Below are 72,089 nucleotides of genomic sequence, written 5' to 3'. Positions count from 1 at the left end.
AAAGCTTAGAAGTCAAAGCTCTAAGGCAAGGTTTACATTCTTTACATACGAAACTTTTTAGCGATTCTGCACACAACCCCTATAAAGGCTCTATATGGCCATACAATACAAAAAAGTACGAGTAAATTTTTTATTATACTTCTACAGTTCTACGTTTTACTTCTACAGTAAAAATTTTTATTATAATTCTCAAGTAAAAAATTCACCATAAAAAAGGAGAACAATAAGTGGATGGCAACACCCTCAAAAAAAAAAATAAGTGGATGGCAACGACACTCCTCAATTATAAATATAAATATAAATGTTCAGATCTTCAGATTATCAACCAAAAGTAGTAACGCCTACCCATCTTCCATCTTAACCATTAATTCAAATTAATTAGAGGTGGAAGATATAATTAGAGGAGTTGAGAAGATAAAAGAGGGAAAATGAAAGAGTAGTAAGCTGAAGAGGCATGTTGAAGAGGCGGACATGAAGAATTCTGAATCTTCACTTCAACATTAATTAATTAATTAATAATTTAAGTTTATTAATTAATTAATTAATAATTTAAGTTTTTTTGGTTTTTAGCTCAAGCAAAGGTTTTTTGTGGTGAGAGTTGAGAGACTACCTAGAACATAATGGTTTAAAAGAGTGAAATGTGGACTACTCAAAGTGGCCTTTTTATATTATTGTATAGATTTGTTGTCATCTCGTTTCCTTTTTGACAAAAGCACTTTTGTTTCACTTTTGCAGGATTCCCCTATCGATGGATCTAGTACGAGAGAATTCGAAACTACACTGGACAAAAGAGCATCCTAATTCTCGATCACCAATATGGAATTCTCCTTTATTTTATCCTATCTTTTCATGTGAGATGTCACTGAAATTACAAGCATATGAATTTATGGTGAATTGGTGATGTTTGTTAAGTCTCTTCACGGTTTTATTATGATAAACTTAAGTTAAAATAATCGCATTTTATTTATCGTAATAAACCCATTAAGTAATTGATTTTTGCCTTTATAGAGGTAATTAATTGAAATAACAATCGATTTTATACTAGGGTTATGCTTTTAAATGGACTCAATAATACTCCGTATACAAGAATGATCATATTACCTTTATCATTTAACCATCCTTTTTATCCCAAATTTGTTCTAAAAAAAACTCGCTCAATTGGTCAAAGATAGAACGATTACGATAAATTTGGAAAAAAATATTTCTTCCGCACAAAGTAAAGTAGTAAACAAACTAAAAAAGTACTCCGTACATGAAATGATTTAGATCATGTAAACAATTCTAGATATTCGTTATCATACAATAGCTACATACAATTTCTCTTCTCGTAGCTGCCAAAAAAAAAATCTCTACTCGGTGTTCGATAAGTCAATGAAATATAACATGCTCCGCTAAATTTAGATAAGACCGGTTCAATATAAGTTTTTGAGTTGGAGATATTTAGTTAATCAACTACTATGGTTCGGGTTGTTCGTGTTTACAAAATTTCGGGTTTGGTAGGATTATTTTGGCTTCGAGTATTTTCGGATAGGTTGATTTCAAGTTATTTGAGAATAATGAGTTTTCTATGAGAAATCTTTAGGCCATTTTAAAAAACTTCATGTTAATTCGGATTTCACGTTAGATACGAATTCCAACCATCTAAAGTATTGATGCTAGATAGAAGGTACGAAGTATCAATTGACAACCCCAATCCCTTTTCTAAAAAGTGGATTGCTTAGATGTTACGATTGTAAGAACTACCACCAAATTAACCAAATTAACATTCCTTTTTTAAAAATTATAGTCATTTAACAAAGGATGTTTTTTTAAATATTAATATAATTACCACATGTTTGATTAATAATAATGAGCCGATATTCGTCACAAGCTTGTAACAGGTCAAATAAAACCCACAAGGGAGGATAAAGACAAGTCATTTCTGATTTCCCATATATTTTACTTTTTGTCTTATTTACCATGTGTTGGACATAAGAGAGTTTAGCAACACAGTTGGTTATAAAAACTGTTAGCCAGCTGTCATAGTTAGTTAGACTAGTCATTAGTTTGTTACAAGGTTGTTACCATAAGTCGGTTTATCTATTTGTATTACTCAGTATATAAGGTGATCCTATTCCATTGTAATCAACACAAGTTATCATAATACAATTGAATCTTTTACACTCAAACATCTCTCTACAAAGTTTTCTCTCTAATTCTCTCTCATTCTTCATATTCTCTTACAATCTTCATCTTCTCTACCATGGAAGAATTGCAAATTCTTCATGGTATCAGAGCAGGATCTTCGTGATTCTGTTTCTGTTTAGTTGTTTTCTTTCATTTCCTTTTCCACTGCATAATACAATCACAATTAGTAAACAATTAGTTCAATTTCTTTTTCTTTCACAAAATCTTGAAAAATAAACCATAAAAATGCCTGAAAACGTAGTAAACAATGCAATTGGTGTTGATGATCCACATTACATACACCCTTAAGACATTCCTGGTGTTAAGTTGGTAGGAAGCGTCTTTGAAGGTTCTGGTTATGGCAACTGGAAGAGGTCCATGCTCATTGCTCTTTCAGCGAAAAACAAGACAGGATTCATTGATGGATCTATCCCAAAGCCAGCTGCAAATTCTGCAACTTCCAAGAATTGGCAACGTTGCAATGACATTGTTTTCTCCTGGATTCTCAATTCCTTATCTCCAGAGATTTCTGATTCCATCCTATACAGTACTACTGCAGAAGAAGCATGGAAAGAACTCGAGGATCGCTTTGGTCAGTCCAATGGAACAAAGCTTTATGGTGTGCAGAAGAAGCTGAATGATTTTGCACAAGGTTCTGAGTCTATTGCAACATACTTTACAAAGATTAAATCAATTTGGGACGAAATTGAAGGCATGGGAATGAACCCCATATGCTCTTGTCAGTGTTCTTGTGGAGCAACAAAGAAACAGCTCAAATTTCAAGAAGACAAGAAGGTTGTTGAGTTTCTAATGGGACTTAATGAGTCTTATTCTGTGATTAGAGGAACTGTTCTCATGCAGAATCCTTTACCCAAGATGGCTATGGTATATAATATTCTACTTCAAGAAGAAAGGCAACGAGAGTTGCACAATGTCTCGCAGATCCAGACTGATGCTGCTGCAATGTTAGCAAAGAACATGAGTTACAGGAATTCCAACAACAAAGGTTTTCAAGGAAATTCTGGTTTTCAAGGAAATACACAAGGGTACTATAAGAATCACAATGGTGGTCAGACTTCTTACAATGGTGGACAGAATTCTTACAATGGTGGTTCATCATATCATAATGGTGGTCAAACATCAACTTTCAAGCAAAGTGGATACAAGAATCAGTCAAATGGGAATTCTGTTGGAGACAAGCCTGTGTTTTTCTGTAAATACTGCAAAAAGGGAGGACATACTGTTGATAATTGCAGACATCTGTAGAACAGGAACAGGCGTTTTGCAGGGAATGCTTTCTTTGATCAGACTTCAAATCAAGCTGGGGGATCTAATGGTATGTAGTTTCCTGATAATCAAGCTAATCAGTTTAATGGGGGAATGCAAAATAATCAGAATAATGCTTCAACTACTGATAATGAATTTGCTATGGCATCAGCTAATTTTGCAGGTAACACTTTCATTAACACTGGTTTTAATGCCTATTCTAATTCTTGGGTCTTGGATACAGGTGCAAGTGACCATTTTTGCTCTAATAAGGCTTTGTTTTCTGAATATCATGCTATTGCTAAGCCCTATAATGTGTCTTTACCCAATGGACATGTTGTTAAGATAGATACCATTGGTACTGTATGGCTGACTGCTGGTTTTTGCTTGCTTAATGTGTTATATGTTCCTTGTTTTAGGTTTAACTTGTTGTCTGTTAGTAAACTGGCTAAGCAGTTAGACACAACAATAAGTTTCACCCCTGCAATCTGTTATTTGCAGGATTGTTCCAAGAAGACATTGGTCCTTGGTAAAAATGTTCATGATCTTTATCTCCTACAAACAGACCTAGACAAGAAGCAAGCCTTACATAAATCTGGAAATAAAACTTGTAATAAAGACAATAGAACTTTCTTCAGTCCTAGTTTACATTCTGCCATTTCCAATGTACATAGTAATGTTTGGCATAAGAGATTGGGTCATCTTCCTTTGTATAAAATGAGAAAATTGGGTATCTGTACTGTTGATTCTGATGCTAATAATGAATTACATTCTTGTTACATTTGTGCTCAGGCTAGACAACACAGGTTGTCTTTCCCTGTTAGTTCTAGCATTTCTTTCCATCCTTTTGAGCTTATTCATATAGACTTGTGGGGACCTTATCATGTTTCTACTTACAATGGATATAAGTATTTTTTAACCATTGTTGATGATTTCTCTAGATGCACATGGACTCACCTATTATCTTGTAAGAGTAATGCATTTCCTTTCATTAAAACTTTTTTGTCTACGGTAGAAAGACAGTTTAACAGAAAAGTCAAGATTATTCGATCTGATAATGCTTTTGAGCTAGGCACTAGTGGTGTCACAGCAGCATTTCTAGCTGAAAATGGTATAGTGCATCAAACATCATGTATACACACACCTCAACAAAATGGTATTGTAGAAAGAAAGCACAAACATTTATTAGAGACCACTAGAGCTTTAAAGTTTCAGGCTAACTTACCTTACAAATATTGGGGAGAATGTGTCCTCACAGCAACTTATATTGTTAATAGAACTCCATCAAAAGTGTTGGACGGATTGTCACCTTATCAAGTACTATTTGGCAAAGCTCCTGACCTTATGCACATGAAGGCTTATGGTTGTTTAGTCTATGATTCTACCCCAAAGCCTGGTAGGGATAAATTGTCCCCTAGGGCTACTGCCTGTGTTTTTCTAGGATACCCATTTGGAAAAAAGGCCTACAAATTGCTTGATTTAAAAACTATCCATTATCCACTCCAGGGATGTTGTATTTCATGAAGAGATTTTTCCATATGTAGATAATAAAGTCCATCATTTTGTGCCAATTACTGTCAATGATGCTTTAGATGCTTCTGATATAGTTCAATCTGACCTTAACACTACATCAACTCCACATACTCCAAGCACCAGTGCACCAAATACTACTGTTAGTGCTCCCATCAGACAGTCATCTAGATCTACTAGACCTCCAACTTACTTACAACATTATGTTTGTCCTCTAAACAAAAATTGTAATGCTTGCTTTCACACATTGATATCTCTTTGTGAGGGTCAGTCTGTTGCTTGTATATCTGTTACTACTAATTCCATGTCCAGTATGAGTTGTGCTGTTCCTATCAAAGAACCTGGAAGTTATGAAGAAGCTGCACAGTTCCCTGAGTGGCAAGCAGCTATTCAGGCTGAGTTTGATGCTTTAAACATTAATAACACTTGGACTGTGATGCCATTACCATCTGGCAAGAAATCAATTTCCTGTAAGTGGGTATTTAAAGTCAAACAGAAATCAGATGGCAGCATTGAACGATATAAGGCTAGATTGGTTGTGAAAGGGTACACTCAAAGGGAAGGTATTGATTACACTGAAACTTTCTCTCCTGTTGTCAAATTGACAACTATCAGAAGTCTCATTGCTGTTGCTACTAAGAAAGGTTGGGACATGACTCAATTGGATGTAAATAATGCATTCTTTCATGGTGAGCTTGATGAAGAAGTGTACATGAAGGTGCCACCTGGGTTAAAGGTTCAAGGCAAGAATATGGTCTGCAAATTAGAGAAATCTTTGTATGGTTTAAAACAAGCATCAAAACAGTGGAATGCTAAATTATGCACAGCATTGAGATCAAGAGGTTATCAACAATCCTTGAATGATTACTCCTTGTTCTCTAAGAAGACAGATGGAAAAGTAGTGTTCTTGGCTATATATGTGGATGACATCTTAGTCACTGGAGACAATTTAGAAGAAATCCAATCCCTCAAACACTTCTTAGACTCCTCATTCAAAATCAAGGATTTGGGAAGTTTGAGTTATTTCCTTGGCATGGAATTTATACATGTTTCCAATGGGATAGTGGTTACTCAAAGAAAGTTTGCAAGAGAGCTTATCTCAGAATTTGGTGAAGCTAACTGGAAGCCAGTCACCTGTCCTCTTGATAACTCCATCAAGTTACATTCAGACAGCACTAATCTCATGGATAACCCTGCTCAATATAGGACTTTAGTTGGAAAATTAAATTTTCTAACCAACACCAGGCCAGATATAGCATTCTCTGTGCAGCTGCTAAGCCAATTCATGGCATTTCCTAGAACTCATCACTGGGATGCAGCTTTACATGTTTTGAAGTACATTGCCAAAGACCCATCTTTGGGTGTTCTAATGAATAACAATCCCTCTTTCAAACTGGAGGGTTACTGTGATGCAGATTGGGCAGCACGCCCAAACACCAGAAGATCTGTGAGTGGGTTTGTTATATTCTTAGGAAGAAGTCTCATCTCCTGGAAGTCAAAGAAACAGCAGACGGTTTCATTGTCCTCTGCAGAAGCAGAGTACAGATCTTTAAGAAGAGTGACTGCTGAGCTTGCTTGGCTTAGCAGGTTGCTTACTGAGCTAGGAGCTCCTGATATCACTCCTATACCAGTAAAATGTGATAGCCAAGCCGCTATTCACATAGCCAAAAACCCAGTTTTCCACGAAAGGACCAAACATATTGATTTGGACTGTCATTTCGTCAGGGAAAAGTTAAAAAGATGGTCTTATTACTTTGTCTTACATCCCTACCTTACAACAGCCTGCAGATTTGTTTACAAAATTTCTCAATGGTGCTCAACATCACATGCTGCACAACAAGTTGGGTTTGTCAAATACAACCTCCAACTTGAGGGGGGATGTTGTGTAATACTCCGTTGGGTACTCGATCGAGTAGCTGGGGTACTCGATCGAGTAAGGGGGTACTCGATCGAGTACCTTGGGTACTCGATCGAGTGTCCGGTTTACGGGGAGTTTTTCTCGGGTTTTGTTAATTATGCGATTAGGGTATTTAAACATAATCGTCATTGTTTTAAAACACTTTTACCAAAACCTAAAACCTGTTTAAGAGAGAAAGCAGTCAGTTCATCTTCCTAATCGCATCCTTAGCAATTCCCGGAGTTCAGACGGTCGGTTCGTGTCGTAGTTCGTATCGTTGAGTTCCTTGCGTCGAGGGTAAGCTTTTAATACAGTTTTTATAATGCTTTGTTAAGGTTGGTTAAACCCTAATTTAGGGTTTGGGGGTTTTTATGAGTAGTTTGTGATGTGTAGTCTTTATGTGCTATATGATAGGAGGAGGATTCGTAGAAGAGGCGTTTTGAGACATTTTGTAGATACCGTCTCGCTTGTTGTGCTTTCAGGTAGGATTTCTACTCGTATTAGTCCCATAATGGGATATTGGTGATGTCTTGTAGTTAGTTGTTTGATATGATGATTGTGATTGTGATTGTGATTGTGATTGGTTGTCTATGGTTCTCGAGATGCGTTCTCGGCTGAGTGAGGTCACTTGCGGGAGTGACTTCACGCCCTAGTTTCGCCCTCCGTGGAACCCGCCACGGGAGGGGATGTGCACATTAATGGACAGGGTTATCGCTCGTGTGATGAGCGGGGCTTAGGTGGGAACGGCTGCGGTCCCCCATGGCGGTCGGGTCCGGTGGACGATCGGTATTGAGATGATGGGAGTTGGCGGTGTGTGTGTGCGTGTGTGTGTGGCAGTTCAGCTGTCTGTTTACCTTATTATTGTTATCTATATTGATTGTGTGATTAGTACTGACCCCGGTGTTGTTTTGTAAACCTGCGGTGATCCATTCGGGGATGGTGAGCAGATATTGAGCAGGTATTGAGATGAGTACTGGGATAGCTGAGGAGCCACGACAGATGATAGGAGTCTTCCGCTGTAGCCTTAGTTATTTACATTTCAGTTAGAATAGACAGTTTGGAATAATGTATCGTACTTTCAGTTTGGTTTCGAGGATTGTATTTATTCATTAAACTATTTATAATAAACGTTGTTTCTGTTTTGTCTATTTGATTTTCATACCTCGGGCGACCGAGATGGTGGCGTCTTCATACCTGAGTGGTCCTGGTAAGGCACTCGGAGTATGGGGGTGTAACAAATGGTATCAGAGCGACGATCCTGAAACCTGTAACCAATGAACTTAATGAACATAGGGAGTCAATTAAAATGAACCCGGGGTAAAAGTTGTAGGAGCTAGTGCAAAGGCTTGGGAGACGTCCTAAAGTCGCGGGGGTCGCCCTACAACTTTGAACCGGTCACATGGGAAAGTGTTTGTCGAGTCAAATGTGATGAAGTGTGTGATTGTTGGATGTTGAAGGAGAAGTTGAGAATGTGAAAGAAAGATATATATATATGTGTAGACATGATGTTGGAATAACATGTTGGATGTTTACAATGTGGCTTTAATGGCATGACGAATTGATCTTATTGATAGTAGAATAGATGCGTAGCATACTTATTATGATATCATGTGGTTTTATAAAGTTTAGCATGTTAGCATATGACGTAACATGCGGGTAGCTTTTGCGTATTAGTGATACTTGATCGAGTGAGACTGACTCGATCGGGTGGGTTTTTGACGATTTTGAGTCCAGAATCGTGCTTTGGGGCACTCGATCGAGTAACTATGGGTACTCGATCGAGTAGGGGGTCACTCGATCGAGTAGCCTGGATACTCGATCGAGTAGGTAAGAGATCAGAAGGTCTGTTTGGTTCTGGAGTTTGGGTACTCGATCGAGTACGTGGGGCACTCGATCGAGTAGCCCGTTACTCGATCGAGTGTGTTTGGGAACTCGATCGAGTGGGTTCTGGGTATCGCGTTTTCGTGTTTTGAGGTTTAGTACGTGTGTTTATGTTTACCCCTTTCTTATATATAGTTTCAAGATGCCGCCCAAGAGAACTGCTTTGTATGCGAGAGCTGAGCTTATGACCACAGATGACATCGTTAAGATGTTGGAGCACCAGGATGCTCTTACTGAGACCCTGAAGAGAGTGAATGAGGACAAGGGTAAGGATAAGGAGAAGGAGGTTGATCATTCAAAAATCAGCCTCTACATTGCGAGGTTTAACCCGAAAGAATACAAGGGGGTTGGGGAACCTAATCTGCTTGATAGTTGGCTGAGAGAGATGGAGAACATCTTAGACTTGGTTCATTGCCCTGATGAGATGAGAGTGGAGCAGGCTGCGTTCTATCTGAGGGAGGCAGCAGGCAAGTGGTGGGATTCAGTGAAGGTGAGTGCTAAGGAGATATACACCAACCAAGGCTTACCTGCTATACCTTGGGAGGAGTTTCGTAGGGCTGTGAGGAAGGAGTTTGTACCCGAGCATGTGAGGAGTAAGTTGAGGGAGGAGTTTGATAAGTTTAAGATGACCGCTGACATGTCGGTAGCCGAGTACTACAGACAGTTCAATGAGAAGTCCAGGTATGCTGAGGATATGGGTTTGAGTGAGGAGAACCTGGCATTGAGGTTTGAGAGAGGGTTGACTACCAAGATTATGGATAAGTTACCCGTGGGAATCCTTACCGATGTTAAGGAAGCTTATGAGAGGGCTGGGAGAGCTGAGAGGTTGGTGGAGATGGCTCAGGAGAGGTCTGGTGGTGAGAAGAGGAAGTCTGAGAGCGAGGGTGGTGGCCAATCTAACTACAAGAAAGGCAACCACAATCAGTCTAAAGGATTTTCTTCTGGATCTGGGTTTAGTGCTGGGGCTTCCTTTGGGCGTGGCCGTGGGAGTGTGAGTAATAGTTGGGGAGTGACCTGCTTTGGTTGTGGTGGCGTAGGCCACAAGAGACATGAGTGCACGAGCGCACCGGGATCTTTTCAGAGACCTGCACAGAGCTTCGCGAGCAACAGGCCGGCTGGAACATGGCCAAACCGGGAAGTCGAGTTACGAGTGGAGGCAACAAAGAATCGCGATAATTCTTATCGAAGACACCGACGAACAACAACAACAATCCAGGGTCGGGTGCTAAGCCGACCGCATCCACCAAGACTATCCAGGGAGGTGGGCAAAAAAACCGGTGGCAAGTTGTTCATGATGGAGAAGAAGGCAGCTGAGGAGGATGCGCACGTTATCACCGGTACATTCCTTGTTAATGGTATTCCTACGTTTGTTTTGTTTGATTCGGGGGCTTCTCAGTCGTTTGCGTCTTCGAGTCATGTAAAACAGTTGGGTTTGAGAGTATATGAGCCAGTTAGTGAGCAAGTTTTCATACCTTCGGGTGAGTCTGTATCGTGTGGGAGGTTGTTTAGAGAAGTATCTTTGATAGTTGGGCAAGTCGATTTCCCTGTAGACTTGCTAGAGTTTCCTTTTAACGGTTTTGAGATGATAGTTGGGATGGATTGGTTAGGAAAGTATAAAGCTAAGATAGACTGTCATCAAAAGAAAGTGTCCTTAAGATGTCCAAAGGGTGTTAGTGTGTCTTACCGTGGGTTTCTAGTCAAACCCAAAGTTAAGTTGATTCAAAATTGTCACCTTGAAGTCGTATCCGAGGAAGGGATGTCCTCGATTTTGTGCCATGTGAGAGATGACCGGTTAGAGAGCCCGATTGATGAGATACCAGTGGTGGGAGAGTTTGCAGATGTTTTTCCGGAGGAGATTCCGGGGTGCCACCAAAGAGGGAGATAGATTTCACCGTAGAGTTGAAACCAGGGACGGGGCCAATCTCTAAGGCACCGTACCGTATGGGTCCTAAGGAGATGGAGGAACTTAGGAAGCAGTTGGATGATTTGATAGAGAAGGGATACATTAGACCAAGTGTATCGCCTTGGGGAGCACCAGTTCTTTTCGTGAAGAAGAAAGATGGGAGTTTGAGGCTGTGCATAGATTACGGGGTGGAGCCGAACCGTGTGACGATAAAGAACAAGTATCCTTTGCCAAGGATAGACGACCTGTTTGATCAGCTGAGCGGTGCAACAGTCTTTTCTAAGATTGATTTGAGGTCGGGGTACCATCAGGTGAAGATTAGAGAGGTGGACATACCAAAGACAGCTTTCACGTCGAGGTATGGCCATTATGAGTATGTGGTGATGCCGTTTGGGTTGTCTAATGCGCCGACAGTGTTTATGGATTTGATGAATAGAATCTTCAGACAGTTCTTGGATCAGTTTGTAGTAGTGTTTATCGATGACATCTTAGTCTACTCTAAGACTAAGGAGGAGCATGAGGAGCATCTGAGGATCGTGTTTGTAACACTACAGACTTTATTAAGCTAAGTACTCGACCGAGTAGAGCCTACTCGGCCGAGTAGTGCTAAGTGTATGTTCTGTTTGGCTTCTGCCGAGGAATACTCGGCCGAGTATGATGAATACTCGACCGAGTAGAGGATACTCGGCCGAGTATACATCATACTCGACCGAGTATCCGGTCTGACGAGTATTAATTCAGCGGTTGATGGGAGTGTTTTTAGAGATTATAAAATTTGAGAAATCAGTTTCTAAAACACGGTTTGTAAACCTAATCAAAACCTACGACGCTCTAATCATTCCCAATCTCTCCTCTGTGTATGTATGGACAATCTTAGCAACCGCATTCAATCATTCATCCTTTCGTCGGTAAGTCTTTATTCCCCATGCTTGTTGATGATTGTCCTAGGGTTTGTCTTTGATTATGAATTTGGGGGAAATGGGGTTTTGCATATAGTGTGTGCGTTATGTGATTGTTGATTATCATTGTTGTAGGTGACGATGTGGTAATTGTTATGCTTATTGTATGATTGATTGCAGCGTAAGAGGATTGCGAAAAGGTAGGGTTTCCCTACTCGATTCATCGTTAATTGATTTAAGACCGTAGTTATGTTGTATTTGTTGTTATCTGCGATCATCGGATTATGGGTGTTGTGGTGACGGTGGTGATGTGATTGTGTGGTGACGGTTGTGGTGTTGAGACAATTTGTGATCTTTGTGGTTTGTGTGATTGTGGTGGAGTCACTTGCGGGAGTGGCTTCACACCCTAGTTCGCCCTCCGTGGAACCCGCCACGGGAGGGGATGTGCACATTAAGGGACAGGGATTGTTAGTCGCTCGTTGATGAGTTGGACTAGGTGGGGATGGTGCGGTCCTTTGGCGGCGAGGATTACCTGTTGCGATGGGTAATCTGGCGGGGCTACACACTTCGGTGTGTAGTCGGTTATCTTGTGCGTGAGATCGATGATCAGCTAGTGGTAATGTTGTTGTCTTATATTGATTGAGTAATCTTGACCCGTGTTGTTGTTTTGTAAAACCTGCGGTGATCCATTCGGGGATGGTGAGCAGATTGTGACAGGTGATACATTTATTGAGCTTGGGGGCAGTCATGGGAGAGTCACCACGCTGGATTAGATGACACCATCACGAGCTTTAGTTATTGTTTTGGTAGTTGTTGCCATTTGGATAATTCATTTATTAGATTTTGGAGACTATGTAACCTTTATAATTACCGTACATTAATAAACGTGTTTGGACTGTTGCTTTTGATATATACTAACCTCGGGCAACCGAGATGGTAACAACCTTTCATGCTGGGGTAGTCCTGGTAAGGTACCTTGGTATGAGGGGGTGTTACAAAGTGGTATCAGAGCCGACGATTCCGGCACCTAAAACAAATGAACCCAATGAACTTAGGGAGTCTAAATAAAATGAACCCGGGGAGAGTTGTTTGGATCTACCGCAAAGACTTGGGAGACGTCCCGGAGTCGCACTAAGGCCCTTACGATCTCAAGCCGGTCACATGGGGTGAAATTTTGTATGCTTGAGTCATGTGTGTGTAATACTTGTAACTTGAGCCTTGTATTGTTGTTGGATGAAATGAAAGGATCTGACCATGGTGGTATATGATAAAGGAAGTGCGTAGTTGCGTGTGATAGAACCTGGAGCATGTTATGTGGTTACTGCTTGGCTTTTGAAACGGGGTGTGGAGTGTCATATATAGATGGAAAATTTTTTGTAATTGTGCTAACGAAATGTGAAATTGGAGTATATGTAATGTGAGGTAGGATGTGTCTACATAATCATGATGATGTTAATGTTTGGTTGTTGGTCGTAGCATGTGGTTAAGGTCATACGTCTACATATGTGAATGTCGTGTTTAATTCTAATGTGAGTATGATGAAAGTTCACCTATGTACTGGTTTTTAGAAGTATTGAGTTGTTATTGTTTGCTTTATGCATGTTTAAGTTGTTTTGTTAAGAAATTTTGATTTGTATACAACCCGATTTTGGAAGGGTTGTCTTAAAACTGTCATAAGTCGAGTTCTAGAAATGATATTGCTGTAATTCCAAGTTGAGGTGATAGCTTGTCCTCTTACGATTCTAACGATAGGTCACACGCCCAAAATGACCAAGTAACGAGTGAGATATGACTGTTTTACGAAAACTGGACGGTGTCTTGAGAATCTGCGCCGATACTCGACCGAGTAGTCCCTACTCGGCCGAGTGTCTTTTGTACTCGACCGAGTGTTCCATATTCGGCCGAGTAATCTCTCCGTGATAATACTTGTTTAGCGTCTGAGTCCTAAACTCGGCCGAGTAGTCTCATACTCGACCGAGTAAGGTCCACTCGGCCGAGTATTCCCAATACTCGACCGAGTAATCCTTCTGCGACAATTGAGTTTGCTTCGGAGTCGAAACTCGACCGAGTAATATAGTTACTCGACCGAGTACCTTATACTCGACCTGGTATGTTATGTACTCGACCGAGTACCTCATTGGGCGGCCACTTTGAGTCGGTGGCTATGTTCTTACTTTTATTTTGAGCCGGTGGCTATGTTTTTACATTGTTTGAGTCATAGGGTATATACACATGTGTGTTTTGAGTTTTAACGCATTCTCTTATATGTGAGACGGTCTTGATACGTAAGTTACCAAATACTATGATAGGGGGAATGCCGGCTTATGAGGGACATGTGTTGGATAAGGAAGACATGTGAGAGATAGTGGAAAAAGAAAAAAAAAAAAAAAAAAAAAAAAGAAGAATGTGAGCTAATTGAGGCAAAGAGCATGTTTTGTGAGATATGATGAGTGATATAGTCGGTGTGTTGAGTAGTATAAAAGTAAGTGTATATGGACAAGGGTGATGTAAGTGTAAAGAAGCATGAGAATGAAAGATTGAGATATGGGACAAGAATAGTGGCATATTTGGATGTGTAAGGATTTAGGGAGGAAGACAGCTAGGATAGAGTTGCTTAAGGATATATGTAATGGAAGGTTGTTGTAAGAAGATAGGAAAGAGAGGTATATAGTGAACTTAAAGGAAGTGATGTCGCGATGTGGATTTGTAGATAGTGGCTAAGTTTGGGAAGTTGGAATATTAAGGGGTAAGCCTAGTGTGTAATTCTATGGAAAATTAACGGTATGACATAAATTTTTGGTTTCCTAGAGATACGAAAAGGGAGATACGACTAATGGAAGAGTAACCATTAGTGTGTAGACTTGATGTGACAAGGGTGAGTGAGAAGCAAGATGAGAGAGGATAAATGATAAGAAGAATGATAAGATATTGATATGAATTAATGGAATTAGAGTTGTGGAGCTATGGGAGAAATAAACAAATTACTTAAGAGTTAGGTAAGAAGTAATAAGGAGTTGAGTGGTTAATTGCTTTTGTCGAGTGTAAAAAGAAAAGAATGAGGGGAGTAAAACTAAGAAAATGTTCACCGAAGTTATGTGATATAAAGTAAGAAATAATCGTCGAGATGTATGATACTAGTATGAGGATTTGAGTTAATGGTTATATAGGAGTTTCAGAACAACATGATTAGTCAGGAGTTTCGAGGAACTAAGTAAAGTAAAAGTTGGGTAGAGAATTTGCACGATATGAAATCTTGGTGGGGAATCGGGTAATATGACAATTAAGCATAGTATTGGGAAGAATATTGAGGTAAATCTTGTTGATGGATTGGATGTTCTTTATTTGGGATGATAACCAAAGAGAGAAAACGGATTGTGATATTACGAAGTGTTAGTAAGAGAGTGATCACATGAAGGATGTTGGTGCCATCGTATTGTCACTAGTGGTTGAGGATGATGTTACTTTAAGGAAAGTTAGTTGTTTTAATGAGGTTGATTTTGTGGGGGCAATTAATATGTTTGGTTGTGAGGGAGTATAAGATGTAGATATGTGAGGTATTCGCTCGAAGTTGGGTACTGATGTTATGGCTACAATTTTCGGAGGAGTGATAATTGTGGGTATGAGAGGATATGTTATGAAAGGCACCTGGGTTAAATCCGGATGAGAGGTATTCATTGTCAAGTGGTAACTTACGTGATCAGGATTGACTGGTTGGATGTGATTATGGGTCTATGATGTGTATAAATGTTTGTGTGAGGTTCTGACCTCACGAGAAGCGGTATGGTGTGATAGTCATAAAGTTGTTATATGAATGTTTGTGATATATGTTGGGTACGACAATATAATGGAATAAGGTTCAAAAGGTAATAATTTGATTGATCTGTCATGGATAGTTAAAATTGTATGTGTATTGATGATACATGTTTATTCCGTGAAATGGTAAGGATGATGTTCATGAGATTCTTGTCAGTTTATTCCGTATAATATGTTGTGTTATAATCTAGTAAAACTGTTTTGAATGAGTTTTCTTGCTCGAAATGTCATACTGAGTCAGTGTTTATGGAAATTATATGCGATTGAGATGTTTATCGATGTGGTTGTTGTGCCCCGAGTGGTGATCCGGGCATGGTACTTCATGTTGTGATGCGGGCATTTTCGCGCTGCGGTGCGGCTGTTGGTGGCGGTGTTGCGATGCCGTCACCGGTTGTGGTGGAGTATACGGGGTGGTTACGATTGAGTTCCGAAAGTACAGACCAGTTATGCACAGATCGTTATTTTGTTGCTGTTGTTTCTGGTGAGTTTCGGTTAGACATGTAGACTGTTGTTTTGTTTGTTGATGTTTCTTACCAGTTTCGGTTTGGGAATGAGGGTAGAGGATGATATGAAAGAGAGTTGTATATGTTTTCGTTGTTGTCATGGTATAGCGATAATCATTGATGATGAGACACGGTTGTGATAGGTTGTTTCTGATAATTTTGATCTTGTTCTAGATGAGGCTTTGGTAGAAATGGTAATGGTTAGTGATTCGTAAAACATGTGTGGTAATGACCTGAAAGATGCAGGTGGTTCATAATCCTGGGTTGAGATAGTGAGTGTAGAGTGTTGGGGAATTAGTGTCATGTTAAGTTATGTATGAGTTTTGCGGTAATGAAGGAAAGAACATGAGGATCTCGTGTGAGTGTACGTAAAAAGTGTGGATCGTGAGTTATGCTTTTGGCGATAAGAGTTTTATATAGTTTATATAGAGAGGTATGTCGTGTTGCGGTAATGTGGAAGAGTTAGAGTGTTTGTTTTGATCAGGATTGTGTGGTATTGGTTAAATGGAGTGCAAAATGAGTTGAGGTATGATAACTGTTTAAGTAAGAGAGCCTTGGATATAGGAATAGTAAGTGTTTAGATTATACACGTGTATCTTTCACATGTGGTGGCAATGAAGATAATGAGAGGTATAGCTGAGGATTTAGTACTAATGAGTTACGAGGACGTAACATGTGTCTTAAGAGGAGTAGGATGCGGCAAATAGCGTTTGAGGATTGTGCATGTCGTAATATTATTGGAAGTAGAGTGTTGGTGTAGCATAGAGGACGGATATTTGTTTTAATTGATTTGATTAAAGGTCATGACCGTGCTTGTAGTAATTCGATGTTTAGCAATGAGAGAATATTTCAACAAAGTGTTGACATTGTATGATAATGATTATGAGTCCGATAGTTTTGTGGTTGGAAGATGATGTTTATGTATTTGAGTAAACTTCGAGGACGAAGTTCGCTTTAAGGATGGTAGAATGTAACACTCCGTTTTGATGATTGATCTTCTTTTGTGGATTGAGTGCTCGAGTGTTATGGAAGTGAGACAAGGTTGGCAACGTTATATTGTGGTTATTCGATAATATTGGAGTTAGTGTCGAGAGGCTATGCTGTAGTTGGGATGATACCGTGAGTCATGTTGTGGAAGTAAGTGTTGTTGGTAGACTTAGTGTTAGGTGTCCATGTTTTATAGGTTGGGTTGGAACTTCGGGGACGAAGTTCTTTTTAAGGGGGGAAGATTGTAACACTACAGACTTTATTAAGCTAAGTACTCGACCGAGTAGAGCCTACTCGGCCGAGTAGTGCTAAGTGTATGTTCTGTTTAAGCCTGCGAGGAATACTCGGCCGAGTATGATGAATACTCGACCGAGTAGAGGATACTCGGCCGAGTATACATCATACTCGACCGAGTATCCGGTCTGACGAGTATTAATTCAGCGGTTGATGGGAGTGTTTTTAGAGATTATAAAATTTGAGAAATCAGTTTCTAAAACACGGTTTGTAAACCTAATCAAAACCTACGACGCTCTAATCATTCCCAATCTCTCCTCTGTGTATGTATGGACAATCTTAGCAACCGCATTCAATCATTCATCCTTTCGTCGGTAAGTCTTTATTCCCCATGCTTGTTGATGATTGTCCTAGGGTTTGTCTTTGATTATGAATTTGGGGGAAATGGGGTTTTGCATATAGTGTGTGCGTTATGTGATTGTTGATTATCATTGTTGTAGGTGACGATGTGGTAATTGTTATGCTTATTGTATGATTGATTGCAGCGTAAGAGGATTGCGAAAAGGTAGGGTTTCCTACTCGATTCATCGTTAATTGATTTAAGACCGTAGTTATGTTGTATTTGTTGTTATCTCACGATCATCGGATTATGGGTGTTGTGGTGACGGTGGTGATGTGATTGTGTGGTGACGGTTGTGGTGTTGAGACAATTTTGTGATGATCTTGTGGTTTGTGTGATTGTGGTGGAGTCACTTGCGGGAGTGGCTTCACACCCTAGTTCGCCCTCCGTGGAACCCGCCACGGGAGGGGATGTGCACATTAAGGGACGGGGATTGTTAGTCGCTCGTTGATGAGCTGGACTAGGTGGGGATGGGTGCGGTCACCCATCGGCGGCGAGGATTACCGTTGCGATGGGTAATCTGGCAGGGCTACACACTTCGGTGTGTAGTCGGTTATCAGGCGTGAGATCGATGATCAGCTAGTGGTAATGTTGTTGTCTTATATTGATTGAGTAATCGACGACCCCGTGTTGTTGTTTTGTAAAACTGCGGTGATCCATTCGGGGATGGTGAGTGATTGTGACAGGTGATACATTTATTGAGCTTGGGGGCAGTCATGGGAGAGTCACCACGCTGGATTAGATGACACCATCACGAGCTTTAGTTATTGTTTTGGTAGTTGTTGCCATTTGGATAATTCATTTATTAGATTTTGGAGACTATGTAACCTTTATAATTACCGTACATTAATAAACGTGTTTGGACTGTTGCTTTTGATATATACTAACCTCGGGCAACCGAGATGGTAACAACCTTTCATGCTGGGGTAGTCCTGGTAAGGTACCTTGGTATGAGGGGGTGTTACAGTGTTGCAGACTTTGAGGGATCATGAGTTGTATGCTAAGCTGTCCAAGTGTGAGTTCTGGTTAGAGAAAGTTGCCTTTCTGGGGCATGTAATCTCTAAGGATGGGGTAGCTGTGGATCCGGCGAAGATTGAGGCAGTGACAAAGTGGGAAGCACCAAAGAATGTTGCTGAGGTTAGGAGTTTCTTGGGTCTAGCTGGGTACTACAGACGGTTCGTGAAAGATTTCTCCAAGATAGCTAGACCGATGACAGCGTTGATGAGGAAAGAGAACATGTTTCGTTGGGATGAGAGTTGTGAGACGGCGTTCCAGACATTAAAGGAGTGTTTGACCACAGCTCCTGTCCTAGCATTGCCTGAAGGGAGCGAGAATTTTGAGGTTTATACAGATGCCTCGAAGAATGGGCTGGGATGTGTGTTGATGCAGAATGGTAAAGTGATTGCCTATGCTTCTAGGCAATTGAAGCCTTATGAGGAGAATTACCCTACTCATGATCTGGAGTTGGGTGCAGTGGTGTTTGCTCTCAAGATTTGGAGGCATTACCTTTATGGAGCAATCTTTAAGGTATTTTCTGATCACAAGAGTCTTAAGTACATCTTCACGCAGAAGGAGTTGAACATGAGACAGAGGAGGTGGATGGAGTTGATTGGCGACTACGACATGGAAATCATCTACCATGAAGGGAAGGCCAACGTCGTAGCTGATGCTTTGAGTAGGAAGAGTGTACATTCCTTATGTACAGCTCTATCTTTGATGAGGCTGAGGGATGAGGTAGCTAGCTTTGGGATACATATGATGCAGAAAGGAGATGCCATGGGTGATATGACAGTACATCTGGAGTTTTATGATGACATTCGGGATAAGCAGGCTTTGGATCCTAAGATAGTGGAGTGGAGAGCTGGAGTAGAGAAAGGGACAGTGTCCCGGTTTTCTATTCATACAGATGGTAGTTTGAGGTTTGATGGTAGGTGGTGTGTTCCTAATGATGAGGAGTTGAAAAAGACGATCATGACAGAGGCGCATTGCACACCATATTCAGTTCATCCAGGTGGAGATAAGCTATACAAGGATTTGAAGAAAACGTTTTGGTGGCCTGGGATGAAGAAAGAGACAGCTGAGTTTGTGTCCCGTTGTTTGACATGCCAAAGAGTTAAAGGGGAACAGAGAAGACCACAAGGTAAGATTCAGTCCTTAGAGGTGCCTGAGTGGAAGTGGGAATCCATTTCCATGGATTTCATTGTGGGTTTGCCTAAGAGTCAAAAAGGTAACAACATGATTTGGGTGATAGTGGATCGTCTGACCAAGTCAGCTCACTTTGTTCCAATGAAAGATACATGGACTAAGGCACAACTGGCCATGGCCTATCGAAAGAACGTGCTTAAGTTACATGGAGTCCCTAAGGACATAGTGTCTGACAGAGATGCGAGGTTTATATCGAGGTTTTGGAAGGAGTTGCAGGAATCGTTGGGAACAACTTTGAAGATGAGTACAGCATTTCATCCTGCGACAGATGGGCAGACGGAGAGAACAATCAAGACCCTTGAGGATATGTTGCGAGCTTGTGTGATGGATTTTGGTGGTAGCTGGGAGCAGAGGTTAGACTTGATAGAATTTTCTTACAACAACAGCTATCACACCAGTATAGGTATGGCACCGTTTGAGGCTTTGTATGGGAGGAGGTGTAGGAGTCCAATCTGTTGGGACGATAGTGCTGAGGCAGTGGTTTTAGGACCAGAGATGGTGCATGAGATGGTAGAACAGATTAAGATTATCAGAGAAAGGATGAGAGCGGCTCAGGACAGACAAAAGAGTTATGCAGATCTACATCGCCGGGATATAGAGTTTCAGGTTGGGGATAAGGTTCTTCTGAAAGTGTCTCCTATGCGTGGGGTTATGAGATTTGGGAAAAAGGGCAAGCTAAGTCAGAAGTTTATAGGGCCTTATGAGATCTTAGAGCGAGTTGGAGAGGTTGCTTATCGTTTGGCTTTACCGGCTGCGTTGGAGAGAGTGCATAATGTGTTTCATGTATCGCAGCTGCGGAAGTATGTGAGTGACCCGTCACATGTGTTGGAGGCAGAGAGCTTAGAGCTAGATGAGTCCTTATCATATCTTGAGGTGCCTAAGCAGATCCTAGACCGAAAGGTTAGAAAGACCAGGAGTGGTGAGACAGTTTTGCTTAAGATCCTTTGGTCTAACCACGAGTCTGAGGAAGCTACATGGGAGGCAGAGGATATCATGAAAGAGCGTTACCCTTTCCTTTTTGATCAGGTATGTATGGTTACGGGGACGTAACCTTGTTTCTTTTAGGGGGGTAGGAGATGATCGCGAGAGTTTTTAAGAGTTCTATACACCTTAGTACCTTTGTGTCGGGATGTTTGTCGGGATAAGTTGGGTTAGTATCATGTTTTATGTTCGGTTGCTGAGTCGGGAATGTTAGGGAGTACCTTTGTTTAGTAGTGGTTTGAACTTCGGGGACGAAGTTCCTTTTAAGGAGGGAAGACTGTAATACTCCGTATTTATATGTCTTGGGGTACTCTATCGAGTAGCCCTTACTCTGTCGAGTAAGGGCAAGTGGCGAAATAAAATAGTTTCTGACCTGTTGGGTACTCGATCGAGTAGCTGGGGTACTCGATCGAGTACCTTGGGTACTCGATCGAGTGTCCGGTTTAGGGGAGTTTTTCTCGGGTTTTGTTAATTATGCGATTAGGGTATTTAAACATAATCGTCATTGTTTTAATACACTTTTACCAAAACCTAAAACCTGTTTAAGAGAGAAAGCAGTCAGTTCATCTTCCTAATCGCATCCTTAGCAATTCCCGGAGTTCAGACGGTCGGTTCGTGTCGTAGTTCGTATCGTTGAGTTCCTTGCGTCGAGGGTAAGCTTTTAATACAGTTTTTATAATGCTTTGTTAAGGTTGGTTAAACCCTAATTTAGGGTTTGGGGGTTTTTATGAGTAGTTTGTGATGTGTAGTCTTTATGTGCTATATGATAGGAGGAGGATTCGTAGAAGAGGCGTTTTGAGACAGCTGTAGATACCGTCTGCTTGTTGTGCTTTCAGGTAGGATTTCTACTCGTATTAGTCCCATAATGGGATATTGGTGATGTCTTTGTAGTTAGTTGTTTGATATGATGATTGTGATTGTGATTGTGATTGTGATTGGTTGTCTATGGTTCTCGAGATGCGTTCTCGGCTGAGTGGGGTCACTTGCGGGAGTGACTTCACGCCCTAGTTTCGCCCTCCGTGGAACCCGCCACGGGAGGGGATGTGCATATTAATGGACAGGGTTATCGCTCGTGTGATGAGCGGGGCTTAGGTGGGAACGGCTGCGGTCCCCCACTGGCAGGGCTGGTCCAGTGGACAGTCAGTATTGAGATGATGGGAGTTGGCGGTGTGTGTGTGCGTGTGTGTGTGGCAGTTCAGCTGTCTGTTTACCTTATTATTGTTATCTATATTGATTGTGTGATTAGTACTGACCCCGGTGTTTTGTAAACCTGCGGTGATCCATTCGGGGATGGTGAGCAGATATTGAGCAGGTATTGAGATGAGTACTGGGATAGCTGGGGAGCCACGACAGATGATAGGAGTCTTCCGCTGTAGCCTTACTTATTTACATTTCAGTTAGAATAGACAGTTTAGAATAATGTATCGTACTTTCAGTTTGGTTTCGAGGATTGTATTTATTCATTAAACTATTTATAATAAACGTTGTTTCTGTTTTGTCTATTTGATTATCATACCTCGGGCGACCGAGATGGTGGCGTCTTCATACCTGAGTGGTCCTGGTAAGGCACTCGGAGTATGGGGGTGTTACATGTTGGTCATAAGAGAGTTTAGCAACAGTTGGTTATAAAAACTGTTAGCCAGCTGTCATAGTTAGTTAGACTAGTCATTAGTTTGTTACAAGGTTGTTACCATAAGTCGGTTTATCTATTTGTATTACTCAGTATATAAGGTGATCCTATTCCATTGTAATCAACACAAGTTATCATAATACAATTGAATCTTTTACACTCAAACATCTCTCTACAAAGTTTTCTCTCTAATTCTCTCTCATTCTTCATATTCTCTTACAATCTTCATCTTCTCTACCATGGAAGAATTGCAAATTCTTCACCATGTGGTTGATACTTGACCCGTTACAAGCTTGTGACGGGTCAAATAAACCCTCATGGGAAGATAAAGACAAGTAATTTCCGATTTCCTATGTATTTTACTTTTTGTCTTATCTAACATGTGGGTGATACTTAACCCGTCATAAGCTTGTAACGGGTATATCCGTCACAAATAACACCTATTGTAATAATTAAAAAGTACAGTAACAATTAATAGTGTTGTATTAAAGTTAGCTCATACGCTTAGTAAGACTTGGTCATTCCATTTTTATACATAAGAAACTTTAACTTAAAATTAGATTGGGTAAACAAACCTGAATTAAAAAAATTGAACAAAATATCTGAACTAATAACCATACGTATACACGATATGAGTAATCTGAATGATGCCCGAAACCCAACTTTCTCCGAGAGTGTAAGGTGCGTGTAAAATGGGGTGAGAAAGATACTCATGCCAACTTCTCATTCAATAGCCTAACAATGTGGCCAACATTATCAATTGTAATTACTTTATTCTGATTCTAACAATGATATTCTCCTCATGATGTACCTTATTATGAGCATAGTCAGTTAGTTAGAATTAACTAACAATCAACTAACTTTCCATGTATTAAGGGAATTAGTTAGAATTAGTTAGAGGGAGTTATACAAACCGACCTCAACTACTATATAAGCAAATCGGAATCATTGTAATTACATAACTCAATGAAATATAATTTTTCACTCAAATTCTCTCTATTACTTCATTACTGAGAATAGTTTCATATGGCACTACAAAAAAAAAGTCTCGATGCGACGGACACACTGCGACGGAATAATAATCCGTAGCAAATTTAAACCTGCGACGGACACTGCGACGGATCTTATACTCTGCGACGGACTTGCGACGGACTTTCCGTTGCAGCCTATTTTCCCAGACCGCCAAATTTTCTGACATGGCGGGAAGGTCTGCGACGGAAATTCCGTCGCGAGAATAAAATAATAATAAAGTCTGCGACGGAAATTCCGTCGCTATATTAAAATAATATTTTTGTTGCGACGGAATTTCCGTCGCAGACATTTTAAAGTGTCCAGCTGTACACCTCTTAACACGCTGGAAAAATAATATTATTTTAAGTCTGCGACGGAAATTCCGTCGCAGGATTTATTATTATTTTATGTTTGCGACGGACAGTCCGTCGCAAAGTCCGTCGCACGTTTTTTTTATACGGGCAGCAGCGTCTCCTCCCCTTCATTATCACTCTTCAATTATTTTCCCCCAAATCACCCAAAACTCCGTCTCCCTCAATCTCACCACCACCACTCCCACCACCACCACTCCCACCACCACCCTACTCCCCAAATCACTCCTCCTATTTCTCCTTTCCCTTTTCCCCTTTCTTCTCCTTTCCCCTTTCCCTTTTTTCCTTTCCCCTTTCCCTTTTTTTTTTCTGCCGCCTTGCTCCCTCGCCGCCGCCGAGTCGCCGCCGCCGCCGTTTGGTCCCGCCACCGCCGCTCTTCTCCCTTGTCTCCATCTCTTAATTAATTTAAGGTTTGTTTAATTTATTTTACTATTTTGATTAATTAGGGTTTATGGTTATTGTTTAAATTAATTATGATTAGTTTAGGATGCTTAGTATTATTAGGTTGTTTAGTTTAGTTGAAAGCCAATTTAGGATGTTTAGTATTATTAGGATTGTTTAGTTTAGTTGAAATCCAATTTAGGATGTTTAGTATTATTAGGATAGTGAAATTTAGTTAAAAGTCAATTTAGGATGTTTAAATCAATTTTATAATACTTAGTTTAATTAAGTTTAGGATTGGTAAAATAAATTAGTTTAATTAATATCTAATTTAGAATGTTTAGGATTATTAGGGTAGTTTAATTTAGTTAAAAGCCAATTTAGGATGTTTAAATCAATTTTATAATGCTTAATTTAATTAAGTTTAGGATTATTAAAATGATTTAGTTTAATTAAAAGACAATTTATGATGTTTAAACCAATTTAAGGATGCTTACTCTACTTTTGCTTAGTTTTATAAGATTTATTAGTAATTATTAAGTTTGTTTTGATAAGTTGTGTACATTTGTGTCATGTATATTTTTTTTACAAATATTAATTCATCTTATGCTTGTGTTGTGATTGTTAATATATTTTTGACCTAGTACCGTTTGGGATTACACATTAGGTGTAATTCTTGAATAGTCCCCGATTTTAGATTTGTCTTTGAATCTTTTATGCCATTTAGGTGGTAAATACTCAATTTTTTTGTTGATTGTTATGAGACAAAATTTGGTTGACATTTCCTTTAATGTTCTCCGAATACATATGTAGAGTGAGAATTCATTCTAAATAATGTATTTGGAGAACTGTAAGGAAGTCTTTGTCGAATTTTTGTCTCATTACAATCAAGAAAAAAAATTGGGTATTTACTAATGGTATGAAAGATTCAAAGATGGGTTTAGGTTGGAGAGATAAGGACCCCAATACTGAAAGTATTTTTTTGCAGGTTGTGGTTGTTGTTGTTGTTGTTGTTGTTGTTGTATGAAAAATTCAAAGATAAGTTTATGAATGCTCTTACCATTTTTATTAATAATTTTTATTTACTAATATATATGTAGATTTGCAATGAAGAGATTAGAACGAAACTGGATGTATGAAAGGTTGGATTCCAATAAAAAGTTAAGGAAGGAATTTGTAATAGGGGTTAATAAATTCATTGATTATGTTAAGCAACAAGACGAATTCATTAGAAATAAAGAAATTAGGTGTCCATGTAGTAAGTGCAAAAATAAAAAGTTTTTAGTTGAACAAGATGTACGAAAACACCTTGGTCTAAAGGGTTTTTGTGACAACTATTATGATTGGGTGTGTCACGGAGAGAAATTTCCCGTTGAGGAAGAGGAAATGGCAATGGCCTCTGACAATCCTTATAGGGATATGGTAGAGGATGCGTTGCGCGATAGCATTGATCAAATTAGGGAAGAAGCTCTTAATGCCGAGGTGGTTGATGAATCTCCAAATCCCAATGTATTAGCCTTTTTCCAAATGTTAAAACGTCGAGCAACTGTCTACGAGGGATGTCGGCTCTCATTGCTACTGATCGGCCGCAAGGCTTGTCTCTCGAAATGTGAATACAACTTAGCCCATAAATGTGTAGATGGTTTCACGTCACTCATGGGAGACCTTCTTCCTCAAGATCATATTTTGATGCGTAACTTCTATGAAACCAAAAATGTTCTCAAAGCTCTTCAACTTCCTCATGAAAAGATAGATGCATGTTTTAATGGATGTATGCTTTTTTGGATGGACGACGCTCTTCTCGACAATTGTAGAAAATGTGGTAGAGCTAGGTACAAAAGTGCAAAGAATGCAAATGGCAAAAGGGTCCCCGAAAATTTCTTAAATTATTTCCCAATAGGGCCACGTTTGCAACGAATTTATGCCACAAAAACCTCGCGGAACAAATGCGTTGGCATTATGAAAACCCCCGAGTTAGTGGGACAATGTCTCATCCAAGTGAAGTGAGGCGTGGAAACATTTTGATCATCTTCATCCTTCTTTTGCATCCGAGCCTCGGAATGTTAGACTTGGACTTTGCACCGATGGTTTCTCGGCTTTTGGGCCATTCGGGAACACATATTCATGCTGGCCGGTGATGCTTACACCTTACAATTTACCACCCTGTCTATGCATGAAAAGACAATTTATGTTCTTAACATTAATTATTCCTGGACCAAAGAGTCCCAAACAAAACCTTGACGTCTATTTACAACCTCTAATTCACGAGTTGAAGCAATTGTGGGACACGGGATTGTTTACATATGACGTGTCTAGGAAACAAAACTTCGACTTAAGAGCCGCACTCCTATGGACGATCAACGACTTTCCTGCTTATGGCATGTTATCCGGTTGGTCAAGCTCAGGGTGAGAATGCATGTCCATGTTGTACGAAAAAAGAGACTAAATCGACTTGGCTTCAAAGATAGCAGAAAATGGAGTTGGTTTGATTGTCATAGACAATATTTAGACATTGATCATACTTTTCGCAAGGATAAAGTCCACTTTCGAAAAGGAAGAATAGAGAACGATGTTCTTTGGAACGAGGTTATCGGGCGAACAAGTGTGGGAATGTGTGAAAGATTTACCAAAAATCGTAGATGCATCTGACCATGAATTGAAGACGGTTAAAGCGAAACGAATTGGGTGGTGGAAACAAAGTATTTTTGGGAGCTTCCATATTGGAGCACACTACTAATTCGACATAACCTTGATGTCATGCATATTGAGAAAAATTTTTTCGAACAACTAATTCACACGGTGATGGATAGAAAAGACAAGACAACCTTGAACCCAACCGCACAAAAAGACATCTTACAACTTTGTTCAAGGTCGCGAAAGGTGGATTCAATCGTTTTGAAAAAGAGCGAAGAAAGTGTTGTGTGATTGGATATGTAATTTAAAGTTTCCAGATGGCTATGCTTCAGATTTGAGAAGATGTGTCGATATGAATGAGTTGAAGCTACATGGCTTGAAAAGCCATGACTGTCATGTGTTTATGGAGCGTTTACTGCCGGTTGCTTTAAGGCACCTTCTTCCTAAAAATGAGTGGAATGCCATCATCGAGATTAGTCAATTTTTGAGAGACTTGTGCACTTCATCAGTACAAATTGAAAAAATAACAAGTCTCGAGAAAAATATTGTCGAGATAATCTGCAAATTGGAAAAAATACTTCCACCTTCATTTTTTAACTCAATGGAACATCTGCCAATTCATTTGCCATATGAAGTGAAAGTGGGTGGTCTTGTGCAATATAGGTGGATGTATCCTTTTGAGAGGTAATATCAATATCTTTTACGAAGCCTTTTAAGGTTAATACTTAATTTCATTCATTCTTAACCAATTTTTTTGTAGGTTCTTGAATCATCTAAAAAAAAAAAATGGAAATAAAGCTCGTGTTCAAGGGTCATTATGCAACGCATATTTGCTTGAAGAAATAGCAAATTTTTGTTCTTTTTACTTTGAAGATCATATAGACACAAAGGCAAAAGACCTTGACATAGGTCAGAAAAAGGCGAAGTATTCTACCTTGCCCGAGCTATTTCAAGATCATGAGGGCACTACTTCAGGAAAATGTCGTGAAAGATTTTTGGAAGATAACGAATATGAACGTGCACACCTCTATGTTTTATCTAATTGTGATTCTGATGAGTTGAAACGTATGGAAAGGTTGTTTGAGGATTACATCAAAAGAGAATATCCCGAGGTTTCTATGGCCGAGGATATTTGGAACAAATTTGAAACAAAATTCCCTAACCGGCTTAGAGGTCAAGTAAGTAAATAATATATATTTTATAATGCTTATTTAAATTATATTATTATTTGGTAAATAATTGGTTCTTTATCATTAATTCTAGGTAAATAATTTAAAAGATCCAGTTGTAGTTGCCTTAGCAAATGGACCTTCAAAAAAGTAAGAACATGGAAGCGTTATTCAATCAATGGATACAAATTTCGAGCTTTCATAGATGGGAAAGATTTGGAAAAGTCTACAATTAACAATGGAGTGTGTGTGAGTTCGACTGAAGGAGCTGACTACTATGGAACCCTAAATGAAGTTGTTGAGTTGTCTTATATCAAGTAGAGAAAAACCCTTACAACGTTATTTTATTCAAATGTAATTGGATAGATAACTCGAGAAAAGAGGAATGCAAGTACATAAGGAATATAAACTTGTGGATGTTAATCGGAGCAAAAAATTTCCAAAATATGACCCATTTGTATTAGCATATCAAGTGGAACAAGTTTGCTATGCTCCTTATCCAAATATCAAAAGAGATAAAGATCAGTGGTCAGCAGTATTTAAAATAAAGGCAAGATCACAAGTGGATGCTCCTTTGATGAATCTATCTTTCAAGAAGATGTTAATGGTGATACAACATTGACAATAATTGAAATAGAGGATGAGAATGAAAATGTGGAGGAGGAACAAGAAGAAACGCAAGGAGATGAAATGCAAGTACAGAATGATGCTATGCAAGAGGAGGAAGATGAGGAAGAGTTAGGAGAGGAGGCTTTGAAGAAGTATTTAGAAGAAGATGATGATGAGGATTTTTTAGAATCGCTTTTTGAAAGCAACGAAAACACTAATTTAAGTGATGATGATGATGATGATGATGATGTCTAGGATTTATATTAGTTGTAGATGTTTTGTACCCTTTCTTTCAATCTTATTACTTTGTTGGTACTATTAGTTGTAGATGCCGTATGGCTTAATTTAATGAAATCTTTCTTATTTGGTAGCTATTATTTGATTATTTGATTTCTTACTTTGCCAATTTCTTTTTTTGTTGCTATTATTTGATTATTTGATTTCTTACGTTGCCAATTTCTTACTTTGCTAATTTGTTATTTGGTTGCTATTATTTGATTTCTAACAATGTTGAGGAATTTAGTTGGTTTCTATGGCGTCGAGGAGACGAAGACATGGTAGTAATAGTAATGCAGGAAACCAAGGACAGGGAAACGAGAATGAAGAAATACCAAGTGATTGACAAAATTCATCTCGATTCTCTTGAGCAAGATGGCGGCGTTTGGTTAGTATGTTATTTCTTCGTAATTAATTATTTTTATAACGATTTATATATATATTTATTATCTTCTCATTCTTTTTTCAGGTTGAGAATGAGAAAGTTGTGAGCTTGATATCGGATAATATTGGATGCAACTACAAAGAACATGCTCCTAACTGGAAATCGGCGTCATCTACTCTAAAGAAGGATTGGTGGAATTGGTTTGAGGTATTAGCAATTGTCATTTAATTTAATACTAGGTATTTTATTCATTTATTTTATATTTATTTACAATCAAGTTTATTTTCTAACTTTATTTTTTATTGAACAGTGGCGTGTTAGTTACGATCCCCGTGACAAGGCAAGGGTTAAGAAGGCTTGGGAAGATGCCATGAAGACCGTTTACGGCAAATGATTTATCGAGCTTATCATAAGGAAGAGCATGAAAAGCCGGATTGGATTAGTGTTGACTTGCACCGTCAATTGAAGAATAGACCACTTGAAGATCCTACTTTCACGCCAAGATCGGAGCAGAATTCGGCCAACCGTAGGTCGGGAAGTGACGAGAAAGGGAAGGCGTTGGCTACTCACGTAATGGGTCGAAAAAGCACTTTGCAATATATGGACTCAATGGTAATTTCTTCACTTCCTTTTTTAATTTATTACCTTTTTTTTCTTTAACTTTATTTAAAGTTAGTAATTATATTTAACAAGTATCAAAATTGTAGATTGATAAAGATGGGAAAGGAGATATTCCGTCCGCTTTGCAAATGTTGGAGAAGACAAGGAAGCATAGCACAAAAGGATGGTTATCCAAAAAAAACTGGTCAACTCTTCGTAAGTTACTATAATTATTTAATTTTTAACTCATTTTTTCAATCATGATTATTTAGTAGATGGTATCTAATCTTTCGTTTTTTATTGATATAGGGTAAAATCATCTCAAAGAAAACTGAGCTTCAGAGCCAAGGGGTCGAGAACATTGATGATAATGAAATTTATATTAAAGAACATGGAGGGTTTGCTAAGAAAGGTAGAGTACTTGGCGCGGGAAATACAGCACCACAAATTTGGGAGCACCACCGCCGCTCGACTGGTAACCTCTTTTCTACTCCTCATACTCCGGATTTTGTTGGTAGAGTCGCAAAAGAGAATGCGCGACTAAAGCAAGTCGAGGCCGAACAATCTCAAAGGCTTGCGGCAATAGAGGAGTTCTTGAGCCAACAAGGTTTTACCACTCAAACTTGTAACCCGGGAGGTCCAACTGGAGCTAGAAATGACTTTGATGATGATGGTGGCGACAATGCTAGGCCTACTCCTACTCCCACTCCCGTGTATTGATGTAGTTGTTTGTTGATTAGAAGTTATCATTCCTACCCCGTAGTTTATGGACTTATTTGGCTTTCTTTGTTGAACAATTATTGTACTAAACGGTTGTAAACCTTTTATTTTAAGTTAATGTGAAGACGTTGTTTGGAAATCTCGTCTTGAACGAGTTGTGAATTTCTCAATTCTTTGGATTTTCGAATGTTTGTAGGAAACCGGGAGTATATGTAATTGCTTTCAAAGCAATTTGGCCGCTGGAAGAACGCTGTAAACCCACTGGGTATTTAATCCCTGCGACGGAATTTGCGACGGATTTTCCGTCGCAACGTCAAATTTGAACAGTGATCTGCGACGGAAAATCCGTCGCAGATTTTGACTTTCTGTTTGACTTCAGGGACACGTGGCCTTCAATGAACAGTGATTAGCGACGGACAATCCGTCGCAGATTTTGACTTTCTGTTTGACTTTAGAGTCACGTGGCCTTCAATGAACAGTGATTAGCGACGGACAATCCGTCGCAAGTAACCGTTTTACGACGGGTATTTGCGACGCACTGATCCGTCGCAGGTATTTAGCAGCGACGGAATTTCCGTCGCAGAACCAAAATTTGCGACGAAAATGAGCGACGGATTAAATCCGTCGCAATTCCGTCGCAAGATGTATATTTGCGACGGGATTGACATATTTGCGACGGCGTTTTCCGTCGCTATGGAACCTTTTTTTTGTAGTGTGGTATCATCCGCCATTGTTACGATCCTACGCTTCCGCCATTAACAAACATACACATCCTTAAATCTTTTTCTTACATTTCTTAAAAATTTACAACAATGTCAGATTCATCTGACACTTCATCTCTTTATTCTCCTTTCGACGATCCCTTGTTTCTTTCTCCTACTGATCAGCCAAGTCTGGTTTTGTCCTCTTTTCTGTTCGATGGCACCAGCTTCTTGCAATGGCAACGTGAAGTTGTTGCTTCTCTGCTATCCAAGAACAAAAGTGGGTTTCTTTCTGGAGAATGTTCTCTTCCTGCTGCTACTGACAGAAAGTATAACCAATGGATCAGATGTGATCTTTTGGTTAAACGATGGATTCTTAATTCCATTATTCCTAGTCTTCGTGAGAATCATAGTTCTTTGTTTCTTCAAAATCTCTGTGGACTGACATTGTTGAGAGGTTTGGACAGCCAAATATCCTTGAAGTTTATGAGCTTAAGAAGGATCTTGGTCGAATTACTCAAGATAATTCTCCTCTTGTTGAATACTATGGCAAGTTAAAGAATATCTGGGAGAATTTGGATCACCTTGATCCCATACCGTCTTGTACTTGTGGTGCCATGAATCAGTGCTCTTGTCAGATGTTAAAACGTCTGGTTGATAGAGAGACTCAATCTAAGCTGCTGCAGTTATTGATGGGACTGACTTCTGGTTATGAGCATGCTCAGACTAATCTTCTGACCATGGAACCATTACCACCCATCAATAAAGCTTTGGGGTTATTCTGAAGGTTGAGAGGCGAAGCATATCAATGATCAAGTCTGCTGAAGTTTCTGTTGAGCAAGCTGCTTTTGCTTCCAAGAAGAGATTCAACTCAAGGCCAATGGCTGGTACTGCAAATAAGCGTCCCAAGGAAGATTCTCGATGTTGAGTATAAGTTCGTACTCCTTTGTGAGAAAGCTGGACATACAATTGAAGAATGTCACAGATTAAAGACTTGTACTTTCTGTAAGATTAAGGGACACATTCAAGAGAGGTGCTACAAATACAAAGCTTTCTTGAAGGGCAAAGGCAAAGCTGGTGCTAGTTCATCTTTCCAGGCTAATAATGTTGATATGCTGCCTGAAGATCAGGATTCTGAGTACCAGACTATTTCTCCTCTTGAATGCCCTCCTGTTTCTCAGGTTGCTCAGTTATCTCGGTTTCAGGCTGCTGTTTCACCTCATGTTAATCCAGATTTTGTTCAGGGTATTATTCAGTCTGTCACCAAGTCAGTCTTGCAGCAAGTGTTTCAGGCTATTTCTGATGTTCCTTCATCTAGTACTTCTGATATGAAGTCATCCATTAATTTTGCTGGTATGACTCCTTCCTCTTATGTGTTTACTACTAGTCTTACTGGTTTTAATGACCATGATTGGATAGTAGATACAGGAGCATCTGATCACATTACGTCTAACATTAAATTAATGCATAATGTGAAAGTTCTTGTTAAACCTGTCTATGTGGGGTTACCTGATGGAACTGTCAAAGTTGTGCATAGAATTGGTGATGTGTTTTTGACTGATCATATCACTTTGCATAGTGTTCTATTAATTCCTGATTTTCAGCAAAATCTCCTATCTGTGGCTAAGTTGATCACTGCTGCTAATCTGTCTGTTTGTTTCTTGAAAACTAAATGTGTCTTTCAGGACCATACAAGTAAGGCAGTTGCAGAGGCAAAGAGAATTGGCAATCTCTATAGATTTAGAACATGTTTAACTCCACTTGTTCAGAGACATGTTTCATTTTGTCCAAATAAGAATAGTTATCCATACTGTCAAATAAATGCTACTAGTGTACCAAATTTAGCACTTGTACATTCTCGTTTTGGTCATAGTTCCTTAGAGAAGCTTCAACATGTAATTGGAATGAATTTGAAAGGAATAAAACAATTTCATTGTGAGACTTGTGTTTTAGCTAAACATCATGTGTTGCCTTTTCCAAGGAGTTTCTCATATGCTAAAAAGATTTTTGATTTAGTTCATGTTGATGTTTGGGGGCCATATAAGGTCCCATCTTTATCTGGTGCTAGATCTTTTCTTACTGTGTTAGATGATCATTCACGAAATACATGGACTTTTTTAATTCAAAACAAAGCACAAGTACCTAGTTTTATTAAGGGCTTTGTTGCTTATGTTGAGAATCAGTTTTCTACTTCCATTAAAACCATTAGATCAGATAATGGTTCAGAGTTTTTTCAAGTTCAATGTAAGGACTTTTTTAGAGACAAAGGTATTGTCCATCAAAGAAGTATTGTAGGCAGGCCTCAGCAAAATGGTCGTGTGGAAAGAAAGCATAGGCATTTGCTAGAGGTTGCTAGGGCACTCAAGCTTCAGTCTAAAGTTCCTATAAAGTTTTGGGGTGAGTGTATCCTCACTGCCACATATTTGATCAATAAGCTGCCTGTGAAGTTATTGGGATGGAAGACTCCATATGAGTTGCTTTATAATGAATTACCATCCTATGATGAGCTCAGGATTTTTGGCACTCTTTGTTATGCAACCCAACCACCTACATCAACTGATAAGTTCTCAAGCAGGGCCAGGAGATGTCTTTTTCTGGGGTATCCTTGTAATCAGAAGGGGTATAAGTTGTATGACTTGGATAGGCATGTCATTTTCACTAGTAGAGATGTTCTTTTTCAAGAGAATATCTATCCATATCATTCTGTCACAACACAAACTGTACAGTCTGAAGTTTTTGGTCCTAATGAGACTGATTTTTTGGTCTTACAAGATGAGCATCTTGTTTCTAAAGTACCAGAACCTGTAAATAATCCTACAGCAGCTGATATAGCTGTCACTGGCACTCAGACATCTGGTATCCTTGAGGGTGTCTTGGGTCCTGGTGTTGATAATGCAACCACTGCTGATCAGTCTTTAGTGGAAAATAATCCAACTGACCAGCAGGTTAGGAAGTCAGATAGGCCAAGGAGACCTTCTGTTCTTCTTTCAGATTATATTTTGCCAAAGAGCAGGAGAGGACATAGTGCTCTACTGTTGGGAAATGTGTCCTCAATAATAGTGCGATCACATAATTTAATATCATAATTAAATCTCATACTAAGAATACGTGAGGGATGATTATTTATAAAGTCGACTGACCGTTATTAATCGGTAATGATTGGCTGACTAGAGTTTGACATTACTGTCGTGTGACGGTGGTGGTCAGTTGATCCCTTAAGGTCACACCTAAAGGACAATTCCCTTAATGGATAAATTGATTAATTGTATGACGATACGAGGTAATCAATTCCTTAAAAGTGAACAATTTACTTGTGAGAGAGAATATTTATTTCTTATTGTAATGAGATTAAATAAGATTTATTTTAGTAATAAAAATGCTTTATTACTAAAATTGTTTATTGTTTGAGAAACAATAGAGATAAGAATGAATGGTTAATTATAATTACAAGATGTTGTGAATTATAATTTTATGACCCATTTTATTTATGTGATCAAGTATCACTAGTCAATTTATTGTATGTAATTTAATTAATTTGTAAAATGATATTTATGGGATAAATATGCATTAAATTAATTAATAACATGTAAAATACTACATGTGACATATTGTGTGACAAATGACAAATTGACAAAATAAAATGGTAGTCCATTTTATGGTGAATGGACCGAAATGGTGAGTGTGCTAATGGGTAGTGATTATTTTATATTATGTGATAATATTTATATAAACCTACCTTTATGTAGCCTTACACACCTAAGCTATTGATAAGAGAAAAAGAGAAAGGAGATTCCAATTTTTGTTTGGTTCCCCTTGCCTCTTCCCACCCGGTTTTCCAACTCTCTTTATAGAGTTTTTTGGTCTCTTATCTTACTTACTCATTCATTAAAAGTCTACATGCAAGTGTCTTTGCTCCTCCTTCTCTCTAGTTTTCTCCAACAAGTTTTTGGAGATTCACAAGTTCTTGTTTATATTTTCTAATATCAAAACTACATTACTAGTGTAGTAATAATAATAATATTAGAATCTTTTTAAGGATACTAGTATAATAATCTAGTTAATTAGTATACTAGTTTAAGGGTAAGTCTTGGGTGCAATCTAAGGAGGATTTCTATACTTGGGATCTTGGAAGATCATCCATCATTATAAGCTCAAGAACAAGTGAAGGAAGGTGACCTTACTTGTGCCCATAATTTCGAACCAACCAACAATGTAAGGAACATTGTTTTTCTTATAAATCTTTCATTTTGTTATGCATGCACTAGATCTAAAGAACAAATAATTAACAAGTTAATTAGTTCACTATTAGAGGAGTCTAATAATAGGTATATGAACCTAACATCTACATGTCAAGACACTCAATGATCTGACTACTTATGATAAGGATTTTGTCATGTCCTTATGCAATGTGATGGAGGAGCATGAACCTAGCACATATGCCCAAGCAAGTACAGATGCCAGATGGGTTACTGCAATGAATCAGGAGCTTAAAGCTCTTGAAGATAACCATACTTGGGAACTTACTAACCTGCCAGCAAACAAAAAAGCTATTGGCAGCAAGAGGGTGTTCAAAATAAAGCACAAAGCTGATAGTACAGTTGAAAGGTTCAAGGCCAGATTAGTTGCTAAGGGGTATAACCAGGTGAAGGATAAGGACTACAAGTTTACATTCTCTCCTGTTGCAAAATTTGCCACTGTTAGGGCTCTTCTTGTTGTTGCAGCTGTAAGGCATTGGAATTTATATCAATTAGATATAAACAATGCTTTCCTACATGGGTTTCTAGTTGAGGAAGTTTTTATGAAGCCTCCACTGGGATATTCTGCTGCAAAGAAGGGGCAAGTGTGCAGATTAAAGAGGTCATTGTATGGTTTAAAGCAGGCCTCAAGGCAATGGAACTTGGAATTAACTAAGCACTTACTCAGTCTGGGATTCATTCAATCAAGACATGATTACTCGTTGTTTACTAAGGTTAATCAAGACACCAAGAAAGTCTTGGTTGATCTAGTCTATGTTGATGATATGATCCTCAGTGGTAATGATGAGATTGGCATTCAGAGTCTGAAGGATTCATTACACAAAAAGTTTACTATCAAAGATTTAGGTCTTATGAGATATTTTCTGGGCTTGGAAGTGGCAAGAAATGCTAATGGTATAGTTGTCAACCAGAGAAAGTATACTTTAGACATTATTAAGGATGCAGGTTTTGAGGACTGCAAACCTGCTAATTTTCCAATGCAGAAAGGTTTAAAGCTTACTACCGATCTTTGGTGAAGTTATAGAACTCGAAAAGTTCAGAAGAGTGATAGGAAGGCTCTTGTATCTCAATATGACTAGGCCTGATATCTCTTATAGTGTACAGCATCTCAGTCAATTTCTCAGTCAACCAAGAGAGACACATTATCAAGCAGCACAGCATGTTATAAGATATCTCAAGGGTACAACAAATACTGGTTTATTCTATTTCGCAAAGTCGAGTTGATCCTGCAGATCTTATTTCGATGCAGACGGGCCACTTGCAATTTCAAAAGAGTGAGATCTCTAAGTGGATTTTGTGTCTTCTTAGGGAGATCCTTAATAAGTTGGAAAACGAAGAAGCAAAGAGAAGCTTAGCAAGAGCTCTCATTTGAGGTGAGTATAGGAGTATGTCCTATACTGCTTCTGAACTTGTCTGGTTAGTGAACTTATTAGCAGATCTGCAGGTTCACATCCCACTGCCAGTAATGCTGCATTGTGATAACACAGCAGCTGAACATATAGCTCAGAACCCTGTGTTTCACGAGAGAACTAAGCACTTAAATGTGGATTGCCATTATGTACGTGATAAGCAACAAGAAGGGTTTTTGCAGACAAAGCATGTCAAGAGTGCCTTGCAACTGGCTGACATAATGACCAAGGCTCTAGGTGCAAATGAGCATAGATTTCTTTCGTCCAAGCTAGGACTACAACTTCCTCCTATGACAGACTCAGTTGGTCCAGCTTGAGGGGGGGATATGAGCATAGTCAGTTAGTTAGAATTAACTAACAATCAACTAACTTTCCATGTATTAAGGGAATTAGTTAGAATTAGTTAGAGGGAGTTATACAAACCGACCTCAACTACTATATAAGCAAATCAGAATCATTGTAATTACATAACTCAATGAAATATAATTTTTCACTCAAATTCTCTCTATTACTTCATTACTGAGAATAGTTTCATACTTATCAAATGTAATTACTTTAGTGATCATATGCACCAACCAATCTACATATAATCAAATTTGGCGGGAATATAGCTTAAGGGTATCCCTTTTAATTTCTTGATCACTAAAAATAGAATTTTTGTTTTACCCTATTTTTTCATGTAAGACGCCATTTTTGAAATAAAAGACGCAAGTTCATAACGCAACTAATCTATAAATACTATTAAAAGGCTAGCATAAAAATGCCACGTAGACAATGCCACATGGGATGAAAAAAAGCCACGTATACAATAACAATGTGACTTGGCAAACTAATATGACATGGATTATCAATTTATTCATATATTGCATTAATTTAATTCACTTATTTTCTTTAAAAATCCATCCATATTCCATTAGCTTTAAAATTAATTAACTAAAAAAAAAACCTACAATAAGAAAATACACATTAACTATAAGTTAATAATTTCAAGAAATTTCATATGGATTAGTATTATATGTATTCGAAATAAAAAAAACTGAATACATAAGAAATTAAGAACGAAGAAGAATAAATGAAGTTGAAAACAATTTTTTTTTGTATTGTCAGATTTGTCACTAATTCACTACTTTTTTTTTTAAAGGCACCAATTCACTATTGTTGTTATTATAACTTTGTTGTATATAGAAGATGTTTTATAGAACTAATTAATCAACAATTGAGTATTAAATATCATATAAAATATTTTCTTAGGAAAATATAAAATATATGGAAAAAAAATATTTATTTAATTTAAGTAATTTACAAACAAAGTCAGTAAATACTTAAATGAAATTAAACACTAATAATAAAATTCTAAAAGGGGAGTAATACCGTATATTTAGTTCATGAAATTATTTCACGTAAAGGATAAGGTTTTGGAAAATATAAAATATATGGAAAAGAAAATATTTATTTAATTTAAATAATTTACAAACAAATTCTGTAAATACATAAGTAAATTAAACACTAATAATAGAATTTTAAAAGGGTAGTAATACCATGTATTTTTTTCATGAAATTATATCACTTAAGTGATAATTTAAATGACACCTTCTCCATTCCACTTTTATTGTTTAATTATCTGTTAAAATTTATTCCAAATTAATTATTTTTTTCAAAATTTAGTATGATAAATGACTTAAATATTAGTATCTATACAATATAATAAGAAGACAAGATGCGTAGTTTATTATTTGACGTGTGTCATGTCAAGCAATTTTAAGTGCCACATTTTATGTTATTTTTCTTTGCATTTAATTTTAATCCACGTGTAATTTTTCTATTGTTTACTAATAATTCAATTATATTAATTACTTAATTTTTTAACTAAAATTAAGTAAGTATCCAACTAAAAGTAATCTCTAAATATCATGTGTTACATGCTTATAAAATACAAACAAAATAAAAAAATATTAGTGACAAACACAAAAAACAAATTAATAAAACTCTTTATTTTCCTCTCATAAATTTGGTATTAATCTACCTATTCATTTAACTTTTTTTTTTTCTTTTTTTTTAATAGATGGTCTTTTGGTTTTTCCTCACAATTATTATACTTTGTATTTATTTCACCATTTTTTATCTCCCCCTTAGTTCACACAACATTCTTCTTCTCTCAAATAAATTATTGAAATTAATTACAAAAATTTCCTTATATAAATATTATAACAATCCTATTTTTCATTTTTATCCAAAAAATTGGTAGGTAAAGTATGCATATATAACCAATTGAATTATTTAACTTTTTAATTCTTATTATGTTTTGAATTAATTAATAGTTAAAATTCTAAAAGGGAAGCAATACCGTATTTAGTTCATGAAATTATTTCACATAAAGGATAAGGTTTTGGAAAATATAAAATATATGGAAAAGAAAATATTTATTTAATTTAAATAATTTATAAACAAATTCTGTAAATACATAAGTAAATTAAACACTAATAATAGAATTTTAAAAGGGTAGTAATACCATGTATTTAGGTCATGAAATTATATCACGTAAATTATAATTTAAATGAGACCTTCTCCATTCCACTTTTATTGTTTAATTATCCTTTAAAATTTATTCCAAATTAATTGTTTTTTCAAAATTTTGTATGATAAATGACTTAATTATTAGTATCTATACAACATAATAAAAAAACAAGATGAGTAGTTTATTATTTGACGTGTGTCATGTTAAGCAATTTTTAGTGCCACATTTTATGTTATTTTTCTTTGCATTTAATTTTAATCCACGTGTAATTTTTCTATTGGTTACTAATAATTTAATTATATTAATTACTTAATTATCTAACTAAAAGTAAGTAATTATCTAACTAAAAGTAATCTCTAAATATCATGTGTTACATGCTTATAAAATACAAAAAATAAAAAAATATTAGTGCTAAACACAAAAAACAAATTAATACAAACTCTTTATTTTCCTCTCATAAATTTGGTATTAATCTACCTATTCATTTAACTTTTTCTTTTCTTTTTTTTAATAGATGGGCTTTTGGTTTTTCCTCACAATTCTTATACTTTGTATTTATTTCACCATTTTTTATCTCCCCCTTAGTTCACACAATATTCTTCTTCTCTCAAATAAATTATTGAAATTAATTACAAAAATTTCCTTATATAAATATTATAACAATCCTATTTTTCATTTTTATCCAAAAAGCTGGTAGGTAAAGTATGCAGATATTAACAGGGGCGGACCCTGGATTTAATATATGGGATAGCAAAAAAAAATTACTCTTTATATGCATGTAAGGAGATTCGAACCTTGGTCAACTGATGAAAAACCAAAGCCTTTACCACTGAACAAGAACATGTTTATTGGAGATTTACTAGAAAAATATCTACTTATCTACTGTTTAACAATAATTGGGGTAGCAAAAATCGTCTTGTAAACCATTTTTTTTACGTTTGGGGTAGCGGACGCCACCCCTTGCTACTAGGTGGGTCCGCCCCTGCATATATAACCAATTGAATTATTTAACTTTTTTTATTCTTATTATGTTTTGAATTAATTAATAATTTGAATCTTATATAAGTATTACAACAATCCTATTTTTCATTTTTCTCCAAAAAGTTGCTAGGTAAAATATGCATATACAAACAATTGAATTATTTAACTTTTTTATTCTTATTATGTTTTAAATTAATTAATAGTTAGAATCTTATTTAATTATTATTTTTGTATTTGTATTAAAATTGTAGGAGGATGACATACTCATATATCAAAAACATTGCATGAAATCTGGAAATAATGGTTATGAAACTTCTTTGCAATTATCTTTTGACTTGAATAATTTTTCAGTTTCATTGGGGTTTCCTTTTTTTTATTATTATTATTATGTATGCACAATATCAAATTGTACTATGAATCTCTAATTATTGGTAACATGTTACATTATATATTCCAACCCTTAGAATATTAATTGACAAATTTTGTAAATTGTACTAAATTGTCTTATACCCTTTCGTGCACTTCCGTGTACTCTTCAACTTGTATTTTGTCAATCAGGTTATAAATCAAATATATTAGTCGACAAACAGATTATAAATAAAATGTCTTAATGGAAGTGTTGAAGTTATATGCTCCAAGGATATAAATCGGATCTTTTAATGCGGATCAAGGTAAATATTTTGCATGGTTTTTGATTGAAATCCAATGATAATTTTCCAATCCATTGTTCCATTTTGAATGCTTTTAAATTTCAAGCCTTTAAATCATTTTTTGTTTTCCATCAAATATTTTCTTCTAGCACTCTCAATATTTCTTTGAAAAATATTTACTTTTTTTGCTTGTATATATTTTTGTTTTCTCATAATCAATTGTTACGAATATTTTAAAATTATATATCACTTAGGTATTTCGTTATATAAAAATCATTTCAATAATATTTTTCCCAATACGTTGGAAATCAATTGAATTTACATGGACGATGTTGCAAGACCGACGAGCCGACAAGAATTGTAAATGTATTATTTGTTAAAAGTTTAACAAACTCCATTGCATTTAAGAAAATAAACTTGTAATTTTAGCCTAATTAGTAAGATAAACATAAGTTGTATTTTAACATAGCGCTTTCGTCATTATTCGTATCGTCTCTAATTGACTAAAGGCAATATGTAAAATTGATTATAAAAATCATTACCATCCATTCATTTATATATTTTACATATTTACTTTATTTTACATTTCTTTTTTCATTAGAATACCTTAGGTAATAAAGAATAGAATTAGATGTCCAAGTGTCCAACATTTTGTTTCTTTGTCGGATAAAAATAGAACCAAGGTTCTCTGAACGCACCAAAACAACACTAAAAAACATTTATCAAGTACTAGAATGCCAAAAGCCGTCAATGTTGAGTGAACTGAATAACCACCATGACAAAGCCAAGCGCCCTCGAAAGCCAGAGACAATCTAAACACCGTAAAAAGAAAAGCATAGAACAAAAACAGAAAGGGACTAACAGTAATTAACACAACAAGACAACATTCAGTAAAAGGACAAAGACAATGAGGACCGTAGCAAAATAAGAGTAGTTTTCAAAGTTAATATTCCACTGTTTGAATGCAATTTTACGTTTCCGATAATTTGTGTTGACTTTGCTTATAGGCTTTGAGAATAAGTTGTTTAAAGTGCTCTAATGAAACACAAGGCAATACAATTTCCCATTTAATTTATATGCAATACCAGTTTTCGAAATTAGATAATGGACATTCGTTGTTCTTTAAAATGAGGGATTCATGGGTTTTGGTGCTATAATATATCTTACCCTCATGAATTATGACAGGATCCTCTTTATTGCCTTGCTTAGGTACCCTACCAACATATCTTCAAGATAATAAGCAAGAAGACAAACAAGCCAAATAACGCATTCATGAACGATACCGCAAAAATAAAAGAACAAAAACAATCAAGCCCGTGATTCTCACGGGTCACAAAACTAGTTTGAAAATAATAAGGATTAGGTTGGTTATTAATTTGCTAATACACAATTAATTTGAAGTGAAAGTAATAAACATATAAAATTCCAAAAAACAATAAAATATGTTTAATTTTGAAACCATCGCATCTCAAATATTACCTTTTGCGGTCGTCCCGCCCAGACGCCCATTGAACTGTGGCACGTCTGGCTAAAACAATAAACGGGAATAGACAAAACATTTTAGAAATTCACAAACACTCGAACCATTAACCTATTCCAAACACTATACCAACAAAAGCTTGCTTAAATAAACGAACCCCATGAACAATGATTTTTCCAACATGTCATCCAAAACCTTTTGTGCCTGTGAGTTACAGCTGAAACAAAGCAACGCTACATATTTAAAGATACAATGTAACTTAAGAAAAAAGATCTAGAATTCGTATGATGATATATTCCATGTCCCTCTAGAAAAGTCGAGTTTGGTTTACTCGGGTTGGGTCGGGTCATTTCGGATTTCGGGTTTGTATAATGTAAAGGTCCGATTTCTGCATTCATTAACAGAATTAAAGGAATGAAATTATTGTGCTATTAATTAGGAATGAATGAAATTAAGCATCCGATCTGATAAGACGAAGACGAAGACGATGAATGATATTGTTGAAGTTGTCAAAGAATCCGAAGCTGTAATAACCACCGTTCTTCCTACATAGTACACAACTACACATCTGAGCAACAAAGAGGCATCATTTGAAGAAACCTTGGATAGACAAGTGTGTGTGCGCATATATTCTAAATAACTAAATTCATCTCATATTGTGACTTAGTGGTGGAAGATGAATGCATGGAACATTTCCATTTTCCATAACTGGTGAAGTATTGAATTGATGGACATTTTGTTTTTGAGGACTTATTCCCAGGATGTTTTTTGTGTCCATTCTTTGTTCAAGTTATGTATGTATCATTCAATGTATGATTAATATTCCATCTTAACTCTTAAGAGATTGAGCATTACCATTGATTGTTTCTTAGTATAAATATAAGATCATTATTAGGAGATTATTAGCATCAAACATTACTAAACATCAACAACTTACTCTGAAAATTAAAAATCCCTTCTTCAGCTCACCTTCTTTCTTCCTTTAAAAAAAAATGGCACTACTACTGAGGGAAATAATAAACCAAGGAAACCAATTCCCAACCGATTATCAATTACTACCAGGTGAAATACCAATAACTAATAATACATGTGTGCAACCAATAGAATTACCAGTACTTGACGTGCTAGGTATGAATATGGATGTGGATCGTTTAAGAATAGTCAACGAGGTCTATCAAGCCGCACGCGGTGGCATTTTCCAAGTATGTTATAACATTCTCATTTCACTCCACTTTTATTTATTAAGAGAGTCAAAATAATTAAATTTGAAAGAATTCATTTGAAAATAAATACGAGGATTAATCCATATATGGGAGTGCCCTTGTTTTTTCCATGAAAAGTAAAGCGAGGGTATTTTAGTTTGTGAATATATAGCTGTGGGCACCCATAAAAATATCAAATCACCACTCATTAAAAACTAGGTCTAGAGATAGCAATCGGGTCGGGTCGAGCGGAGTCATATGGGGTCAACCTATATTTTCGGGCCAAATTGGGTTTCGGTCGAGTCATTTCGGGTTAAATAATGTATCAGATCGGGGCTTTGGTTACTTTATCGGATCAATTTGGACCATAAAATTTAGTTTCTAATTAACTATTATTTGGTTACTCCATTATTTAGTCAAACCTATCAATCTAAACACTAAGTTACTTTTATTTTGATCAATATTAAACCTAATAATTGTCAGATCATCAGGTTAATATCAGATCGGGTCATTTATACTTCTTCCGTCTCATTTATTTAATTATTTTAATTAAAATTTTCTAACAAAAATTTAAAAATGTAAAAATATGATTGAGATTTGAGACGAAGGGGTATTAATTTGGGTTGGATATACTAATTTCTCAATTTTTTAAATTGTGTGTTAATTAAAATGTAGGGTAAATAACTGAATATGAGTGAATTAATACAATCTTTTAATTGCATTTTAAATGATTCTTTTTTTACTCATGTATCTTTTTCAACGGTTTTTGTTGTAATTTACACTTCATTTGACAATATCTTTTGTATAGATTATGTATAATTTAACAGCTTCGTTTTATGTAATTATATAAGATTACGAATCATGCAATCGCAAGGGGAGTGATGGAAAATGCCCTGACGACTACAAAGAACTTCTATGAATTGCCTAACGATCAGCTCAGGCGAGCGGCTGAACATTACGGTGCGTATTCTAGCAGTTTTGTCCATCGCGAAGGACATCATAAAACAGCAAAATATTGGAGGGATACTTTGCCCTTCTACTTGCCTTCAGGAACCATAGATTACGATGATACTGCATTCCTTTTTAAGTAAGTTTTGTTTATAATTTACACGAGTCTTATACTTAACTTATTTGAGTCGCTTTGGTCATAAAAGTATAATAATATAGATAATAGATGACAAATTAGTCCGGTTAAAACTAATGGGCGGGTATGAAATAAGAGAAATATCTATAGGCCGATCCACTAACAGGAGCGAACCCATAAATTAAAATATGGGGTAGCGAAAATTTTTACAACATTTTTTATGAATTTAAAAAAACATACATAAGAGCATCACTTTTGTAACAATCCCATTTTCCAATGAGAAAATAAATTGGTTTCGCGCTTATTATTTTGAGATTATTGATTGTGCTTGCACCCTAAAGTCCTAACAGATTAGACTATACTAATACTTTATGTGAAAAATTCGCGTGATTATGAGTGTTACTATCAAATGTTATACAAGCACTAATTTATTACATATAAAAATATAACAGTAATACATTGTAAAATAATGTAATTGTATTGTATGCTCGTATATATAATGAGTAATTGAGTACTAACTACTAAGTATCTTTTTTTTAATGTAAATTAGTGAATGTTAGTAGTAATAAATAAGAGCCTTAAGAGGATGTAAAATTAGAGAAAAGAAACTCAACTGCAACTCTATGCAATAACTAACTTAAGTGATGGCAACCAACGCTTTTCCTATGCTGCCATGTAAAGCACGTGTTATATGGAAAAAATGCTAAGTGTAGGAATCGAACACTGGTTGTTTAGCTATAAATAAAACTTATTTACCACTGGAGCACAGATATGTTTGACGCTATAATTTGGTCTTATTTATTCTTATTCGCAAAGTAGACCAACAGTTTTGGGGTAGCAAACTTCATCTTCCTCAAATCGTTTTCCTAGGTTTGGGATAGCAGCTGCTACCCCTTGCTACTATATAGGTTCGCCCTGATTATGACCACTAACAAAAATATTTTCCTATTTTTATCTAAACTAGTATTGGTGCCCGGCTTCGCCCGGGCTACCTCTACTTACCATTAATTTGTTTTTCATTAAATAAAATTATTTGAAGTTGCATAACCCATAAATTTATCATTAATATATTTTTCTATGGCATATCCTAAAATTACGATGAAATAAATTTTGAGACAAATTCACTACTCCCGCTATTAATATTTTACTCTTATTAATGAAACAATAGTAATAACATTTCACTACTTGTCCATAATCATTGTTACTTTCCCTACTCCCGCCGTAATTACTGTTAGTGTCACTACTGCCGCATTAATATTGATAATTTCACTACTCCCGCCGTAATTATTGTTACTTTCACTATTGTCGCATTAATATTGATTATTTCACTACTCCCGTTGTTGTTTCTACCACTTTCACTAATCTCGCTGATAATATTGTTAATTACTTTTACTATTCAAATGAGTGATTACTACGGAGTATCATATAATTATATCCACTGTTACTACAATTCTTTTCTTTACTTACGAAATTACTTTTACTACTTAGGCATGCAATTTTAAGGGAATTATATATTTATATAAATATATTACATATATGTAATAAATCAAATCGAAAGAATTATACAATATAGTATAATTTATTTTAAGGAAATTGACCATCTTAATTAATTATTTTATTTTAAGGAAATTGACCATGTTTAGGAAAATTACCAAGCTTCTATATAATTTAATTTTAACCCAAACTATATAATATTTGCATTGAGATCCCTCAATTGGGTCCATCACACGGTGCTATTGATTTAAAACTATATAGTATAATTAATTTGTATAACTTTCTTTAATTACATTGAAGTCCCTTGGTTTCTGGATTTAATATATAGTATTGATAACAATTTTAATTGCAAAAAAAAAATGTATGTGAAAATGTGTTAACCATTTTTTACATTAAGTTTAAGCAAAACGAAGTGCACCACAAAAGTTAATGTTCATAATCTTATTTTATTCTTCGTAGTAAGTAGTTTAATTTTTATTAACAACCGAGCTTTTCTTATATCTTCCAACCCATTAGCCCGCAGGTTGGCCCGCCTATTTTGATGAGCGGGTATGAACTATGAACCATCAACCTAGACCCACTATAATGGACACGGGTAATAAATTTAGTCCCGTTGAACATTTTTTTTCAAATGTAGGGTCCATCCATGTTCGGCCCGAAAAAAAAAACTATCGGCACCACGGTGTTTTAATTTGGCCTAGTTTTGATGATGGTTTCGCCAAATGATGATTTAATCTATTGTGGTTATTATGAAACGAAGCCATACTGGGATTTTATTAATTTATTTTGACGTAAATAAGTTATCATGATTTGATCTTTCCCACTTTTTTATCTTGAGAAACGAAGTCATACACTAAGTGTTTCCATATGTAGCTTCCGAGTTGGGTTCTTTGCTTCATTAGTCAAAGGTGTTGCGGAAAATTTGGTAAGTTGCATTAGTGAAGGTCTTGGGCTTGGCAAAACATATTTTGATGATCAAGGACTAACTACAGTGAGGAGGCTCAATCTGAACTCCTATCCGCGTTGTCCTTGTCCAAATTTAACATGCGGAATGGCGAAACATTATGATCCCGACCTCCTAACAATCACGTTAGAAGGGGGTGCTCACGGGTTACAAATTTTAGATGAAAACAACCAATGGCAGACCGTAAAGGCTCAACCAAATGCGTTGATTGTTACAATTGGAACCCAGATGGAGGTATGAATTTATATGCAAAAAGAACTATTATGACGCGATGACAATCCTCGAGTGTATGTGTTTATTAGTCTTGATTTAAATTGCAGGTTGTGAGTAACGGAATACTGAAAGCACCCGCTCATAGAGTAATTGTAAATGATCAAAGGGAGCGTACGTCAATATGTTATGCCATAGCCCCAGCTAATACGTCCACCGTGGGGCCTGCTGTCACTGGGCTCCCAGGAGCAAGACCCGCGCAGTACAAAAACAACTACCCTTATGGGGAGTATCTTGAGCAACACATGACAAATTATAGAGACACATCCGTGTGTTTTTCGAAATTCAAACTTTAATCGGTTGTAATTTGCTGGAAGTTGTGATCAATGTAAAATAAAATTTCAGGAAAATAACCACCACATTATCGTGGTAATTTGTTACATTTTGTTTGATCAATCTCAACTATACATGTTAAATTCTGACCCGACCCAACCCGTTTGAATGGTTGTTAAGGAGGAAGAGATGAAATCATCATTCCTATATCCTTCAATAAAAGCAACAACATAAGTGTGTGGTCTTCATCATCAATTTTCACTCATATATCCTTCAAATCTGATATAATCCTATTAAATTTGTCAACATAATTCCGAACTAAGGCGTCGGAAGAAATTCCATCACCTAGCACATTTGGATACATTCTCATCAATCCAAACACAAGATGACAAATCTAAAGAAATATAATGAGTCATACAATGAGCTGCCTTATTACCACTCCGCTTATTAAAACTACGAATGAAAGACTCGAAAATTTCCACCAATCTTAGAATTTTGGATACGACATTACTAAGTAGTTGTCTTTTACCTACTTTTTTTTTTTTTTTTTTGATGACGAGGGGTTGAATTCCGCCGGACCCATGCATTCCCGCACCACCACATGGACCATGTAAACCACCCTTTTCGGGGGCTGCAATGGCCAAGTGATCATCGCCCCGGCTGGTAGTCGAACCCGAGACCTCTCACCTCCAACATAATTGCAAGCTTCAAGGTTTAAACCGGCTACCACTGGACTAACACCACTTGGTTTCTTTTACCTACTTTTCACCATCTATCTATGGAGTATACGTCTCTAGGTGTAATAATTGAGTGAGGAACATCTGTTCCACTTTTGTGTTCCATTCCGTGTCCCACTCCATACATATTTTGACACATCAACATATTACCACATTTATTGTGTATTTTTTTATTTACAACCAGTGATGTGTCAAGATGTATACGAAGTGGGACACGGAATGGGACACAAAAGTGGGACAGATGATCCTCACTGGTAATAATTTAGTAGTATATTTATTTAGCATTTATATTATTTAGCAGTGACACGAGTCAATATTCTCTACATTTCCTAAAAAGAAATGGAGAGGCCATTTTCTATTAAAGGTCCGGATCTCATTCTGACAATATCTAACAGTTCTCAATTTACGAATATAAATAAAGGAAAAATAAAGGTAAAGAAAAAAAATATAAATACTATTAAAAGGCATTCCTAAAATGACCAATTATTCCACGTAGACAATGCCATCTAAGATAAAAAAAAGCCACGCAGACATTTAAATCACACGTCAGCCGCATAACCCAAATGTCACACACACATTCATACCCAATTACCCTGTCTCTTATCATCAATGTTCCTACCGACAACGAGAATCCCCTCTTTTCCGTTCATTTCGTCAACCGGCATTGATTTATTATTACATGGCATTAATTTAATTCATTTATCTATAAATTAATTTAATTCACTTATCTATAATATTAAAAGATATTATCTATATTCCTAAATGATTTTTGTATATTAAATATATTTTTTTCCCAAATTTATGTAACACTTAGAAATTTACATCAAAATCTCATAATTTATAATTAATATTGACATTTTAATTGAAATTTTTGTGATAAAACATGTTAATAAAATTTATAATTTATAATTAAATATTTTTGTAATAAATTTTTTTAAAAAATTAATTAAACTTATAAATTAAAACTCTTCATATTACTTACCACCCACCATTTTTATTAACATTTTTTCCAATTTAATTCATTTTTTTAATTAAACATGGTAATAAATTGATTAAAACTCTTCATAATACTTAAGAGTTAACTAATTAAACCTTTTTCCTATTTAATTAATTTTTATGATATAATATGTTAATAAATTAGTTAAAACTCTTTATATTACTTAACAATTAACACCCATAATTTTCGTTAACATTGTTTCCTATTTAATTCACCTCTTGCGTTTCTCGGCAATCAATTATCTAATTAAATAATACCACAAAATAAATTAAAAATAAAATTAAAATATTGGACTTTATGATTGTGTAATGGCTATAAAACCTATAATAGTTTCTATCTATACAATCTTATTAAAATGCTACCCTAAAAATGTGACATTGCAAGTTTAATTGTGACGTGATAACTTTTAATGTGACATGGTAAAAAAAGTGATATGGATTATCAATTTAAGAAAAATAAAAAATATAAGGTATAAACACACACAAAAAAAAAAAAAAAGAAATTAAGCCATTGATCTCCTCTCATAATTTTTTTTATTTATTTACATTACTTTCTTTATTTAATGAAATGACCTTTTAACTTTCCTTTCATCATTACTATAAATACTCCGTATTTATGTTCGTTATTTTTTTGTTTTTCTTTCAATCATAAAATTTTGAGAGAATTTGTAAGGAATTTTGCATATATATAACTATTATATTCACCTAATTTTCAATTTTATTCAAAAAAATAGCACCTAAAGTATACATAGAAAAATAAACTAATTGTTTCGTTTTTATTTTTCTTATCTTTTGTATTAATTTGTTATTATTTTTTGTATTTGTATTAATATTGCAGGAGAAAGAATTTCCAACTTTATTCAAAAAATTGGTAGGTAAGGTATAGCTAAAGAACTAAATTGATTATTTTGTTTTTTATTTTATTATGTTTTGAATTAATTAGAATCTTATTAGTTATTTTTTTGTGTTTATATTAATATTGCAGGAGAATGAATTTTCAAGTTTATTCAAAAAATTGGTAGGTAAACTATACAATGAGAACTAAATTAATTGTTTCACTTTTTATTTTTATTATATTTTGAAGTAATTAGAATTTTATTAGTTATTTCTTTGTGTGTGTTTGTATTAATATTATAGGAGGATGACATACTCACATATCAATAACAATGCACGAGATTCGAAATAATGTCTATGGATTTTATTTACAATTTTTTTTCTTGGTTTGGATGACTCTTTCATTTTTATCATTTTTTCTTTTTTTTTCTACAATGGTATATTTGAAATATTTTATGGTAGCAAAAATCTTTAATAAGTTGTTGACATGTTGTTACATTATTGTCTTTCACTCTTTCCTACACTTTAGTCTCCTTTGTAACACTTATGTTCTATTTTTATTTTGTCAAACAGATTACAAATCAAATTGCTTAGGCAAATTGTTAAAGTACGATGCACATATGTCCATTTGATCGTATCATAGTGTTATAATATGCATAAATAGTAATTAGTTAGAAACTGATTCTTATTCTCCAATTCATTGTTCCAATTCCAATGCTTTCAAGCCTTTAAATCATTTTTTTTGTTTTCCATCAAATATACTATTTTGTAACTCACCAATATTTTTTTGATAAATATTTTTTTTTTGAATGATTTGTTTATATTTTATTTTCTCCTGAATTAGTAAAGGCTAATATTTCGTATGAAGTATAATAGTATTGTTTTGATTATAATTTTTGATGAATGGTCGAATATGAAGAAGCTATGTTTAGAATCGTATATGCATAAATCTCTTTTTATTGCATGATTCCGAGAAATGTGTAATTAGTTTTGCTTATCTTATACTACTAATAATAATTATTAGAGTTCACATATAAAGTTTTGATCCTTACTTTACTCTCTTACTTTTTGTCTCAAATCTAATCTTATATATACTACGGAGTATATTATTATAATACAAAATGTGATATTTTAAATATATGTAACCTTTCCTTGGAATTATTTGGAATAGTTGTTAAAGTTGCTCACAAAAAAGTTCACGACCGTTTCTTTGCAAGAAAAACATAGGGCAAAGTACTTTAAAATGCACCAAGACGACAATAAAAACAATATCTCCATTCAAGCAATAAAGAGGCAAAATGCAATGTTTGTTGGTGAAAAAAAACCATTTATATTCTATAATGTTTAAGCCGATCAAAGCAATGGTTAAATAATAAAGAGACAATTGAAAAATCACTAATTAAAGACGCAATTGAAGAACCATTAATTAAACGGCAATTGGAACCATTAACAACTCAAACGAGAAAATTGAGAGTCATTGATTTTCTTTCTATAAAATTTCATCAAAATACCAATTCATATTGTCTTATTTGATACCAGGTTGTCCAAACCATTACCCGGCCTTATAAAATTCAGTTTTTTTTTGTTCTCTCTGTAATTTAGAGTATTTTATTGGAATTTTGTGTCTCCTTTTTCCTTTTCTTTTTATTCATGTATTTATATTTAATAGTCTTAATTGGAGGTGTCAATTCAATTAATTAACTTGATAATTTAATTAACGCTGTTATATTAGGAGGTATGTATATGTTAATGCGATCCTAAAATTGATGTGCTTTGAACTTCGCGTAATTATTTTGCATACCCAATAAGAAATATTTTTACGAGACTAGCATAATTATCGATATTGTACGAGTTTTAGGATTTTGACCGGAGTATTTATTTAAATATCTATATGTGTACTTACTATAAGTGAAGTAATAAGAAGGTTACATTTTTGTAGAGAAAGAAGGATAATGAATGAAAAGTAATCACGCTATATATTTCGAAGTTGGGAGGTTTTTAACTGCATATGTAGTAGAAAAGAAATTTCAATGCAATTTGTTCATATATGGAAGGGTGACTTCTTTTAATGTTTTGTTTTATTGGTAGAAACTTGTACTCATATTTTTAAATCATTTGAAAACAGGGGACGACAATGAAGCGTAAATTCATCTTTCAATACTTCTATGTCGTCAAGATTGTCCATAAGACCAGATATCCCGAAAATTCAATTTGACGGATTGTGTCCTCGCTTCAAAACAACCAAGCTAAGCTATTGTCATTATTTTGGTTTGTGTATCATCCAGAATCAAAAATTTGGAGTGTATTAAACTTTTGTTTTAAAATACCGCTCCCTCAATCATGTTCATTTATTTATCTTTTTTTATTTTTAAATTATTTGGGAGTGGTTTTTTTAATTAAAATTATACAAATGATTGAGAAAGGGGGATTACTCCATATAAGTTATTCACAAATTAAACACTTAAACACAGTCAATTATTAACGATCCCGTAATTTTCACGGGTTCCAAAACTAGTTATTATTTTTTTTTTTTTGATAAAATGTAAGTATTATATCAAAATAGAATAGTGGTCCATACAACAGGAAATCGGAACCATTACAAGTGCGAGTAAAAACATGGCCTCATTTCCCACATAACCAATTAAGGCTTGATAAAAAAGCCCAACACAAAAAAAAAATAAGAATCGGTTTCACAAACAACAAAACCAGATCCCCAATTCCCCCTTATCCTCTTCAAGTTCTTACCATCAAAATCAGATCGCATCAAAAAACCGCTGCCAAACAAACAAAACTAGTTATTATTATTAAAAGGAATTGAATGAGGAAATAGACTCTCTTAATGTGACATATAAACTTAACGTCACATAAAATTAATGTTACATATACCTCTTTCGTATCAATTATTATAATATTAACCATTTTCTTTGGTCTAACAAATATAAACTTATTTTTCTATTTGTTCACAACTTAAAACCCTCTTAAGTTAATACCTCACATAACTCTCGTTATATTTTACGTCTATTTAAATTAATTGTGAGAGTGTCTTAAATAAAGACAATCTTAAATAAGAATTTGTAACAATCATCCATCATATTATAAGGACATATTCTTTTGGACTTAAATTATCCGAACTAAATTTAATTTAGTTGAACTAAACTGAACTGAAATAATAAAAATATTGTAATAATAATAAAAATAATAATGTAATTCTAATATATAAAAAATAAAATAATAGTGTTAGCACATTAATTTACGTGTTTAATTTTATATGCCTTCTAAACCCTTATTAGTCCCAATTTTGAGTGGTTAAATTGCCAAAAAGCTCAAATTTCGACTACTTTTGCAAATCTTGTTCTTCATTCTCTTTTGGGCTATTTTCCCGTTTGTCATATGTATATTTTGAGTCAAGGGTACTCCTCTAGGTGCTTTCTTTATGTAGGTACCTTGGTGGACCAAGTGTTGGACAATGGAAAAGAAGAACAAAGCAATTTGAAAGTCGGACATGACGTTTATAAGCTAGAAATACTAGTTAGATTGTAAGATATGGTGCATAAGATGAGGAAACTACCTCATATTCCCAAAACGTACCTTATTCTGCTGATTTGGACCTATTCTTTGGTAATATTGAAGAGGATGTGGAGCGTAAGACAATGGACGTACCTCATCTTATTCGTTTTCCCTCCTCATCTCTCTTCCTTTGTGGGCATAAATTTGTAATGGGTTATTACGGAGTCATATAAATACCTCAAATCCATATCTTAAAACTCTAAGCTTCATTTTTATGCAATTAGAGAGAGAAACCCAAGTATTTTGACTATTTTCCTTTGTATTTTTGTAATAACCCGTAATTTAGTAAATGTGATATTAATAATTTATGCATTTTTTTAAATAATTAATTACGGCAATAATAATTAATAAATCAAAATAAGATGAGAAATATAATAAAATAATAAATGAGTCGGGAAAGGAGCTGGGCCGAGTAAATTGGAAGTGTAATTGGGTCGAGTAAATTGAAAGTATAAATGGGTCAAACTTGTGTAGTAGTTGTATATCCCATGTAGAATAAAATAAATAAATAAATAAATAAATAAATAAATAAATAAATAAATAATAATAATAATAATAATAATAATAATAATAATAATAATAATAATAATAATAATAATAATAATAATAATAATAATAATGAAAACTCCCGGTCTCTCTCTCATTTCTCTCTCTCTAAAATTCTCTGAAATTACGCGATAGAGTGGTACACTCCGCCTTCACCTCTGAGGGTTTCGCCGCAGTCATGCCGAGGGGCCGGCCGCCCAAATTCCGGCTGTCGGTCGTAATACAAAATCAAATGAAAAGATTTCCACGGGTCAAGGAGATTCAGTTGCCCGTTCTCCTAAATATGCGAATTTAGGGGATTTCATGAGTCCTTCGGTTAATCCATGGTCTTCTCCGGTGACAGGAGCATCGCGTGCAAAGGTAAATCCTCCTATTACCCCAGTAGTTTCTGAAGTGGTTCCTCCTATGGTTAATAACCCCCCCTCCAAAGAAACCATATGCCCATACCCTAAAATCATTTAGTCAGGGTATGTCATTGTCTTTTGTCAAAGGTAATGAATCTGAGGTTATTATTAATGAAGCTGGCATTGCTGATGAAGTTGAATATTGGAGCACAACTCTAGTTAGTACGGTTATGGGTAAGAAAACTTCGATTGTGGAGCTTAACACTTTGGTTTCCAAACACTGGAATCATATCACCACACCCGAAATTCTTTACTTTTATCGTGGGTGGTATTACTTTCGTTTCCTGACTAAGGAGGACATGACTGCTATTCAGGCAGACTCTTGGAATGTTAATGGTTATCCTTTGGTTTTTAAGTCTTGGTCTCCTACGGTTGCAGAGGAACTAGCTGAGATCACCATTGTCCCAATATACCTTGACCCATGTTTCTGGTCTCAATCTGCATTGAGTAAAGTGGCAAGTTTTGTAGGGAAGCCAATTTGTGCAGATAAACCTACCACCATAAAGAGCAAGATTGCTTTTGCTCGAATATTGGTGGAGGTTGATGTCTCAAAAGAGTTGCCTAAAGGTAAGACTCTCCAAACTCCATACCGTGGTACTGTTTTACAAAAGATTGTTTATGAGTGGTGCCTCATTTTTGCCATTCATGTAAGAAAATTGGGCATATCCAGGACAGATGCAGCAAGAACAAACCTAAGCTAGTCTACAAGCCTAAGCAACCTATCATTGAGCATGTTGTTGTGACTGTTACTAGGCAGGATAAAGAGGGTTTCCAACCCCCTCCTAAGAAGAGCACTCCAAAAAAAATCTTTGTTGTTACTACTAATTCAGTGGTAACTGACTTAGGGAACCAATATGCTGTACTTTCTACTGAAGAGCCAGTTTTAGTGTGTCTTGAAGTGAATCAGGAACAAGTTCATGTGGCATTAAATCAGGGCACTGTTGTGGAGATTGATCCCGGTGGTCAACCAGCCCCTCTATCACCTCAATGATCATTTCCTCCTGGAATGTGAGGGGGATGACTGACCCCTTAAAACAACAGGAGGTTTTAGGCTTCCTGAGAGTTAATGAGGTTGATTGTGGAGTTATTTTAGAAACTCATGTTAAGCATCAATATTTTGGATTAATTCATGGACTAAGTTTCATAGTTACCAGATAATTACTAACTATGACATGCATTCTGGGGGTAGGCTTTGGGTTTTGTGGAACCCTGTCTCAGTACAAGTCAATGTGCTGGCAAGAGGTGCCCAATTTTTTCATTGCTCTTTGCTCCACCATGCTAGTCAGGATAGAATTGAGGCTACTTTTATCTATACTTTTAATAGAGCCTCTGAAAGATGTAGCTTATGGGATAGTTTAAGGCTTCTGTCTTCTGGGATTCATTCCCCCTAGGTTTGTTTGGGTGACTTTAACGTGTCTCTTAGTGCCGATGAACGGGTTGGTTGTGTTATACATGACAGACAAATGGAAGAGTTTAGAGAATGTCTTCAGGCTTGTGCCTTGTCTGATCACCCTTACACTGGGGGGCTCTATACGTGGCACAATAAGCAGGAGCATTCTCCTAGATGGGCTAAATTGGATAGGCTTTTGGTTAATCCCCACTGGTATGCTAATATTCTATCTTATGTTGTGAATTTTCTCCCTACTGGAATATCTGACCATGCTGCAATAGTTCTTAACACTGCCACTACTTTCTCTTCTATAAGATCTTTTAAATATCTTAATTGTTGGTCTCTCTCTCCTGGCTTTAGTCAAAGTATTGTTGATCACTAGTGCCTTCCTACTCATTGCTCTAAAAACTTTGGATTGTTTTCCTAATTGAAGAGGCTCAGAAGTTATTTAAAGGATACTCATAAACATGAGTTTTCTGGCATTACTCAAAGAGTGCTTGCAGCTAAGACTGCCCTTACTCAATGCCAAATTCTTCTCCATTCCTCTCCTCTGGATCCTCTTCTTCTTGGGGAAGAAAATAAAATTTGTACCATTTACCTGACTATTAAGAAAGCAGAAATGAGGGTTTTGGCTCAGAAGGCTAAGGTCCAGCACCGTAAGCTTAGTGGTGCTAATACTAAGTATTTGTATGCTAGTATAGCAGCTAGAAAGAGTAGGAACACTATTGGGCTAATTAAAGATATTCATGGGACTGTTTGTACTGGCCATGCTGAAGTTGCCCTGGCTTTTCTAGACTTTTACAGATCTCTTCTTGGCTCTAAGGAAAATATTCAGCCTATCCCGGCTGAGTTATTTACTCATAATACCCTTCAAAATGTCTCACATCTGGATACTATGGTCACTCTCACGGAGATTAAACATGCTCTCTTTTCTATTGATAGAAACAAAAGTCCTGGAGTGGATGGTTATTCCTCTGGTTTCTTTAAGGACACATAGGAGATCACTGGTCCTGATTTCATTGCTGCTGTGATAGAATTTTTCCATACTGGAAGAATGCCAAGAGCTGCTAACTCTACTCTTATAGCCTTGACTCCCAAGAAGGATGCCCCCCCAGTCTGTCTCTGATTTTAGGCCAATCTCTTGTTGCACAGTTTTTTACAAGACTGTTAGTAAGATTTTGGTTAATAGAATGAAGTCAGTTTTGGGAGATATTGTAGGATTGGAACAAGCTGCTTTTATTGAAGGAAGGGATTTGTTTGACAATTCTATGCTTGCTCATGAGTTGGCTTTTAAGTATAATAGAAGTTTGCTGACTCCAAGATGCATCGTTAAAGTTGACATTCAGAAAGCTTTTGATTCTGTCAACTGGATTTTTTTGGCTCAGTGTATGCAAAGGTTTGGTTTCCTAACAAATTTTTCTAATTGGGTTCTTTCTTGTATTTCCACCTCATATATGTCTCTATTAATGTCAATGGCTCTACTGAGAGTTATTTCCATGGCAAAAGGGGGTTGAAGCAAGGTGACCCACTGTCTCCCTACCTCTTCACTCTGTGTATGGAGGTCTTGTCTAGGCTATTGAGGCAACTTCCTACTTACCGTGGATTTTCTTACAACCAAAATGTGTAATGGTTAAGCTCACCCATTTGATTTTTGCTGATGATCTTCTGATTTTCACTAGGGGGCCTACCCTCAATTCAAGCTACTATAAATCAGTGCTTAACTTTGTTTGCTGGCTATTCTGGGCTCAGAGCTAATCCTATGAAGTCTTAATTTGTTTTTTGGAGGTGTCAACTCCCAATTAAAGCAGTTTATCCTTGATTCTACTGGTTATGTTGAGGGTGAGCTACCAGTGAGGTACTTAGGCATTCCTTTGTTTGGAGCAAGGCTAACCCAAAGGATGTTTATACCTATGCTGGACAAAGTTAGAAGTAAAATAACCCATTGGGCTAATACCTCTTTGAGTTATGTTGGAAAAGTGGCTCTTATCAACTCAGTTATTTTTGGGATTCAAAATTTTTTGGGGGCTAGTATCCTTTTACCAAAAGGGATAGCTAAGAAGATCCATAAAATGTGTAAAGACTTTCTCTGGGGTGTTGGAGAAGGGCAAAGAAGGATGGTCTTTAAAAGCTGGGAGAGCTTATGTCGGCCAAGAAAAGAATGAGGTGTTGACATCAAAGAGATTTTGAGTTGGAACAAAGCACAGATGATGGGGTGGATTAAGAAGCTTGAAAGTGATGTTCCTAATATATGGGTTCAGTGAGTTAATGCTTACATTCTTAAGGGAGCTAGTTTTTGGACTTTCCAAGTAACTGATGCTCACTCCTGGTTCTGGGGAAACATCATTGCATGCAGGGATAGTCTGGTCTCGTACACATGTGGTATTTAGCAGGCAAAACAGCTCTTGCTTGCTCCTGGGTATAATAGTTTGATTTATGAGAGTTTGAGGAGAAAAGGGCATGTTCACTCTTATCACAGGACTCTGGGGGACTCTCTTAATGTCCATAAGCATGCTTTTATTGGTCTTCTGGCTGCAGAGAATCGACTGCCTACTGTGGACAACCTTTGCCAAAGAGGGATGATGCTTGTTAACAGGTATGTGCTGTGTCAGAGAGCTGCTGGAACAGTTGCCCACCTGTTCTTTGCCTGCCCCTACTCTAAAGAGGTTTGGTCTCAAGTTTCTTGCCGAATGCAAATGCCTGTTCAGGGTAGTTTGTCTAGGATCCTCCGTTGGTACAAGCTGCATAATAGGGGATCTGCTTTGGTAAAGAGGCAGCGGAGATGCCTTCTTGTGAGTGTCATATACCTTATTTGGAAGGAGCGCAACAGAAGGATCTTAAAGCGGCTTCACTCTGCTCCAACTGTTCTAATTTGGAGAATTCAATATTTACTTTTTATTAGACTTCAAACTTATGTTAGTATTTGATGAGTTTTTTTATTTGGTTTTTTGTTAGGCGTTTGTTGTTTCTTCTAGGTGGCCACACTGGCTCCCTTGTAGATTGATGGTCTTTGGATCTGTACTTCTTGATTATCTTAATAAGAATAGATCCTAATCTCTCTGCAAAATAATAATAATAATAATAATAATAGAGAGAGGTCAGGAGAGGTCAGGAGAGGCGATCTGCGATTTTGCGTTAGGGCTTTGTTGTTTGCGTCTGCCACCACTGCACACCGGCCGGTCACCTCAAGTAACCGTCGGATTTTCTCAACGCCGGTCACCTCACGTCGCCGGTGTCATCGTTTCCTGGGTGGTTTTGCGTTGGGGATCGTTTTCAGTGAGCGTTGTTGCGGGGTTCTTTTCTGTGACTTCGTTGTTGCTGCTTCTGTCACCGGCTGCCACCAGGGTACCACCCCACCGCAGCACGTCGGCATTAGACCTCCCGTCGTGCATGACTGTGTGTGGCGTTCTTTGCCGTTTTCGCGATTAGGGCTTTTTTTTTCTTTTTTCTGCTTGTTTCTGTTCGGCTGCCGTCGCCATTGTTGTCGGCTGTTCCTGTTACTCTAGGTCGTCCTCACCTTCAGCAAACAACATATTATCTCTGGCGACGTTCTTCGGAATTGTCTGTGTTGTTGTTCTTTTTCGGGAGTACGATCTCGGGTTTTCGAGATTTCGGGTTTTCGACTTCAGTTTTGGGTTGGTTGCCGGCTGCTGCTACTCGAGGTGCTGGTTGCCTGCATCCTCTGCGACCTGCTTTCCGTGGGTTTTGCTGCCGGATTCTGCAACTACAGTGCGGTGCTTGGCTCTGCAAGTTTTGCTTTCGGATTGTTTTGTGTGTGGGTTGTTCTTTTTCCATAAACATGGTAAGGTGAGTGTATCCTTACACTTGCAGGGTTGACTTGCATTTATACCTCACCTGCTTGGTTTTGTATTTTATTTTATTCTGCCCGCACGCTTTTCAGAGGCTAGTGTTGTTTCGGTTGACTTGTGTTGTGGGTATGCGTGTGGGTTGCTAGCATTTCGATAGCTTTGCATCTTTCACGCCATGCCTGCTTTGGTTCGATATCACTGCCCTTTCGTTGGTCTTCATGGGTGTCGTGATGGTAGTGGAAAGGGCCTCGTTAAAGCCTCCCTCCTACGGCACTTTAAGGATCGACATTGTCGTGGTGAAGCTATGGCACTTACGCGTCAAACTCTTTCTGATAGTTTGATGGTTTTTTCTAATGCTGAGACTACTTTGCAGCGGATGGGGGTCTGGTTATGTGGGGAGTGTCTTACCACTCATCCTTTTACTACTAAATGTCGGCATAGTGAGGATGGTTCTGTTGTGGATCCTCCGAATTGTGGTGATGGCCATATCCGCTTTTTTATTTATGGTATTCCTCGGCCTTTTGTTCCATCTCCATCGGTTATCTCGTCTGATGTTGGGGTTGAGCCAGTTGGTTGGACTATCTCTTTGCTTGATCGTTTGCTTTCGTTGGGTTTGTGCACTGCGAAATCTATCCCTCCTAAGTGTCGTCTTGGGTTTGCTCGGGTTTTAAAAGGGGCTTTGGACGATGTGGGTGGCTCTCCTGGTGACCTCTCCTGCTGGATTCGTTTGATTGTGTTGCCCCTTTGTATACTTAAGACCTTTTCCCCGAGGAGTAATCTTGAGTGTAGGACCGCTGTCAGACGTCAGCGCCAGGAGGAGAGTATTGCCAGTGCTATTCTTGCTTGGGGTGTGCCTGGTGGAAGTTTGCAACTCGTGCGGGCGACTTTGGATGAGGTTCCCCCTTCCTTTCTTGTGGAGGAGGATCTTGATTTGAGTGAGCTTAACCTTCGGCAATGTCGGAGGAAGATTTGTGATGGTCATTATACTGCTGCTGTGCGAGTGCTTTCTTCATCAGGTATTGCCCCTTACTCCGATGCCACTCTAGTGGCCTTGCGTGAGAAGCATCATGTCGCCCCGCCTCCTTCTTTGCCTCCTTTGTCTGGGGATCATCATCCACTGGTTGCCTCTTCGACTGTGGTTTTGGATATGATTCGGAGCTTCCCACGCGGTACTTCTTGTGGGCGGGATGGTTTTCGTGCCCAGCACCTTATGGACTGTTTGAGTGGCGCTGCTGTGGCTATCTCTGATGATTTGATCACTTCTATTACTAGGGTGGTTAATATTTTTCTTGAGGGCCGGTGTCCTCTTCCTCTGGGTGAGTACATTGTCAGCGCCCCTCTCACGCCACTTGTTAAACCGGGTGGTGGGGTTCGTCCTATTGTTGTTGGCACGTTCTAGAGACGACTTGTCTCTAAGGTTGGTGCTTTTATGGTTGGTCCTTCTTTATCTTCTTATTTTGATGGACTTCAGTTTGGGGTGGGTGTGTCCGGTGGAGGAGAGGCTATCTTACATGCCTTGAACCGGCTCATTGAGGCTCGAGGTGCTGAGGTGGGGGTTTCTATGTTACTGGTTGATTTCCAGAATGCGTTCAACCTTGTTGATCGTTCGACCATGCTTCAGGAGGTCCGCCGTCATTGCCCGGCTCTCTCACGTTGGGTGGAGTTTTGTTATTCCAGCCCGGCCCGCCTTTTTTATGGAGAGCACTGCTTGTGGTCTTGTCAGGGTGTTCAGCAGGGTGATCCGTTGGGCCCTTTGCTTTTCGCTTTGGTTTTGCATCCTTTAGTTTGCAAGATCCGGGACACTTTTGACCTCACTTTGCAGGCGTGGTACTTAGATGATGGCACCATCGTGGGTGATACTTTGGAGGTGGAGAAGGTCTTGGATTTGATTATGGTAGATGGCCCTCGGTTTGGATTGCATCTTAATGTCTCCAAGACGGAGGTCTTTTGGCCTGTTGAGGATCCTGAGTCGGCTTAGGGGTTTTCCCCTTCTATTTCTCCATTGCGTGGTGTTCTTGTTTTGGGTGGACCTATCGGTGCTTGTTCGATTTTAGCGGTGAGATTGTGGCGAAGAGAGTAACCAAGACCATTGAGCTAATGGATTTGGTTGCGAGGATTGAGGACCCGCAATGTGTGTTGCTTCTTCTTCGAGCTTGTACTGGTATTTCCAAGCTCTACTTCTCACTTCGTACTTGCTCTCCTAGTGTTTTTGGGTCTGTCCATCTTTCTTTTGATGCCGCTCTTCGTTCCGACTTGAACGTATTGTCACCGCGTCGGGCGGGTTTTGGGATTAGCGGTGGCGCCTTGCTACATTCCCTTTTCAGCCTTGGTGGTCTTGGTGTCTATGCGGCGGGAGATGTTTTATTTTATGCTTTTATTGCGTCCCGTTTGCGGTCTCTTTGGTTTGCAGTGCTAAGCTCTCGCCCTTCCGGTATTGTAGCCGCCGGCCCTGCTTTTGATGATGCCGCGCGGTGTTTTTGCGACTACGAGGATCTGGTATTTTAGGTAACCCTAGTGAAATTGTCGCCCCCCAAACTTATGAAGAAATTGGCGGATATTTATTTCGCGACGATTCATCGCTACCTCAGTCTGTTTTCTCTTTGACACCACGCCGGCTTGCTTTATGGCGAGTCTCGGCAGGTTCTCACTCCTCGATTGGTTACGTGCGGTTCTTATCTCGGATTTGGGTCGGACTATGAACGGGAGGACTTACCGTAGTGTCTTTGGGGTATCGTCGGGTGTTCCGTTATTCACGGTATCTAGGCCATGTCCGGCTTGCTCTCGGGTTTTTCCGAGGATGTTTATGAGGACCACGCTGTTTCTTGTCTTGGTCCGTGGGCGTTAAACATCGGCATAACCTTGTCCGGGACACTCTTTTCGACATCCGCTATAGATCCGTATTATTGCGGGAAAGGAGGTTGATATCGGTTTGGTTGATGGACATGGTGGCTCTCTTCGTCCTGCGGATTTATTGCTTTATTCTTGGGACGGGGGCGTGATGTGTGCGTTGACTTGACAGGTTCTTCTCCTTTGACTCGGGATCGGGATGACGGATTTTGTGCTGGCCGGGTTGTCGATGCCGATCGCTCCGAAAGTGTGCTAAGTATGGGGATTTGTGCGCGATAGCGGGTTATGGTTTCCTTCCTTTCTCTTTCTCTTCACTTGGGAGCGGGTTCGGATGTTGTTGCCTTGCTCAAGCGGATCCGAAATTCTCGTATCTCAGGATGCGGGGGCTCGGGTGGCCGCTTACATTTTTACTAGACTTAGCTTTGTTGTTGCTAAGGGTGTAGGAGCCCAGATTGTCTCTCGGCTCCCCACCAATTTCATGTAAACTTTTATGATTCTTTTAATGAAAGCTGCGCTTATTATTAAAAAAAAAAAAAAAAAAAAATAATATTAATAATAATAATAATAATAATAATAACTAGTTTTGAAACCCGTGAAAAATCACGGGTCCTATACAAATTTTCTTTTTTTTATTAATACTACTTGTATAAAACAGATTTTGATTTGGAAACATTGCAGACGATAAAATAGGATGGAAATTATGAGATTGAACATAATAACACGGTAATATAAACAATAATAATATGAGATTAGTGGGGAATAGAGGCATATCATGAGTAACTCTTCTTCTCCTCTATTAACAACCTAGTAAATTAATGGGATTTAGGCATTTAGTAGAGAGTTTTTTTGAATGTATATGTTGAACGAATGACGTTGCTCATTGCTCTGATGATTTATGATTTATGCTAACTCGTAAATTCAGTAATGATTTGCATTCTCAATTCATCATACTCAAATTAAATAGTCTAATTACATGTATATAGACATAAGTTGTTTATATAGAAATCAATGATTAATATTTATACATGGGTAATGTATTATGTAACTTCAAGCCAATTTACCAAAGGCGGTCAAGTTTTTCTCCTTCAATAGGTAAAAGAAAAATAGCCTAACAAAGTGAATGAAGTAAGACTAATATAGTAATTGAATACATTGAATACGTGTCTCTCCATTTCAAATTTAATTATCATTTGATGGTTTTTTTTCTCTTGTAAGATTATCCGTCGATGTTGTGTCGATACTATCACTACAACTAAAAGGCCAAGAATAACTAATAGGCTAAAAACCTTAGCATAATTATTGGAACAAAAATAGATAGGCTAATATCAATTAAAATGTCAACGACATAAAAATACATCATCAATATGGTGATTACTCCATTCACGAGCTTCAGATTTGATCATCTATATGAACACATCCTCCAACATCAAATATCGTGTTAACTGATATTGAACTAATATTTAAAATAAAAAAATTGATAATTCTTAAATTGTGTTCTGTACTCACCGATTGTCATGTATTAATAATTAAAATAGGAAAATCTCCCAAAAAACAGAAATTCTAAGAAAAAAATGAGAAACATCATGCTACCTCTTAAAAAATCCACATACTTGTCGATTGTCATTTGCACGTATTGATCTTCAAATATGTCATGCTCGTGAAAATTCAATCAATTGTACAAATTAGTATTATGCCAAAATTATTTGTACACAAAATACAAAATTGCATAAGATATACCGAGTATATTTAAAATATTATCAAATAAGTTTGACCAATATAGTAAAATCTTATAATGGAAAAGAGAACATGAGAAAAACGAATGAGCTGTAGGCTGATTAAAAATTATAATAAAAATGCATGTCTATTGTTGTGCTCATGAAATAAAAATTATCATCTCAAGAAAAAAAAGTAGTAATTAAGAAGTCATAATATCATCAAAAGATTTAAGGTAAACTAAAAATATGAATCATTATAAAGAAACTTGATAAATGAGTTATGGAGAAAGAATATGAAAAGTATGGTTAAATGCTTGTGGTGAATTGAATAAAGTATTGAAGTGGAAGAAGATAAAAAGTTTGTTGTCTTCTTTAATTTTTTTTAATATTGTAATTGTAAGAATAAATATTAGGGGACATAAAAGACAATAATGATGATATGATGAGACTTGTAATATGGCTTCTTGAAATCATGTGGTTATATCAAATGTCATTTAAAAGTGTACTCAATGTTAGCCTTTTTATACTATTTATTATATAGATTTTAAAGAAATAAATAAATATATACTTTAATTTTATAAGTTGTGTTAATATGAAAAAATTTAACCGATTCACTAACATCTATGTTCTCTTCCAAAAATTTCAATTAAAATGTGAAATATTATTGTAAATTATGAAATTTTTATGTGAATTTTGGTAAATTACATCTTTTTTTTTGGTTTTTTTAGCTCATCAAATCTTTAATATATACATTTAGTTTAAGAATATTAATGATGTCTTTTGATTTTCTTTATTTGTATGTTACACAATATGTAATGACTTTTTTGTAAGGACTTTTAGTAATCATTCAATTTTTTTTAAGAATCATATCGAATAACCAATAATCTAATAATAATTAATAATTAATAATTAAACAGTCAATAAAAACTAATGGAAATTAATGGGGTATAAAATATTAAATGCTAATGCCATGTGAAATTAAATTAAATGCTTTAATCTAGCCTTTTAACTATATTGTATAGATTTACTTAAGTATTTACAGAATTTGTTTGTAAATTACTTAAATTAAATAAATATTTTATTTTCCATATATTTTATATTTTCCAAAACCTTATCCTTTACGTGAAATAATTTCATGAACTAAATACGGTATTTCTACCCTTTTAAAATTCTATTATTAGTGTTTAATTTCACTTAAGTATTTACAGAATTTGTTTGTAAATTACTTAAATTAAATAAATATTTTAATATTTTATATGATCTTTAATACTTATTTGTCGATTAATTAGTTCTGTAAAAGATCTTTTATATACAACAAAGTTATAGTAACAATAATAGTGAGTTAATGCCTTTAAAAAAAAGTAGTGAATTAGTGACAATACAATTTTTTTGTTTTCAACTTCATTTATTCTTCTTCGTTCTTAATTTCTTATGTATTCAATTTTTTATTTATTTCGAATACATATAATAGTACTCCATATGAAATATCTTGAAATTATTAACTTATAGTTAATGCGTATTTTTTTATTGTAGTTTTTTTTTTAGTTAATTAAATTTAAATCTAATGGAATATGGATAGATTTTTAAAGTAAATAAGTGAATTAAATTAATGCAATATAATAATAAATTGGATAATCCACATCATATTAGTTTGCCAAGTCACGTGTTATTGTATACGTGGATTTTTTTCATCCAATGTGGCATTGTCTATGTGCCATTTTTAGGCTAGCCTTCTAATAGTATTTATAGATAATAGTAGATTGATGGTCTTTGAAACTTATGTCAGAGTCTGTTTTCTCTTTGACACCACGCCAGATCGCTTTATGGCAGTCTCAGCACGGTTCTCACTCCTCTGATTGGTTACGTGCGGTTCCTATCTCAGGGTTGGGGCAGACTATGAACGGGAGGACTTACCGTAGTGTGCTGGGGTATCGTCTGGGTGTTCCGTTATTCACGGTATCTAGGCCCTGTCCTGCTTGCTCTCGGGTTTTTGCTGGGGATGTTTTTGGGGACCACGTTGTTTCTTGACTCTTATCTTGTGGGCGTTAAACATCGGCATAACCTTGTCAGGGACACTCTTTTCGACATCCGCTATAGATCGGTATTTGCGGGGAAGGAGGTTGATATCGGTTTGGTTGATGGGCATGGTGGCTCTCTTCGTCCTGCGGATTTATTGCTTTATTCTTGGGACAGGAGGCGTGATGTGTGCGTCGACCTGACAGGTTCTTCACCTTTGACTCAGACTGGGTTGGCAGATTTTGTGCCAGTCGGGTTGTCGGCCGATCTTTTTGCTCGGCGAAAGTGTGCTAAGTATGGGGATTTGTGCGCGGTAGCGGGTTATGGTTTCCTACCTTTCTCTTTCTCTTCACTTGGGGAGCTGAGTTCGGATGCCGTTGCCTTGCTCAAGCGGATCCAGAAATTCTCGGTATCTCAGGATGCTGGGGCTAGGGTGGCCGCTTACATTTTTACTCGTCTTAGCTTTACTATTGCTAAGGGTGTGGGAGCCCAGATTGTCTCTCGGCTCCCCACCAATTTCATGTAAACTTTTATTTTTATGTTAATGAAAGTTGCGCGCATCCCTTTAAAAAAAAAATAATAATAATAATAATAATAATAATAATAATAATAATAATAATAATAATAATAATAATAATAATAATAATAATAATAATAATAATAATAATAATAATAATAATAATAATAATAATAATAATAATAATAATAATAATAATAATAATAATAATAATAATAATAATAATAATAATAATAATAATAATAATAATAATAATAACAATAACAATAACAATAACAATAACAATAACAATAACAATAACAATAACAATAACAATAACAATAATAATAATAATAATAATAATAATAATAATAAGGGTGTGGGAGCCCAGATTGTCTCTCGGCTCCCCACCAATTTCATGTAAACCTTTAATATTAATTATAATGAAAGCTGCGCGCACTCATAAAAAAAAAAAAAAAAAAAAAAAAAAAAAAATAATAATAATAATAATAAGGGTGTGGGAGCCCAGATTGTTTCTCGGCTCCCCACCAATTTCATGTAAACTTTTATTTTTATTTTTATTTTAATGAAAGCTGCGCGCATCCCTTATAATAAAAAAAAAAAAAAAAAAAAATAATAATAATAATAATAATAATAATAATAGAGAGGAGAGGGAGAGAGAGAGGTGATTTGCGTGCGACTGCCTTTTCACGTCTGCCGTCATCACGTCAACACGTCTGGGGTCGGCTAACATGAATCATAATCCGAAACCGCCAAGGGCTTCCAATAGGGGTCCATAACATAACCATTAAACAAACAAAAAAAGATGTAATTTTCAGCAAAACCCTGAAAAATAAACAAAATTAAAAACAAATTAAGAGACAAACCAATCTTAATAGAAGTAACGCGAAGGCCGCAAGCTTTAAGAACAACGCCAATACTACTTGCAGTAACACCTTTTCCTAAACCACTTACTACACCACCTGTTACCAGCACATACTTCATTTTTTCAACTACCCTTTTCCCAAATTCCTCTCTTTTGTAAAAAACTTGAGCTTTTGAGTGAGTATAACAATGGTGACTCAATAAAAATGGTGTTTTTTTGGAAATTATGTAAGAGGGTAGAGAGATTAAGAAGGTATATTTGTTGAACAATGAAGTTAACATAACAACATATGATATGGAGAACTATGTCGACTAAAAATTGTTTTGCGAAAATAAATTACGATTTTTTTATTACGAAGTATATGTTTTTGAGAGTCAATGCGAATGAATGAATGAATGTCTTCTTCAAGCTTCGGTTAAAAATTTGTAGCAGAAATGATTATCAGTGTTTCTATTTAAGGGAGGAATTTTGAGGGTGAAATGTATAAAGTTCCGTAGCGGGAATCGAACCTGGTTCTCAAGGTAAAATCCTGTTATATTAACAAACAAGAAAAAATAAGAGCTTATACCCACCCGTATTGTTATGCCCGGTTTGTTCGGACTTTTTAGAGCTAAATTTAACTAAACTGAATAGATTTGAAATTTGAACTAAATCGAATCGAATAGAACTTATTGAACCGAATCGAATAGAGTGAATCGAACTAAGTTGATTGGTCTTTGAATCGGATTGAAATAATAATAATAATAATAATAATAATTGCTGAATAGGGTGTGATGTGAATACGAATCACCTCGATGAAATAATTCTCGAAACAAGCGACCAAGGCAACCCGGGTCACCAAGCATGGATCGGATCGAATAATAGTCGAGAAAAGTGCATGATCACCCGCCAATGGGACGGGTAGAACCGTGTGGAGCAAAGAGAACCGTGTGGAGCAAGGTCTAACCTCGAAAATGGGCTAGTCCAAGGGCATTGAATAAAGCTCTCCTAGTTTTTTGTCATAGCCTAGTTTTTACAAAGGTCTTACCTAATTTTTGGCTTAGTCTTACCTAGTGCTCCCACATAGCCTAGAACTCACCACAAAGCATTAAAGGCTAGCCTTTGGCACCAAGGATTTTCGGCCTATATAAAGGCTTGTAGTCCTCATTTGTTTATCATCCAATTTGAAGTAAAAACTTGAGAGTATTCTCTAAAACTTGTCTTGTCTTCTTGTGTTGTTACACGAGTAGTTTGGCTTAAGAGGTCGAAACGCGATTTCGCACCTTGCTTGAACGAGGGACGTGATCCTAAGTTTAAGTCGGATTGTTTGACGAGTATCAAACAATTCACCCATTGGCGTAGCTATAGGTCTAGCTACGACAAATATCCCTTCTTTTCATTCAAATCTCGCTACGAATATACGGATTGATCGGGTTGCACCTAGTGCATTCGGATCCTTCGTCTATTTGCTAGTACAAGTTAAGACTTCCGCTTGCGATTCACATCAGGGTGTGGGAGCCCAGGTTGTTTCTCGGCTCCCCACCAATTTCATGTAAACTTTTGTTTTTCTATTAATGATTGTTGCGCGCATCCTTTTATATAATAATAATAATAATAATAATAATAATAATAATAATAATAATAATAATAATAATAATAATAATAATAATAATAATAATAATAATAATAATAATAATAATAATAATAATAATAATAATAATAATAATAATAATAATAATAACAATAACAATAACAATAACAATAACAATAACAATAACAATAACAATAACAATAATAATAATAATAATAATAATAATAATAATAAGGGTGTGGGAGCCCAGATTGTCTCTCGGCTCCCCACCAATTTCATGTAAACCTTTAATATTAATTATAATGAAAGCGCGCACTCAAAAAAAAAAAAAAAAAAAAAAAAAAAAAAATAATAATAATAATAATAAGGGTGTGGGAGCCCAGATTGTTTCTCGGCTCCCCACCAATTTCATGTAAACTTTTATTTTTATTTTTATTTTAATGAAAGCTGCGCGCATCCCTTATAATAAAAAAAAAAAAAAAAATAATAATAATAATAATAATAATAATAATAATAGAGAGGAGAGGGAGAGAGAGAGGTGATTTGCGTGCGACTGCCTTTTCACGTCTGCCGTCATCACGTCAACACGTCTGCCGCCGCCGTCATTCTCCCACTGCCACCACCGTTCGTTTGGGTTCTGCGGTTTCGTTTTTGCGTGTTTTCGTGTGACTGCTGCCGTTCTGCTAACTCCGTCAGTTTCTCTCTGCCATCACCGTCTTTCCCTCCTGCCGGCCCCTTCTTCACCGTCGGTAGTGGGTTCGTCGGTCTTGGATCAATATGGTTTCTGCGGTGTTATGCGTTACATTATGGCACACATTTCGCCTGCCTTTCCGATGTCCTGCCGCCGTTCACTGTCAACCACCTTTCGCGCCGACCATTAGACCTCACGTCGCCGGTCAAGGGAGGCCTTTGTTTGTGGTTTTCTGTGGTGGTTTGCGTCTGAGGGTTTTCTGCTATGGTTGCAACCGTCATTTCTGTGTGTTCATGTTGTCTGCCTGCGGTTTGTGACTCACAGCGCCACCACCCTGTGGCCATCAGACCTCAAGTCGCCGGTCATAGCTGTGGTGGTTGACGGCCCTGCCCACTTTTACTCTCCGGTGAGTTTCTGTGTTCTGTATGCGTTTTGGTCCTTTTTCGCATTACGGTTTCGTTTTCTTTCTTTCTCGTACTTGCTGCTGGTTGTGGCCCTTTTTTCTGTCGGTGCTGTGTCCGGCCACTATCTGCTGCTGCCTTGTGGTGGTTGTGGTTTGTGGTGGGTGTTGCGAGGTGATAGTGCCGTGGGGTTTGGGTTGCTTGGGGTGGTTGTTGATCATCACCGGAGTGGGTGGTGTGTTGGTGGTCACCTAGGCCGGGAGTGGGTCTTGCCTCTAGCTGCTTGTGCGGTTGCCCATGTGGTGGTTTTCGTTCGGGTGGTTATTTTGGTGGCTATATCGGTTTTTGTGCTGGTAGGGTGTGGGGTTTTGCTTCTCCCTTCATGCCTGAGCTAGTGCGGTACCATTGTCCTTTTTCGGGTATTCATGCGTGTCCGGATGGTTTCGGTAAGGGCCTGACTAAAGCGGCTTGGCAGAAACATTTACAGGACCGACATTGTCTTAATGGTGCGTTGGACCTTACGCGTCAGACTCTTACTAATAGTTTGATTGTTTATTCCAATGCCGGGAGTTCTTTGAGACGGATGGGGCTCTGGCTGTGTGGGGTGTGTTTTAAAACCCGTACTGTTAGAGCTAGATGTCGGCATAGTCGGGGTGATATTGTGATGCATCCAGAGTGTGTTGATGGCCTCTACACCTTCCATATTCATGGTATTCCGAGACCTTTTGCTCCTTCTACTTCGGTTTCTTCTGATGATAGTGTCGAGCTCGTTCAGTGGTCTATATCTTCGCTGGATCGTTTATTGTCTTTAGGGCTTCGCACCGTGAAATCCATTCCTCCTAGGTGCCGTCTTGGGTTTGCTCGGGCTTTGAAAGGGGCCTTGGATGGGGTGTCTGATGTCCCGAGTGATCTTTCCCGCTGGGTTCGTTTGCTAGTTCTACCGCTTTGTTTGCTTAGGACTTTCGCTCATCGGAGTAATCATGAGTGTCGGACTGCTATTCGGCGTCAGCATCAGGAGGAGAGTATTGCCAGGGCTATCCTTGCTTGGGGGGCACCTGGGGGAGGGGGGTTGCAGTTGTTGCAGAAGTGTTTTGATGAGGGTCCTTCTTCATTTACTGTGGATGAGGATCTGGATTAAAGTGTGCTTAACCTCCGCCAATGTCGGTGGAAGATTTGTGATGGCCACTATACTGCTGCTGTCCGGGTGCTTTCTTCCTCTGGGGTTGCCCCCTACTCCGATGCCACTCTTGTGGCCCTACGTGAGAAGTATCCTGACGCCCCGCCTTCTTCTTTGCCTCCTTTGTCTGGAGATCACCATCCTATGGTTGCCTCTTCGGTGGTGGTCTTGGATATGATTCGGAGTTTCCCACGGGTACTTCTTGTGGGAAGGATGGTTTTCGTGCCCAGCACCTCATGGATTGTTTGAGTGCCGCTGCTGTGGCTATCTCTAACGATTT

The 72,089-nt window shown here is 36.8% G+C and overlaps 2 protein-coding genes and 1 long non-coding RNA gene across 3 annotated transcripts; all 3 read left to right on the top strand.

Moving 5' to 3' along the window:
- Positions 1-86: 86 nt before the first annotated feature.
- Positions 87-953, top strand: LOC141641508 (uncharacterized). The gene is made up of 2 exons (XR_012543137.1): positions 87-591; positions 736-953. It is a non-coding gene; the product is annotated as an uncharacterized LOC141641508 (long non-coding RNA).
- A 30,310-nt stretch (positions 954-31,263) lies between these two features.
- On the top strand, positions 31,264-31,937 carry LOC141589385 (uncharacterized). Its single transcript, XM_074410372.1, has 2 exons — positions 31,264-31,512; positions 31,620-31,937. Exons 1-2 carry the CDS (start codon positions 31,264-31,266, stop codon positions 31,935-31,937), a joined length of 567 nt encoding a protein of 188 aa, XP_074266473.1.
- Positions 31,938-44,411: 12,474 nt separating this feature from the next.
- On the top strand, positions 44,412-47,753 carry LOC141587401 (flavanone 3-dioxygenase 2-like). The gene is made up of 3 exons (XM_074409088.1): positions 44,412-44,732; positions 47,097-47,421; positions 47,508-47,753. Exons 1-3 carry the CDS (start codon positions 44,527-44,529, stop codon positions 47,751-47,753), a joined length of 777 nt encoding a protein of 258 aa, XP_074265189.1. The 5' UTR covers positions 44,412-44,526.
- The last annotated feature ends 24,336 nt before the right edge of the window (positions 47,754-72,089 follow it).

Source organism: Silene latifolia, chromosome 1 (genome assembly GCF_048544455.1).
Source record: "Silene latifolia isolate original U9 population chromosome 1, ASM4854445v1, whole genome shotgun sequence".
Classification (NCBI taxonomy): Eukaryota; Viridiplantae; Streptophyta; class Magnoliopsida; order Caryophyllales; family Caryophyllaceae; genus Silene; species Silene latifolia.
The sequence above is the reverse complement of the archived record's forward strand: the minus strand, read 5'-3'. Positions and strand labels throughout refer to the sequence as shown.

Excerpts from the sequence above, each read along its gene's own strand:
- LOC141589385 (XM_074410372.1), top strand. The coding sequence starts at position 31,264 with ATGTCAGATTCATCTGACACTTCATCTCTTTATTCTCCTTTCGACGAT. Across the intron at positions 31,513-31,619 it reads GGATCAGATGTGATCTTTTG|CCAAATATCCTTGAAGTTTA; the intron begins GTTAAACGATGG and ends AGGTTTGGACAG.
- LOC141587401 (XM_074409088.1), top strand. The coding sequence starts at position 44,527 with ATGGAAAATGCCCTGACGACTACAAAGAACTTCTATGAATTGCCTAAC. Across the intron at positions 44,733-47,096 it reads GATACTGCATTCCTTTTTAA|CTTCCGAGTTGGGTTCTTTG; the intron begins GTAAGTTTTGTT and ends TTCCATATGTAG. Across the intron at positions 47,422-47,507 it reads CAATTGGAACCCAGATGGAG|GTTGTGAGTAACGGAATACT; the intron begins GTATGAATTTAT and ends TTTAAATTGCAG.